At 35.3% G+C, this 70251-nt stretch overlaps 4 protein-coding genes and 1 long non-coding RNA gene across 7 annotated transcripts in view; 3 read left to right on the top strand and 2 right to left on the bottom strand.

Annotated features, from left to right (window-relative positions):
* si:dkey-23k10.5 (GTPase IMAP family member 8) overlaps window positions 1-1746 on the top strand; it is a 33193-nt gene extending 31447 nt beyond the window's left edge. The window contains 7 exon segments of the mRNA XM_051128786.1: window positions 85-230; window positions 233-443; window positions 446-793; window positions 872-1012; window positions 1015-1056; window positions 1059-1538; window positions 1616-1746. Of these exon segments, the coding sequence (XP_050984743.1) occupies window positions 85-230; window positions 233-443; window positions 446-793; window positions 872-1012; window positions 1015-1056; window positions 1059-1538; window positions 1616-1746 (1499 nt within the window).
* Window positions 1747-3485: 1739 nt separating this feature from the next.
* si:dkey-23k10.2 (uncharacterized) lies at window positions 3486-21991 on the top strand. The gene is given in 28 exon segments (XM_051128785.1): window positions 3486-3746; window positions 5717-5824; window positions 6080-6199; window positions 6392-6511; window positions 6703-6810; window positions 7607-7669; window positions 7758-7975; window positions 7978-9547; window positions 10115-10288; window positions 10413-10586; window positions 10810-10983; window positions 11161-11343; window positions 14735-14779; window positions 14930-15028; window positions 15232-15330; window positions 15502-15600; window positions 15818-15916; window positions 16538-17595; window positions 17598-18094; window positions 18096-18331; window positions 18674-18847; window positions 19175-19348; window positions 19471-19576; window positions 19578-19645; window positions 19743-19916; window positions 20002-20175; window positions 20463-20636; window positions 20719-21991. Coding segments are annotated over 27 exon segments (6483 nt in total). The 5' UTR covers window positions 3486-3746; window positions 5717-5720; the 3' UTR covers window positions 20918-21991.
* Window positions 21992-29121: 7130 nt separating this feature from the next.
* On the bottom strand, window positions 29122-40554 carry gmnc (geminin coiled-coil domain containing). Of its 2 annotated transcripts, XM_051129280.1 has the most exons (6): window positions 40454-40554; window positions 32762-32809; window positions 31617-31788; window positions 31251-31336; window positions 31032-31148; window positions 29122-30134 (listed from the first exon to the last, which is right to left on the bottom strand). In XM_051129280.1, the coding sequence occupies exons 3-6, from the start codon at window positions 31780-31782 to the stop codon at window positions 29334-29336; spliced, it is 1170 nt and encodes a 389-aa protein (XP_050985237.1). In that variant the 5' UTR covers window positions 31783-31788; window positions 32762-32809; window positions 40454-40554; the 3' UTR covers window positions 29122-29333. The 2 variants fall into 2 exon arrangements, with proteins under 2 accessions (XP_050985237.1, XP_050985236.1); XM_051129279.1 differs by lacking the exon at window positions 40454-40554 and having other exon boundaries at window positions 32762-32956.
* Window positions 40555-44900: 4346 nt separating this feature from the next.
* On the bottom strand, window positions 44901-51628 carry LOC127177181 (uncharacterized). The gene is made up of 3 exons (XR_007829197.1): window positions 51411-51628; window positions 48035-48103; window positions 44901-44992 (listed from the first exon to the last, which is right to left on the bottom strand). It is a non-coding gene; the product is annotated as an uncharacterized LOC127177181 (long non-coding RNA).
* An 11486-nt stretch (window positions 51629-63114) lies between these two features.
* ostn (osteocrin) overlaps window positions 63115-70251 on the top strand; it is an 8445-nt gene continuing 1308 nt past the window's right edge. The window contains exons 1-3 of one of the 2 annotated variants that reach the window (XM_051129285.1): window positions 63115-63280; window positions 65897-65995; window positions 67938-68158. In XM_051129285.1, the coding sequence (XP_050985242.1) occupies window positions 65897-65995; window positions 67938-68158 (320 nt within the window). In that variant the 5' untranslated portion in view covers window positions 63115-63280. Of the gene's footprint in view, window positions 63351-65896; window positions 65996-67937; window positions 68159-70251 lie in introns of both variants that reach the window. The other variant, XM_051129286.1, reaches the window with a different exon arrangement.

Genomic DNA, 70251 nt, shown 5'->3' with positions numbered 1-70251 from the left:
CAGAGATGCATTCATATTACTGAAGTTCATTAAAAATCTGAGTTCAAAGACCTGCCATAATAAAACATTTATGTCTGCCTGCAGGAAATAAAAATCCCCTCTCAGAGCTAAGGATGGTACTACTGGGTTACAATGCATCTGGGAAGAGTTCAGCAGGAAACACCATCCTGGGCAAATCTGCATTTGATTCCAAAAGATCACTTACATCTTCAGTACAAGAAGGAGATACTGTACAGGAAGGCATGTTACTGTGGTCAACACTCCAGGCCGAAAAAGAAATTACCACTCAAAATACACCCCCAGACTCTATAAAGATGAGATTGTGTTGTGTCCATCTCACTGTCCTCCAGGACCACACGTCTTCCTGCTGGTCATAAGAGTGGATGTTTCTTTTACTGAAGTGTACAGAAAGGCAGTAGAGGAACATGTTGCTCTTCTTGGTCTCAAGTCTGGGATCACATGATTGTTCTCTTTACATTTGGTGACTGGTTGGGAGACACAGGCATTGAGCTGTTCATTGAGAGTGAAGGAGAAGCTCTTCAGTGGATATTAAACAAATGTAGGAACAGGTATCATGTCTTTGACAACAAAAACACAGATGATAGCAATCAAGTGACAGAGCTGTTTGAAAAGATAGAAGAGATGGTTGCAGGAAACAGAGGGGGATGCTGTTTTGAAATACAGAAGCAAAATTTACAAGAGGTGAAGAACAAAAGGATAAATGTTGAGAAAAGAGCAGAACAGATAAAGGCTGAATTTCAAAAAAGAAATGAATTGAGACTTTCAGCATCAGGTGAGTAAACAATGAAATCATGGTTTTAACAGTGAAGTAACTGACAATATTTACGGTCTGTGCTCTGTCTTTTTTAAGGAGATGCTGAACATTTTGAAATGAGGTTGGTGTTGCTTGGACCTCACCTATCCGGCATAAGTTCAACAGGGAACACAGTTTTGGGAAGGCAAGCATTTGACAGAAGAATCGAAGAGAATCTAAGTGATAATAGTGAAGTGGCAGAAGGAAACTCACTGTGGTTTGTACACCAGGTTTTGAGAAAGATTTCTGATTGGAAAAAGACTTGAAGATGCTAAACTCAACCTTCTGAGAAGTGTAAAAGAACGGTCTTCTGGGACACATGCTTTTATTTTAGTCCAGAGTGTTGACTGTTCCTTTGCAGAGGAAGAGAAAGGTGCACTAGAGAAAATCATGGGGTCTCTTGGTGAAACAGTCTGGAATCACACATTGGTTCTGTTTGCTGCTGGAGATGAACTAGGAGAAACTCCTATAGAGTTATTCATTGCAAGTGAAGGTGACACTCTCCAGTGGCTTATTGAGAAATGTGGGAACAGGTATCATGTTCTCAACACTAAGTGCTGGGGTGATGGATCTCAGGTCACAGAACTCCTGGAGAAGATCAAGAAGATGGTGGCTGAAAATAGAGGATGTCCTTTTAGACTAGATGAAGAGGCTTTAGAAAGAGCTGAAAGAACAGTAGCTGTACCCATTAGAAGAGCACAGAGTATGGATGATCCAATAAATTGTAAGTTGTTCTTTATTTATTTGCATATTGTGCAATATTTAAAGGTTTGTCTGATGTATTAATTCCTTTCTTTTTAGTTGCTGAAGGATGCAGTCCTTCCTCAAGGACAAGTTCAGCATATGTGTCCCTGATGTCCCAAGAAGCACCTGTAGAGAGGCATTTCAAGTCAAGTTCAAAAAGTGTGAGTACTGGATTTAGATTAGATTAAGACATTGTCTGATAGCAATATTAACAGTATATAAAAACTGCTGTACAACTTAACATTTAGCTTTTATCTTTAAGCAACTTGAACTGGATACATATTTTATTTCCACTCATAATAATGGATAATGCTATATCTCAGCTATCTATATGCTATATCTCAGCATATATATATAATCACCATATTATATATGGTATACAATGTACATCTCAATGGACAATTATCAGCATCTGTATCTGTATATGTATGTACAAAACACATTCCAAAATCTACAATTCCTTTCCTTTTGCATAAATTGTCCTTTAAGAAACTAACATAAACATGCCAAGCATGGTATAAATTTGGAATGCAAACATAAGTTGATCAGCAATATAATGGAGTACATCATCAACATGCATAGAATGAGACTACTGGTATATCTATTCATTATTAGCCTTTTTAACAACATTAACTTTTTTTCCTCAAAGTAATATAATACAAAAAGTACGAACATTAAAAAAATGAAAAATTAATATGTAAATGAACAATTTAATAAAGAGCTTGTGGATTTACAATGCTGATGCCTTCAGTCCTTTGGCCTCTATTTAGATTTATTTAATAATTTGATGTCGATTTCACAAGTAAGCTGTGTATCGTATGTATTCACACAAAGTTCAAAAACTCTCAAAGCCAGCAAAATAATTTCCAAATCACCTAATGAGATGGGGGATGTTTATATTTTGCTAATATTTTGGCTTTGAAATCAGATTAAATATATAGTTTAATAGAGATTAGGTGAATTTTTTAATTGTGTGTACAGGGTTAGTGTACAAGCTCTCTGTCTTGTTTTTTTTTGAGATGAGAAATACTGGTCCATCACTGAAGGAACTTTTTAATCTGAAAGGTTATTAAATCTTAGGAGGAGCTAGAACTGGAAAAACCTGTTAGATTAGATATTTGAATACAGTTTAAAGTTTGTTGTACCTTCTGTGCTACACTTTAAAGAAAGCATTGCATGTTAGCACAAAAGAAACACCATAAGTATGTGTAATCATTCTATAGGATATTGTATTTTTTATCTGTAGTTTTTACTATAATTTATCTCTGTGTATGTCTAGCTACATTTCAACAATGCATGTCATTACAAGAATTCTTTACATTGCTACAATGTTTTTTTCTGAAGTTCACTGTGTACAAGGACTATATTACCACTGTTTAACATTGAACTGTCTAAAAATACTACTTTTGTCAGTATCCAACAAATTATTTTTGTAAGTATAGCCATCATGTAGCAAACTTTAACATCCACACACACAATTTGATGTAATTTATTGCTACAACCCTGTTCAGAAAAAAATATGCACAACCTTTCTAGAGCCCATGATGTGTCTAGTCACCAGTCAGTGGAGTCACCAGTATTCAGTGGTAAATGGTAAACTGGTAAAATGCACTGTAGTATTTCCTATTCCTCTAAATCAAAATAGATTTGGAGAGGGTTAAATGTCTTACCCAGTTTCCTACTAATGTTTTGTTGAGACTGGTACACTTTTTTGTTTGCCATACCAGTGCATGCTGAAAGTGAATGTTGTTATTATTTTTACAAAATACAATTTCAAGACTAATCTAAAGTCTAATCTTTTGTTTTCCTACTAAATGCCTACGCTGCATCGGAATGAACGCCAGGTGGGCGGGACAGCTCCAAATGGGTTGTATAGTAGGCTCATACCTAACCACACCCCTAAACTGAACTCCACTAACTTGAAAGCCTACTTGCGGAATATGCTCCTGCGACATTGAATCGATTGAATTGAATTGAGAATTGATCGAGCTTACGTCACGTAACTTCAGTGTGGTCTTTGTCTAGCGTAACTCACGCTGATTAGCCCTAGTTCTGGGCAACTTTTCCTCAGAATGGATATCTTTTTTGCTTTTGTTTTCACTCACAAATTGTAAACTGAACTGTATCGTCGCAAGTGTGCTGCTGGATCAACAAACAACCAAGGCGGAACGAGATCCACCTGACGCAGGTGAGCCAACTGGCACAGAATGAAGTCCAGGTTACTGTGGTTTAAATTAGATAAAATATTCTATTACACTGGCAAGTTGGATACTATAAAGTGTCTTTTCCAACTGAAGTTAGTAACTTTTTAATAGTTTATTTCTCCGCAATGCTTGGTCCAAATGGTTAGTGCATACTGTATCAGTTTACTGTACTGTTTCTAGTAAAATAAATAGAACTACTAACAAACAGACATTTGTGTATAGGAGTGGTAGGGCTGTGACGGTTGCAATGACAACCGCACCACCGCGGTGGTGTTACGATATTTTCGGTTTCCGAGATTTTCAGGTTCAGTGGGCGGAGCACACATGAATATTCATGAGTTTTCCGGACATGTGCATGGAACTGAGAATTTCATTTTACGTTCCTTGTATCAGCAGGTTTGCTGGAATATCAAAAGGTAATTGTATTTTCAGCGTTGTGCAGACGTATGCCTAAACTACATTTGTTCGTTATTTTGTAAGTGTTTATAATGTTTCTATTAGTTTGAACGATTGCAGGCATTCTTTGTGTAACGTTAGGATAAAGCACAGCAGTTGTAGACATTCATTTCAGTGTGTTGTGTTGTAGCTTGCAACGCTTTAAAACGGTCCGTTATTAGTTGTAATCTTGTGAGTGCAACAGCTGAAATAAACTTGTATCTGTGGAGTGTGAATGAATCATTTTTAATCTATCCTGGTGTGATTGTTCAAACAGTTTGGCTTATATGTACAAAATGAACAGGAATCTAAGGACACACACACACACAAAAGTGTTCCTTAAATACAAGCAAAATTTTAGATTAAACAAAATTTTATGGACAAAAATGTAAAAAGTAGCCTACATTTGGTACACTTTAAATGAGAAGACAAATACATCACAGCATTTTATGGAATAGAATAAGCATAATTTAATACATTAAATTACATTTTATTATAAGTCAAAATATATGTATGTCTGCACTATATCTGTACTTTTCAATTTCAAATTTTCCTCTTCAGTGTCATATGATCTTTCAGAATTCATTCCAATATGCTCATTTGCTGCTCAACATACAATTCTGATTATCACCGGTGAAATGGTTGTGCTTAATCAAGTGCGACAGGAATTCTTGATCAATAAAAGTTCAGATAAACAGCATTTATTTTAAATAGAAATCTTTTGTAACATTATACATGTCTTTAGTTATTGTTTATTGGTTTATTGCATCCCTGTCAAACAAATGTATACATTTCTTTAAAAAAATGAATAAAATCATAGCAATCCCAAAACTTTTGAATGGTAATGTCATGAATCAAATGCCAAACATTTATTTATTTATTTATTTTTTAACATATCTTACATATGATCTTAGAATAGCGTTATTATGTGTCAAAATTTTATACAGCATATTCAACAAGGACATTTATCCTATGTTGTCTTGTTTTGGTGCATACATCTTGTTTGTTTGTAACAAGACTTCAATAGTGATTCAAACCTAAACTCCAGGAACACTTTACTTTGTTAATCGGGCCGGTAATTTTGATGAGCCGTCGGACAAGGGTTGAGCGAGGTTGTTACGAATTTATGCAACAAATGTTTGTTTAATATTTACCGTTCTTATTTTGGCTACTTTTTTATTTAAATGTATAATGTCTTTGATATTTACTTTAGTGTTTTGTAGGCTGAAATAAACACGCACATTTGCTGTGTTTCAAAATTATATATCAACACCGCGTCACCGACGGTAGTTGGTCCATTACCACCGCGATGGAAAAAATCTGCCACCGTCACAGCCCTAGTAGTCACATCTAATAAATAAAAACTATGAAGTTACTTATTTTATTAATTTCTCATAAAGAATCAATTCAGAATCAAAACAGTAAAATGTATTTTAAACATTTCTCAGTCCACAAATAGAGAGTTTTGTCTTGGAAAGGAGAATTTTGTATGTAAAGAAGTGCTTTATTGTTGTTACAGATCAATGGAGCCAGAAAGACAAGGCTCAGCAGAGCCATGCTGTGAGCCCATGAAAAAGTGCCGGAAACTTAAACCATGTTGTAGTGATGCTGGCAAACCAGAAAACAGGTACTTAAAACATAGAAGTTGCATTAAAATCAATATTTTCAGTTCAAAGGCAAATCAGTTCAATTTTTTTTTTTAATGGAAGTAGCGTTAAAAAAAATCTGCATACAATTAAAGGCAAAGGAGGTCAATTTTGAGATGAAGGCACTTTTGAACACAGGCATTGCATATTTATTGATAAAAGTCTGCTATGAATAAAATAATGATTCATGATGAAAGCATTTCTGAAAAAAGTGCTGCTTGTTCTTGTTTTTAAAGTTTAATGCAGGCAGAGAGACCGAACTCTCCAATGGGCAGCTCTGTGTCCATAAGCAGCAATCAGTCAAGAGAGCTTCCGGTGGTCTTTGGGAAAGAGGATAAAGACAGGTATGAACACAGGTAGTTACAAAAATGGATGTAGCATTAAAAATCAATGTGTACAATAAAAAGAAAATAAGCTCAATTTTGAGATAGTGGCACTTCTGAGCACAGTTATTGTATATTTATTGATAAAAGTCTGCTGTGAATAAAATAATGTTTCATGATGAAAGCATTTCTGAAAAAAAGTGGTGCTTGTTTTTGTTTTTAAAGTTCAGTGCAGGCAGAGAGACCGTGCTCACCAATGGGCAGCTCTGTGTCCATAAGCAGCAATCAGTCAAGAGAGCTTCCAGTGGTCTTTGGGAAAGAGGATAAAGACAGGTATGAACACAGGTAGTTACAAAAATGGATGTAGCATTAAAAATCAATGTGTACAGTAAAAAGAAAATGAGCAAAATTTTGAGATAGTGGCACTTCTGAGCACAGTTATTGCATATTTATTGATAAAAGTCTGCTATGAATATAAGAATGTTTTATGATGAAAGCATTTCTGAAAAAAGTGCTGCTTGTTTTTGTTTTTAAAGTTTAATGCAGGTAGAGAGACCATGCTCACCAATGGACAGCTCTGTGTCCATAAGCAGCAATCAGTCAAGAGAGCTTCCGGTGGTCTTTGGGAAAGTGTATAAAGACAGGTATGAAAACAGTAATTAAAAAAATAGAGATAGCTTACAAAACTGTTCTAAAACTGCTGTTTTAAATGATGACATCTGTGGAAATAAAAAGTACATACACTGGAAAAAATAGTGTAGAAACACATTTTGCTTTTCAAAGAAACAATTTCAAAGAAAAAGCAAGCAATACATAGAATTAAACTCATTTTTGTGTATTTGAACCCTTTCCGACAATGACTGTATGATTTTAAGATCCATCTTTTTACAACTGATGGACTCATGTAACTATTACTAAAGGTTCAAATGCTCACTGATGCTCCAGAAGGAAAACAGATGGATTAAGGGGTGAAAACTGAACAGAATGAAGATGTACATGTACATTTGTACATTTTCTTATTTTGCCTAAATTATATATATATATATATATATATATATATATATATATTATTATTATTATATATATTATTATTATTATTTTTATTTTTATTTTTTTTTTTTTTATTTAGTACTGCCCTTCAGAAGCTACAGTTGATACAGCATCAGTGAGCGTTTGAACTTTCTGTAACATGTAAACTTTTGACCTTAACTGTATTTCTTGAAAAATGTCCTTCAAAATTGCATCCACGGAAAGTTTCTGCAGTGTACTTAACAATAAAGTCTGCTTTGAATACAAGAATATTACATGATAAAAGTGTTCTAAATAGTGTGGTCATATATAGGTCAGTAGAGCTTCCAGTGTTTTTCAAGGCTATTGAAATTGAAGTTTAATTACTCGTCGTAATGACTGTTCGTGAACTAAAGTCTGTAATGTGCTCAGGTCACATGCAAGAAAACAATGTCAGAGTTGTGATGAGCTAAGGCCAACACTCCATAAGTGCAGGTATTCACGTATAAATACATATAAATTGAAACTGATCATTGATTAGTGTTTGTGCTTGCTAATTTGTGTTTTCTAACTTGCATTAAAGCACTGACTGTCAGCATGCTGAAGTCCACAACAAACTTGTATCAGATCTGTGGGCAATGGTTCACTGTTTATGTGAGGGAATAGAAAAACAGGGAAACCCAATACTTCTCAGTGAGATCTACACTGAGCTCTACATCACAGAAGGTGGAGGTGGAGAGATTAATAGTGAACATGAGGTCCGATGGATTGAAAAAGCCTCCAGGAAACCTGCAGCAGAAGATACTTCAACCTTAATGACATTTTCACACCGTTACCTGGACAAGACCAGCCCATCAGAACTGTGCTGACCAAAGGAGTCGCTGGCATTGGAAAAACAGTCTCTGTGCAGAAGTTCATTCTGGACTGGACTGAAGAAAAAGCAAATCAGGATGTCCATCTCATATTTCCACTTCCTTTCAGAGAGCTCAATTTGATAATGGACCAAACATTAACTCTTAAAGATCTTCTACAACTTTTCATGGGCACAAAACAACTTGAATTCTCTCCAAATGAAGGTAAAATCATTTTCATCTTTGATGGTTTGGATGAGTGTCGCCTGCCTCTGGATTTTCAGAACAATGTCAAGTTGTGTGATGTGACTGAATCAGCTTCAGTGGATGTTTTGCTGACAAACCTTATTGTTGGGAATCTACTTTCCTCTGCTCTCATCTGGATCACTTCCAGACCAGCAGCAGCTGATCTCATTCCCTCTGAGTTTGTCCATCGACTGACAGAGGTACGAGGCTTTAATGACCCTCAGAAGGAGGAATACTTCAGAAAGAGATTCAAAGATCAGAATCTGGCCGACAGAATCATCTCACACCTGAAGTCATCAAGGAGCCTCTACATCATGTGTCACATCCCAGTGTTCTGCTGGATCTCAGCCACTGTTCTAGAGAAGATGTTGAGACAAGCAGAGAGTGAAGAGATTCCCAAGACTCTCACTCAAATGTACACACACTTCCTGATCATTCAGATGAGAACTATGCATGAAAAAGCCTTCAAAATGAAAGTGAATGATGAAAACATAATCCTCAAACTGGGGAAACTGGCTTTTCAGCACCTTATGAAAGGCAATGTGATCTTCTATGAAGAAGATCTGAGAGAGTGTGGCATTGACGTGACGGAAGCATCAGTGTACTCAGGGTTGTGCACTGAGATCTTCAGAGAGGAGTTTGGTTTGTGTCAGAGGAAAGTCTACTGCTTTGTCCATCTGAGCATTCAGGAACATCTAGCAGCTGTGTATGTGATGTTTTCATTCAGTGTGAAAAACCTTGATGTTCTCAGTGAATACCAGTCCTTAAAACATGACGTTCAGTATCCAGAATGCTTCGGAATCTACGAGAGGGCTGTGGAAGTGAGTTTGCAAAGTAAGAATGGCCATCTGGACCTCTTCCTTCGCTTCCTTCTGGGTCTCTCCTTAGAGTCCAATCAGACTCTTCTTCAGTGCCTGCTGACACAAACACAAGCAACGTCTCACAATACGGACAGAATTATCCAATATGTCAAAAGGAAGATTAGAGAAGATCTTTCTCCAGAGAAATCCATCAATCTCTTTCACTGTCTGAATGAACTAGGTGATCATACTCTGGAAAACGAAATCCAAGACTATCTGAGATCTGGAACCATCAGAGATGCCATTCTATCTCCATCACAGTGGTCAGCGCTGGTTTTTGTGTTGCTTACCTCAGAGAACTTGGAAGTGTTTGAGTTAAAAAAATACATCAGGGATGAGTTCAACCAAAAACACCTCACGCAAGATCAAGTTCTCCATAATCTTCTGCCTGTGGTTGAATTGTCCAGATCAGCTCAGTAAGTGAACAGTATATATGCGTTTAGTTTTGACTAAACATTTGCATATTTTCTTGTACATAAAGGGCCTTGTTTTGAGCTTGCATGTACAGATACACTACCAGTCAAAAGATTTTTAATGTTTTTTTTTTAAAAAAAGAAGTCTCTTCTGCTCACCAATCCTGCATTTATTTGATACAAAGTAAAGCAAAAACTGTAAAATTTTGAATAATAAAATAATTTTGAATAATAAAAATATTTTAGAATTTTACTGTTTTGCTGTACTTTGGATCAAATAAATGAAAAAAAAAAACTCTCTAAAAATACATTTAATAAACTTACTGTTCAATAACTTTTGACAGGTAGTGTATGCGCATTTGACTATGACTTTACAAGCATTAATTGTATTTCCTTTTGACATCAAAGCACCAGCACTTAAATTAAGTTCAAAGTATTTTTAGTGTTTAATGGTGATCATATAAAAACCAAATAAATAATTTTTCTTTAATATTTCCTGTTTTTTTTATTGTGTTTATGAGTGATCTTATTTTATTAGTTCATTTCAATTTCATATTTTTATTTTTTCAGGCTTGGCTGTTGTAGTCTGTCAGAGAATTGCTGTGCTGATCTGGCATCAGCTCTCAGCTCAGAATCCTCTTGTTTGAGAGAATTGAACTTAAACTTCAATAATCTGCAGAGTTCAGGTGTGAAGCTACTTTCTGTTGGACTGGGAAATCCTCACTGCAAACTAGAAACATTGTGGTAAGTCCTCCATGTTTTCAAAACTACAAATAGATCCTGTACAATTTCTAAGCATTTTTACATGTTGTATCATGCATTGTATTACTGAAACTAGAATGTGAGCAAACAAAACTTTCTGGCGCAGGTTATGGCGGTGTAGTCTCACACACGAAGGCTGTGCCTGTCTGGCTTCGGCCCTGAATTCAAACCCTTCACATTTGAGAGAGCTCGATCTGTCTGAAAATAACCTAGGAGATCAAGGCATAAAGCTCTTCTCTGATGGACTAAAAAATCCTCAATGTAAACTGGAGACACTGAAGTAAGTTCTTTAAAATCTACAAATAAAAAAAGTAAATTTAATTGTCAGATGTGTCGGTATTAGTTAAAATGCTAGTTATATATTTGGATGTCTAAATCTGTCATACAGATGTTTTTACTCTCCTAAGATATTAGGTTGCTGTAACGTTGTACTATTAAGAGCTTCTTAATGAACTGTGAAAATGTTGTAAAGAATTTACAGTGTCCCATTGTTCTTTCTCCAGGCTGAGATTGTGTAACTTGTCAGATAAAAGTTGTGCAGCTCTGACTTCAGCTCTGAAATCAAACCTCTCACACCTGACAGAGCTGGATCTGTCAGAGAATGAATTGGGCGATGTAGGAGTCAACTTTCTCTCTGATGGACTCAAGAATCCTCTTTGTAAACTGGAGATATTATGGTAAGATTATTATTATTTAGGATTGGTGATTAGAAAACATCTTTAGTTAATGGAAATTGAATTGAATGCATGCACATTTTCAGTACCTGACAAAAAAGAAAAAAAAAGTATAGAAAGTGAATATACAGTGTGTTTTAAAATGAGAGGGTGAATGCTGTGTCATTATTCTGTCTCCAGGCTTAGAGATTGTGATATAACAGATGAAGGTTGTGCTGCTCTGGCTTCAGCTTTGACATCAAACCCTTCACACCTAAGAGAGCTGGATCTGACTGAAAATAAAATCACAGTCATGGGAGCAAACCTGCTCTCTGCTATAAAATTCAATCCAAACTATAAACTGGAGAAATTAGAGTACGTTTGAGATTTTTATAATTTTGTAACTCTGTATTTAACCAAGGGACAAAGGTTGCACTAGAAATGAAGAAACATTTTGAAGAAATACACCTTTGTCTACAATAATAGATGTGTTTTAACTTAATGTCTTCTTTTGTAAAAGTTGCATTTGAAGAGAGTCCAACTAAGAACTGATGGATGGGCTGCTCAGTGGATTTGTTGCTGCAGTAAAGCTGTACCGGTGTACTGTGTACACAGTGTTTTAATACGTAATTCATTGTTACAATTTAACTTTTTCTAATGTACATGATCTGTTGGTTTTGATGGTTTAAAATCTGTCCAATACATTAGGTGATAATACTATTTTCTCAATGTGTTTGAGATTTTCTATCCAGCAGAGGGCGATATGCCATGAAATGGAGAACAATTCTCTGCACTTCTCTTCGTTAAATGATCTTTAACATTTAATGTTGTTTTATGCCTTTAAATATTGTTGTTTATAATAAAAACACATAGTTAAACTTTTTGGAAAGTTTTTGTGTTTAGTTTATTGTGATTATATAATACACTCTACACTTTGCAAACTGATAAAGCTGTATTGTGCAAGTTTTTCAAACTTGTAATTAATCTGTTAAAACGTTGCTAACAGTATGTATTTCATTATTTCTTTCTTTTAAAATATTCGTGCATAAGATGTGTTTTAAGGAAAACCCAGGTGTTTTGCTGTCAATTCAAATTGTGTGAATTAAACTAAAAATCTATCTCCCATCTTTATTATTTTAAACAAATGTTTTATCTTAATCTTCTCACCAGGAGAAAACAAGGTCTTTTTGAAATGTAGCAATTGTTTGTACTTGTGTACGCCCATTGAGCTGTTGTTTGGATACAAGTATACAAATCAGAAAGTGAAAACATTTACAGTACGTAGGCTACTCAAGACGAAGAAACTCAGTATAACAGGTAGGTCGTGGTTACTGGTATAGTCTTATGTATTGGTTAATGTTTTGGAATTCTTCGAGCAAAAATCGTAAAGAAATCATGTAGCGTACATATTACTTAATTTAATATCGCCGCAACAAATGTTTACTGAATGACTGTAATTCGCAGGTGATCACAGGTGCTTTACAGCACAATTAAACAGGACGACGTGCAATAAATACCGACTGATATGTTTCAGACAAATTTTAGCCAAATAGTTGTATTAAAGGTAGTTAAGTAGTTAAAAAAGCAGCTTTATGTTGCCTAACAATTAAAATCTGAAACTGGTTTATCCTGTCCTTTTTACATCCTCGTGATCTCTAGAGATGAGGGTGAGTGATTATGTGAGAACCGTATGCAAATGAAGAGAGACAAATGTTAGAGTGGCTTAATTGGTGTATCTGTTTTTAATTAGTTTGATATCAAACATTAATTAAAGTACGTGTGTTTTGAATCTTGTTTATATACTGAAATAAGACAATCATTGAGTGTTTTTTTTTTTTGTTTGTTTGTTTTTTGTTTTAGCTTGGTTTTTGTTTTACTTTAAGATGTGAATTTGGAAATTGAAAGAAGTCTCGGTATCAGTTTGTCCATCTAAAAAATGATGTATGACGTAGCTACACAACTAGTTGGACTACGTGTTTTACCTTTTACCCTTACAAAAACAGCTCTTGTTTTGAGAGGTAATCTTAAAACCAAAAAGGAAACTGAACGTTTACAGTATGTGACTACTGTCCAGTATTTTGCTTTGCTTACATTTGTAATTATTTTTCAAATAGGCTAGTAGTCTGTCAATTACTTTTATTTGGTTCATTTGCAGAGTCATTGTAGCTGAAATGAGTTCTGAAAATGTGACCGGTTACTGACCCTTACCAAAAAGAAGTACACTTCAAGTTAATTTTATTAAGTATACTTAAGTAAAGTTCAAGTATATTTTTAAGTATACTTTATGTAGTAAGTATACAAATATCAGCATACTAGTAGTATACTTTTCAGTGTACTACTTTTATACTCCTTGGGACTAAATTGGCCCACTTTCTAGAATATAAAAGTATACTTTTAAGTATTCTTTAAGTATAACAGTAGTAAACTTTGAGTACACAACTAGTTTACATCTATGTTTTCAGTTTGTACTGCAAGTATACTAAAAGTAAACTAATAGGTATACTGAAAGTTTACTAATTAAATACTTTTTATGCATTTTTAGTACACATTGAAGTAAATTCTCAGTAAACTACAAGATTAGTAGTTTTATACTTTAAGTATACTCGTAAGTTTTCTTTAAGTGAACTTCATATCATACTTTAAGTATACTACTATGTCCCTATTTAAATATTAATTTGTATATATTTTGTTACATAAATATCTGAACATACTCAACATTATGAATAATTTAGTCTAATATGTAGACAACATTGTCTTTGTTTATAAAACTTTTTACAAGGTTAAAATATTTAGGAAATAGATATAAGTAGTTGAAAGTATCTAGGCCTCAAAACTAGATACACAAACCTCAAGAACGGTGGCAATCAGCAAATATTAAAAAGATTAGGTCTGTATGTCACAGTACAACAAATAACTAACAATAATGACAAAACAACAACAAAAAAGTTTAAATGAAGTCAGCAAACAGCAAAACAATAATCCTATAACAGTAACTGGATAATTTATTCATGCTGCAATGCATGCTGGGAACTTACAAAGCCTTGAAATTTCAACAATATGAAATTCTTTGTTCAGACAACTGTGTTTGACTGGTTGGGACAACATTATTGTAATTTTATTGGTCTGACAAGGGTTTTTAGTTTAAAAAAATAGCATTTTTTAGTATTTGAGACAAAATGTTTTATAAAATGGAAAATATGTATTTGCATTTTTTACAGTGTGAAAGCATCTGTTTTTGTTTCTTCGCTTGTGTTTTGGAAATTTTGTACAGAAGATGTGTAATAGCATCCCTCATATATAACAATGAAAACAGATTCTCAGAGCACAAGTATAGCTCAAATACTTTTTCTAAGTATAAATCAAGTATACTTAAATGTAATTTTAAGTATATTTCTGATAAGTATATAAAGCACATTTCTGAGAAGTACATAAAAAGTAGATTGAAAGTATACTTTCCTATTTTTAGTTTCAAAGAAGTATACTAATAGCACACTTGAATAAACTTCTTTTTCGTAAGGGGAGGCCCACTAGTAAGTAAGTAAGAAATAAATACATGAATGAATATCGGCGCCGATAGCCTCGTGAGTCGTGAACCTTTCCGGATCCCACCCCCCTGTCTCTCTCTCTCTTTCACTCACTTCCTGTCGTATCTCCACTGTCCTGCCGTCGAAAAATCGAAAAATGCCAAAATGGTAGCTAAAAGTAATCACCATTTCCATTTCCCTTAAGCAGAATCCAGAAGGGCAGATCAGATTTAACAAGACCTGGTCAATAGGATTTATCATCATCTAATGGATCAACTCAAGGTTGAAAAGCCCAGGTAAATGATCATGATTACAAAACACATTTATTATTATTTTTTTATGTCTAGTATTTCTTTCACAGTTACACCTGGTTATTTGTGCAGCACTTGGTTCTTAATGATGATCATCAACTGAATTAATGTTGTAATGTCTCTGTTTCACTGCAGCTCAGAGCAGCAGGGGAGATCACCATCTCCATGTCCCAGCCATGAGTCCATGAGGAGTGATCACTCAATGGGTCATAGAGAGAATTTAAAAGAATCCAAGTAAATGATTTACATTCATATTAATTAGGTTATCCTCTCTATCACTTTTCAGTTCTAAGTTAATGCAATGTTATTTAAAACAGCATTTAAAAAAAAACATTAATTTTAACAACAGTGAATGTATATCTCATGCTTGTGACTAATTCACAGTTGTGACTATTAAATCCACTTTATTAGTGTTGTAATGTTCTGATTCACTGCAGATCAGAGCAGCAGGGGAGATCACCATCTCCATGTCCCACTCATGAGTCCATGAGGAGTGATCACTCAATGGGTCATAGAGAGAATTTAAAAGAATCCAAGTAAATTATTTACATTAATATTAATTAGGTTTTCCTCTCTATCACTTTTCAGTTTTAAGCTTTATGCAATGTTATTTAAAAATGTATATCTCATGCTTGTGACTAATTCACAGTTGTGACTATTAAATCCACTTTATTAATTAATGTTGTAATGTTTCTGATTCACTGCAGATCAGAGCAGCAAGGGAGATCACCATCTCCATGTCCCACTCATGAGTCCATGAGGAGTGATCATTCAATGGGTCATAGAGAGAATTTAAAAGAATCCAGGTAAATGATTTACATTAATATTAATTAGGTTATCCTCTCTATCACTTTTCAGTTTTAAGTTTTATGCAGTGTTATTTAAAACAGCACATTAAAAATAAAAAAAAGACATAATATTAATTTTAACAACAGTGAATTTATATCTCATGCTTGTGACTAATTCACAGTTGTGACTATTAAATCCATTTTATTAATGCTGTAATGTTTTGATTCACTGCAGATCAGAGCAGCATGGAAGATCAGCATCTCCATGTCCGAGCCATGAGTCCATGAGGAGTGATCACTCAATGGGTCACAGAGAGAATTTAAAAGAATCCAAGTAAATTATTTACATTAATTTTAATTAGGTTTTCCTCTCTATCACTTTTCAGTTTTAAGTTTTATGCAATGCTATTAAAAACAGCACTTTAAAAAAATACATAATGCTAACAATTAACAATTGTGAATTTAAGTCTCACGCTTGTGACTATTTCAAAGTTGTTACTATTAAATCCACTTAATTAAGTTGGGTTGAGAATGCCAACTTACTGATTCACTGTTTAAGCTTATTCTTCTTCTTACTCTGAGCCACAATTTAATTTAACCTAACTGCAAGAAGTCAGAATTGCGAGATATAAACCCAGAATGTCATGCAATTCTGAGAAAAAAAAGAGTCGGAATTGTGAGTTTGTATCATGCAATTTAGAGAAAAAAGTCAGAATTGTGAGATAAAGTCACAATAACTTTTTATTTTATTTTTTATTTAGTGGCAGAAACTGTCTAGTTTTTAACTGGGTTTTTATAATCTGTTTATTTGTCTTTAATTTACATTTTCATTTAATTTGCTTTAATTTACAAGTATTAAAATCTCCTTATTAAATAATATATATTAAAATGATAAGTGGTGTGCTATGTGAGTAATGGTTTAAAATGTATAACAAGATTTATTTTGATTTTCCAGTGCTGCTTCACCCCTTGATAAAATTCGAGATGCATTCCAAACAAATTTAAAAAGCAGGTTTCAGTGTTTGCATGAAGGGATATCAAAACACCGTAACCTTATACCTCTCAATGAGATCTACACTGAGCTCTACATAACAGAAGGTGGACATGGAGAAGTCAATAATGAACATGAGCTCAGATGGATTGAAACTGCATTTAGGAGACCAATGACAGAAGATACATCAATTAGCCTGAATGAAATCTTCAAACCATTACCTGGAAAAGAGCGACGCATCAGAACTGTGCTGACTAAAGGAGTTGCTGGCATTGGTAAAACCGTCTCTGTGCAGAAGTTCATTCTGGACTGGGCTGAAGGGAAAGCAAATCAGGACGTCCACCTCATATTTCCACTTCCTTTCAGAGAGCTCAATTTGATAAAGGATGAAAAAAAAAGTCTTAAAGATCTTCTACAGCTTTTCATGGACACAGAACTGGAAATCTCTTCCAGTGAAGTTAAAATCATTTTCATCTTTGATGGTTTGGATGAGTGTCGTCTGTCTCTGGATTTTCAGAACAATATGACCTTGTGTGATGTAACTGAATCTGCTTCAGTGGATGTGCTGCTGACAAACCTCATTGCGGGGAATCTGCTTCCCTCTGCTCTCATCTGGATCACCTCCAGACCAGCAGCAGCTGATCTCATTCCCTCTGAGTGTGTCCATCGACTGACAGAGGTACGAGGCTTCAATGACCCTCAGAAGGAGGAATACTTCAGGAAGAGAATCAGAGATGAGAGTCTGTCTGACAGAATCATCTCACACCTGAAGTCATCAAGAAGCCTCTATATCATGTGTCACATCCCAGTGTTCTGCTGGATCTCAGCCACTGTTCTAGAGAAGATGTTGAGTCAAACAGAGAGTGGAGAGTTTCCCAAGACTCTTACTCAAATGTACACACAATTCCTGCTCATTCAGATGAGGACTATGCATGAAAAGGCCTATAATAAGAACATTAAAGATATAGACATGGTTCTTAAACTGGGTAAACTGGCTTTTCAGCAGCTGGAGAAATGTAATCTGATTTTTACGAGGAAGATCTTAGAAAATGTGGCATCAACGTGCAAGAAGCATCTGTGTACTCAGGACTGTGCACTCAGATCTTTAGAGAAGAATCAGGGGTGTTTCAGGGGAAAGTCTATTGTTTTGTTCATCTGAGTGTCCAGGAACATCTTGCAGCTTTATATGTGTACCTATCCTTTGTGAATCAAAACATAAATGTGATAGACAAACCTAGACTTTTACCCAGCATTCTGACTTGTTTTACACAAGTTTCAATATCAATATCTGACCTCTATAAAAAAGCTGTAAAGAAAGCTCTTCAAAGTTCCAGTGGACATCTGGACCTCTTTCTTCGCTTTCTATTAGGCTTCTCACTGGAATCAAATCAGACTCTCTTACGAGGCCTACTGACGCAAACAGAAGACCACTCTGACAGCAAAGAGAGAATTGTTAAGTTAATTAAAAAGATGATCAAAGAAAATCCTTCTTCAGAGAAATCAATCAATCTGTTCCACTGCCATGAATGAACTGAATGATCATTCACTAGTGGAGGAAATCCAGCATTATCTAAAATCAGAGTCAAGAATAAATAACAAACTGACAGCCTCACAGTGGTCAGCAATGGTCTTTGTATTGCTGACCTCAGGGCAAAATCTAGATGTGTTTGATTTAAATGAATACATTGGGACACACGTCTTGCCAGATGAAAGTCTTCAGAGGCTACAACCAGTGCTTGAAGCATCCAGAACTGCCAAGTATGTTATTCCAGTAGTAATAGTTAAAGTTAATATATAAAAATAACAAAAAATAACAACAACAAAAAAAAAATAATATAATATAATGGAATATGTTTGTTTTTACTCTTTATTGTATTTTTGTCTTTTTTTAAACACAACAAGATTATTCTTGAATTAAGTCATTAGAAGTATTTTAACAATTAGAAGTACTTTTAATTAAAGCAGTGTGTAATCTACAAAATTTGTGTACTTCCAGAAGTAATCCACCCAACACTGTCTATACATACACATGCTGAAATGACTTGTTTGTAAATGTTTATAAAACAGAACAAAATATTTTTTTCTTTTATTTCTTTGAAGGCTTTGTAAGCATAACCTGACAAGAAAAGGCATTACCACTTTAGTTTCTGTTCTTTCCTCAAAGACGTCATGCCTGAGAGAGTTATACATGACTAAATGTAATATAAATGATTTAGGACTCAAGCTACTCTGTGCTGGACTGGAAAATCCTCAATGTCAGTTGGAAACACTGAAGTAAGTCTTCAATTTTCATAGGTTAATTTACCTACTTTATTGCAAAAAAAAAAGTAAATATAGTAGAAAAGTAATATATTATATTACTTTTAATATACTAAATACAGTATAAAAAATATAAAATAGTAAATATAGTTCATGCTTAAAATTAGAAACAACACAAAATACAGTTATGATACAGTCTTCATATGCAAGCATTCATGTCAGTTTACCTTGTTTCAAACCCCCCTTATCATCTGAAAAAACAATTATTGCAAAAATGATGTTGAGAAGAAGTCTTAAAAGTCTTTAATGAAGAAACCCCTGATTTATTTTTTTCCCTCCCAGACTGGAGTTTTGTGGTGTTTCTGATAAAGTTTGTGATTTTCTGGCTTTGTCTCTGAGATCAAACCCCTCACATCTGAAAGAGCTAGATCTGTCTGGAAATAAAATCACAAACTTTGGATTGAAGATTCTTTCTGCTGAAATGCAGAATCCCCTCTGTAAACTGGAGAAACTGTGGTAAGATTACTTACAGTATATAATTATCCTAAAACATATTTTTTTTTACATTAATTTCTCTCTTGTTACCATTAAGGAACTATGTGTCCATTAATCTAGATCTGATTCCATTTCCTCTGCAGGATGAGACTTTGTCGTATCACAGGTGATGGTTGTGCATCTCTGGCTTCAGTTCTGAAATCAAACCCCTCACACCTGAAAGAGCTCAATCTGTCTGGGAATAAATTGGGAAGACTTGGGAATGAAGATCCTCGCTGATGGACTGGAGAATCCCCATTGTAAACTGGAGATACTGAGGTAAAGTTATCTTGCAGAGAGTAATAAATGTATTGAGAATCATAACTGACAAACATGGATACAATTCAGTGCTGTCTATGCTGTTTATTTTGTGCAGCCTGAGGGATTGTGGTATCAGTCATGAAGGTTGTGCTGCTCTGGCTTCAGCTCTGAGATCAAACCCCTCACACCTCAGAGAACTGGATCTGTCTGGAAATAAATTTGGAGACACAGGATTACAGAGGTTATCTGATGATCTGGAGAATTCTGACTGTAATCTTGAGATGCTCAGGCAAGATCATCACTCAGCACATTTGTCAAATAAGTTCTTTTTTTCCAAACTAGGGAGAGAAATGAATGTGTCATTCTCTCAGCAGGTTGGACCATTGTGAAGTCACTAATGAGGGCTGTGCTGCTTTGGGTTCAGCTTTGAAATCAAACCCCTCACACATGAGAGAACTGGATCTAGGTTGGAATAAAATAGGTGACTCAGGTGTGCAGGCACTTTTTGATGCTTTGAAGAGTCCAAACTGTAAATTGGAAATTTTGCGGTAAGTTAATGTCAAAATCATTTTGAAAATGCAGATTTCATTATTTATTTGTTATATTGCTATTGGTCCATTGATTTTCATTTCATCATATCATCAAAGAACCATCATTCATGTTAAACTTTTTACACAAACAGTATTTATTATAGAGTGTATAAAATAAACTGTGAACTACATGCTTTAATGACAAATGTTATTTAGCAAATGATCGAAAATGATCAAAAACTGATACAACTACTATGTATAACAATCAACAATAGCATTAAAATTTGTTTTTTTTTTCTCTGCAGACTGAGGGACTGCAAAATTTCAGAGGAAGGTTGTACTGCTTTAGCTTCAACATTGAGATCAAACCCCTCACACTTAAGAGAGCTGGATCTTTCTGAAAATAAACTGAGAAGCTCATGGGTGAAAATGCTTTCTACTGCTCTTGAAAAGCCTGACTGCAAACTAGAGATACTGCGGTAAGATCATTATTTTTGCTCTATATCTTCTCTGATAAGACTGCCTGAAACAGTCTTCCTTAATCACAATTTGTCATTGCAGTTTGGAATACTGTGGTCTCACAGATGAAGGTTGTGCTTTTCTGGCATCAGCTTTGAGATCGAACCCCTCACACCTGAGAGAACTGGATCTGTACATGAACAATCTACAAGATTCAGGAAGGCAGCAGTTCTCTGCTATGAAGGATGACCCAAACTATAAACTGCAAACACTACAGTATGGACAACATCATTATTGTTAGATACCCCTAGTATTTAAAGAAATACGCTTGTCTTATTCTTCTGTCCTGAAATGATCCTTGTATGTCTGTTGAAGTCTTTGTACTTTAGAATGAGTTGAATTTTGTATGACTGATAAGTTGACTCCACTCAGATCATCACTCATGACTTTCTCCAGTGACTCTTGTTCATACTACACTAACCACTGTCAGTTTTCCACATCCTTCTTCATGCCACAAGGACATAAGCGACAGAAAAATAATGAGATGGATGTGAAACATGGACTATATAGCCATGTGTTGTATTAAGTCCTCACAGCTAGTGAGCTACATGCTATTGCACTTTGACTTTACTGTTTATTACAATTAATTATATTGTTTACTTTTTTTTTTTTTAACATTTCTACATTCTTGCTTTTGTAAGCTGCACTCAAAAGTTCAATGGTCTCTTGTGTCTGTTAATTTGTCATAAAGGTATGTGTGTTTAATGTGATCACATTAAAATTCATGTATAGAAAGTTGTAGGTCAAGACAAAATTGCATTGTAACGTAATTTAGCAAACCTGTGATTTTTTTTTTTTTTTAAATACAAACCTACCACCAATGTGTTCCAAAAAAAGTTACTTTACTGAAATTTAGCCACCTCTGGTTTCTAATTTCTACACCCATTGTTTTTATAGTGTACACAAATCCATATATTTCCACTAGAGGGAGATGTTTACCAGTCTGTAAGAGTTTTAAAACCACTTCTGTCTTACATAAGAGCAACTACACTCTCAGTAAATTATGTAAAATTATTTTAAACTGGTGTAATCTTAGACATGACTCATTGATGTTTATTGTTTGCAAAGGATTAGCATCATAAGATATGTATATAACAGGATGAGCAGGTATGTATGGATACATTTATGTGCTCTTTATGACAGGTGCATGTTGCCAACCTTAAGAATGTGCGAGTTTAATGTAAAGGTCAAATGTACATTAGCGTACCTTGTACATCTTTCCGTTATCGCAGATACTTGTGTAAATGTGATAAGAAAAATGCAGAATAACAATTTTGTATAAAAAAAAAGTTCTGAATGAAATCAGCTATATGGAATTATGCATTTAGAATACAGTTGATTGAAAAAGTCTTTCTAAAATCTATTGTAAATTAGTATTGTTTTTCAGTATAATTATCATTTTATTGAAATTTGAATGAAAAGTTTGTTTTAAAGCAACTGTACAAAATATCTCACATGGCTCAGTGGCATGATTATTACCTTAAAATGCTGCAGAAGATCATAGGTCATAGGTCATAGTATTATGTCATCACATTTTATTTTCTATTATTTTTTCAAATTAATAAAATGTTCTAGTTTTGTGATTTAAATCCCAGATTATCAGTATGGTACAAAAAGGAAGGGCATTTGATGATAGGCTACTTAATTTTTGGTGAACATCAAACAAAAAAGTACAATAAAAATATATATTTGTTGTTGCAAAATAGATAAGCAATATCTAAATATAAGAGTTGGTTAGGTTAGTCTGGGAAGGGTCACATAAACACACACACAGATCAATGCATGTTTTATCACTGCTTAGTAAAATGATTATTCAAAATGTCCTTTTCCCTGAGGCCCTTGGTTTGCATCTGTTTCCTCTCCTCCACTTCCTCTCTGCCAATCAGGATCTATAAATGTTTATTGAAGTATCAAATACACGTGTCTCTCTCTTTGTGTGTGTATATATACACGTGTGTGCATTTAATCACCTGCGTGTGCCTACGCAAATATCAACATCTTTGTTCCGTCATGATCTCTGTAACTTATCCCATGGGACTCTCTGTACAGTTTTGTGAGCGTGTCCTTTAGGTACAGTGAAACATGACGGCTGAATGAACAGCGGTGACTCACCTAAACTAAATGTGATAACATCCAAGGTTTATAAAACCAGTGTGACGTAAATCTGCCTTTCTTCAGCTACAGTCTCTCTATGTCCTTCGATTTAACTTTTATTAACAGATAACTTCAGAGTTTTCTATAGGATGCATTAAAACACTGCCTTCATTTATTTTTGCTACTTTTTAAATGCCTTTTATTTATAGAATTACTAGACCCATCTTAAAATATGAAAACCCATCATAAAAATGTTGAATTATTACACTTGTAAAACTATGATAATCTGAACTAGTAAATTAAATACAATATATATATACTATATAATAATTTATAATATAAAAATATATAATAATATAAAAATGATTAACACCTTATTTTTGGCATAAGAGTGGGGATGGCCATTTGTAAATTTTATGGGTCTGGCATAGGCCTCCAGCTATTTTTAGCTGTACAAAACAGCTAATTTTGCTGCTTGATAATGCAAATTGGTGTGTCTTACCATATTATTTTAATGTATTATCTTAAGTATAAACACAATGGTTTGTAGCGCAAACAGTTTTACCGTTTACTGCACGTTGTTGCTTTTCGTGTTATTTCCCGATAGCAGCTAATGAACCGGAAGTCTCGTCCATAGTCTTACTTCCGTGTTGAAGAAAAAGGTGAATATTTTTATAAAGTTATGACTGCAAACTGTCATTTCCACTGTGACCAACATGTTTGCAATAATAAAGTTTTTCAAAAAGTTCTTATTTACCAGTGAAGATCATGCTTCAGCCAGCACGTATGAGACTTGAAGGTAAATTTTAAGGTAACATCACTGTTATTTCTAAACAAACAGTGATTCAGTCATAAAAGTGTGAAAACATTTAAGTCTGTGTAAGTTGGACACGTAAAATGCTAACGTGCAATTAGCATTACAAAACGAAGGGTTCAGTCAGGTTTTTTTATCCAAAATGATTCCCTTTCACCACAAAATGAGAATGATATTTGAGATGTGGTGAAAATGATGATGTTTATAATTCATGGGGGAGTAAAAATAAAATAACCTGTCTTAAAAGTATTTTTAAAGGACTGGAGCAGGGTCGCAAGTGGATTTGAGCTTCTGCAAGTGAGTGTATCTATTCATATTTTACTCTATATCTTTATATAGGCTATATTTATTTATTTAAGTGTGTGGTCTGTACCATTTTTGCTTAAGGTTGATAGTTGATACTATAAGCTGCTACTATTGTGCAATAAATTCTCTGTGGCGGTTAAGGATGAACGGTTTGATTGACAGCTGAATTGTTAAGGACTTACGATCAAGGCTGTAAATGTCTTCCTGCAGCTAATCATTGAATATGATGAAGTCCTCTGTTGCACAATGACACTTTCTTGCTCTTTTGAATGTAATGTTTTATTTATTCATGCAATAGCAGTGGTTGTAAGAATATAATTGTTTGTATTTGCGAATATGTGGTAGGATGTCAGCTCTCCAGCTGCGTGAGGGGTCGAGTAATGTGGTCACGTCGCATTCCAGTCAGACACACTTGCCACGCGACAGCAGCAACACGATCCTCGGAGCGGAACACTACATACACCCACCAACACACATAATAGTTTAACTGCTCTCTGTCACGCTTTCTCCGCGCGTTTCATTATATTACAGCTACACCTCTGTGTGTTTTATGTTGTCACCTAAACGCCTCCATCTTCCACCAACGCAATCTCTTGCTCTCTCAAATTCCCTCGTCTGTCTGAACAACTTCTAATCAAAGTCACCTTTTTATTCTGTAGCTCGTAAAATGAGTATCGCCTTATTTCAGTGTTTGCTGGTAGTTGTGTGTATGTGTGTTACTGTTTCCAGTAGGAATGGTTATGTTCAGAATAGAGTGTTTTCACGACGCGTCATCAATCGGCCATTTTGGCGTCAGTGAATGTAAACAAAGCCAGTGAACCGACCGGAACTAGCAAATTTCGTTAAGAATTGCTGTTGAAAATGGCCAATTATTGTCATGTTTTGGGCTGTACTAATCAGTCAGACCGGGACAAATATTTGGAGTACTACAGACTACCAAAAGTTATAACAAATCAAGGAGAAGTGTGCAAAAAAACTGAGGAACGAAAGGCGTTTGTGGTTGGCCAAACTGAACCAAGATTTCCAGGGCAAGAATCTTGACAACATTCGTGTTTGATCTTATCATTTCCAGTCCAGTAGGTGAAATATTAAGCTAATATCTGCTCTAATATCTTAATTAAGATTAAGAAATAAGATATTAGCTCGTATGTATCTTTGCCACCTATTAACTTTAGTTCGTCAAAATATTGCACCCTTTTCTGCTTACTAAGTGCTTCTGTATATGATTTAGCAATTTCCTCACATTTCTTCTGTGGTTTAGACAGCATAAATTAGTGGAACAATGTATTCAGTAACCGCGCAATCAGTGCTGTTGTTTACATCCGAGTATCTCCAATATGGCCGTGCATCCGGGTAACTAACCAAACCGTGACATAAGTGCATACTAAAATTCATAAGTATATGATATGTGTTTTTAATATTTATATTTTTTAATCCACAGTGCATCAGTACAGAACAAATTAAGCAAAACAAGGCAGAAACTTCCATTTTAGAAAATAGCAATCTTCCAAAAACAATAAAATAAATAAATGAAATGTACATGTTGCTTGCAAAATGTAATTAAATATGCTAAATTATACATAAAATGATAACTGAATGCCATTCACTGAATTAATATGAAGTCACATGACAACATTCATTATGCAATAATACCTACTGTTTCTCTGTTACTGTTTTTTAGTAGGTATCATGTAGTATATGTTGTATGTAGTGTTAATTGACTAGCTAGTATTCCATTTTGAACATAGTCTGTCATATTCAATATGTCTCTTATACTGAAGATTATTTTACCTAGGGCTGTGTTCAGAATAGCATAATACCATTACTAATTTTGCAGTATGTACTGTGTGCAGAATGTGAATGCATTGAAACCAGTGTGTAGTATTTATCACAGCACACTGCACTAAATACTGGGTCCAACAATGCACCAGTGTTGCACTTACTAGTTAATCAAAAATAGTCACTATATAGTGTTTACTGCACAATATTTAATAAGAAGTAAACTAGTCTTCCATTCTAAACACAGTCAAGCTTCTAAACGCTCAGGAACATGTAAATCTGAGCACTTCTAATTGTATCTACTGAGGAAATTTTGAAATGTATCGAGATCAGGTGTTTCCAGGATATATCACAGCAATATTCAAATATAGTTTACAGTGTACAGTTACTCAAGCTTCACAACCATAGAAACACATTAACTATTACACCAGGAAGAGCAGCATTCCGGCATACTCTCTAAACCTTATACATGATGTATTACTTCAGGCCTATTAGTGATCAAGATAACAGGGCTTCCTTAATTAGAGAGGCACACACGGCCTGCTTAAACATTAACTTTATCTCTGTTGTGTATTCTCCAAATGTCTAACACCTACACCAACTTTGACATTGGACAGGTATGATTTATTATTTGCTTACGCTCAAACACATAAGCACAGCTGCTGCTATCTGAATTGGTATTTCTCATAATAGCTACTCAGAAACTGAATTGTGATCCAAGGAGTTGTAGAACAGTTTAGTTCTGTTAGCCAAAGGGAAACCCATATTAGTTTGACAGCATAATATTAAGTAGAATTATTGAGTACTTTTTGTATTATAGCTGATAAAGTGTAAATGGCATTCTTGGTTATTATAGAGGTGGTGCAAGGAACAACCAAGAGCCTCCAGATAATGAGTAACCATCAATAGCCATCATGTGTGTGGTTTACCAAACTATAATTTAGGGGCATTTGGACTGCCCCCATGAGTTGGTAATTCTAATGAATAAAGTACTTATTAATCATGTTTATTTTGTGCAGCAAAAGCTTTCTTTTAGGAGTAGGGCTTGGGCTACTATGTTTGTTTTCGTCTTCTTTGGCCTGCTGTTAATGTTACACCTCTCTGTCTACCTGGTTAACCAGAGGCCTTCTTCAGGAATTTGTTAAAAATCACTTTAGAATTACCCATAATGATATACTTTTTATTTATTTTTCCTTTCTTCTTTTTGTTTTTTGGGCAGGTTGTAATCCTGGAAGGAAAAGTAAGTGATCCCACATAACCACATAATGTATGACATTCAGAAATTGGCCATTTTTTGGTTTCCAATCTCTGGACACTGGAATGATTACTTCCAGTTATTAACACAGTTTTAACCACCCCATCTTGGCAAACAAATTGTGAAGGTAGCTGGGCTGTTGGCAATCAGTACCAGCTAGCTTGTAGTGTCCTTTCAGTCACACTTTATTTTAAAGTGATAGTTCACCCCAAAATGAATTCTGTCATAAATAATTCACCCTAATGTCGTTCCAAATCTGTAAGACCTTTGTGGCAAAGACTGACACAGAAGACAAAAAAATGTTAAATGAAGTTGATATTTTTGTTTTCTTCGCACACAAAAAGTATTCTCGTAGTTTCATAAAGTTAAGGTTGAACCACTGATGTCACATGGACTTTTTTAACAATGTCCTTACTACCTTTCTGGGCCTTGAATGTGTCAGTTGCATTGACTGGACATTTTTTTCACATTTTGAGCCAATCTTCACAAATAAGCACAACTTACAATCATCAGATGTAAAAAGGCTGCACCAGTAGTAGATGCGTTTAGCACTATGACATTTAATGTTAGCCACTTATCAGCATTACTGAATAAATTTTATGTAGTAGAATAAAACATGAAATATCTTAAGTTTTATTTCAGACATTTAACTGAAAGCCAGTTAAAAAAAAAACACTGGCTTCAAGATGATAGAACCAGAAGTGCTAAAATGCAAACATGTTTATGTGATTTGGCCTACAACAATACGTTATCACCTCAGCACTCTATTCTCCAATGAATTGATTGTCCAAATCTTTGAGGTTGGATTGGGAGCATGCTATTGTTTAATCTGATACAAAATATATAAGCAAATACACTTTAAAATTGGCATTGATGGTTCCATGAACATCTTTGGAAGCTTTCAAATGCAGAAAAGGTTCTTTATAGGTTTTTTAAAATTTTAAAATGCTCCTCAAAATGGTTCTTTTAAGAACTCTTCACTGGAAGATTCTTTGAGGAAACAAAAATGGTACTTCTCTGGCATCACTGCAAAAACACCCCTTTAGAGCCTTTATTTTTTAGGGGTGTACAGTCTTAAAAATAAAGGTGCTTTACGATGCCATAGAAGAAACTTTTTTGTCTAAATTGTTCACTAAAGAACTTTTAACATCAGATTTTAAAAAGGTAGAAAGAGATGGTTCTTTAAAGAACCTTTGACTGAACCAAACAATTGTGGAACCAAAAATGGTTCTTCTATGACATCACTGTGAAGAACCTTTTAAAGCACCCTTTATTTTTAAGAATGTATATGTATGTTTATGCATAAAACTGAATTGCAGGAGACGGTTTCTGAGGTCATTGTTATTGTTTTACCCACAACCTGTCGGTTGTTTAACACATCCTGACAAATTACCTTTTCGTCACCCCCAGCCATGTTTCATTTCCTTTTTCTTGTTCTTTCACCTGTACCCGTTATTTTCCAGGCTCCTGTACCTCTCAAGGTGCTCTTTCCTGTCAACCTCTCAATCTGGAGGCCATCTGCAGGGGGCTTAACCGTGTCATTAGAGATAGACCACTCACTCTGGCTTCTCCATGGCTAACTCAAGGCCCAAACTTTCCCTGCCGTCCCCAGCTCCCTGAGGGCAGAGCACAGAGTAAGAGGCTGGGCAGAGGGGAGGGATAGAGGGGTGTAAGTATCCCGTGTTAGACCCCCATGGGGGTCTCAGACCTGCGGGGCGGATCGGGGAGGAAGTCTCCCTCGAGACCGGCCGGCCCTCTCTTTTGTCTCGCAGTGGCGGGAGAATGGAGAAGACGTACCGGAGAGAAACAGAGGGAGGGAAAGTGATAGGGGAAGGAGGGAAGGAAAGCGGGACAGCTGTGGGAATGACAGGTTAGGCCTAACAGTGTAGCACGAGAAGATTTGGGACTCACAATGTTGATACTTGCAATGCGTCGGTTCACAATTACAGAGGCAACTGTTCTGTTACGGTGAGCTATTATTTTCGATAGAAGACATATGCGAACTGTATTTGATCCAGGTGTCGTAGAGTATGTAACATATGCTGTGTTTGTGTATTACTTAGCGTTGTAACATCAAGGGTGGTGACAATGTTAATTCAAGGGATGAATCTGAATGTTTTCTTTTACAGTTTGAAAGTACCAAAACTTTTATTTTGAAAAAAAGTGTGATTTTAATGAATTCAGTCATGATCCTGCATCTAGTATCAAAGCTTTTCAATAACAATGAATAAAAAAAACAATATACAAATTCATTACTTAATATCACAAAGCTATCAAAATATATTATATATAACCCGTAAAAGTGAACAGTTGTTGTGTTTCTTGTGAATATGGAGCGAGCTGGGTTATCAGTCCTCAAAAATGGCTAAAAAAGGCAGTTTTTTCCCACAAAGTCCTTAAAATATGTCTCTAGGAACATTGTTTAGGAACCCAGGTGAAGTTCCATCCCCCTTGTGCGTCTCTGCGTGTGAAAGCTTGTCCTTGAGGGAAACTGTGTGTCTTCACGCTGTTTTGTGGACTTAGTGACATGCTAAATGCCAAGTCTGTCCTGGTACGGGACATACGAGGTGTAGAAAAAACTTGACTGTCGCCCCCTGGTGGACTGGAGGAACCACAGCCTGGTGTGTTGTAGTATGGACCAGGGCTTATGTCCTGGGGACGATACGGAGTGGAGGCAGCTCGTGGTGGTGTGAAGTGTTGAGCGGTGGTCATCGCTGGTGGAGAGCTGACCAGTGACCCTGTAGATGTGATGGTGTATAGAGCTGAAGGGTCAAGCGTTGAATAATCTGAACCCAAGCTCTGAGAGGTGCTGTAACCACTGGAGGTGTCCAGGCTGCAGTTGCCGGGTGATTCCACGATGCTGTTGTAATTGCAGTGTGTCTCGGCATTAGGGCTGAAGCTGACTGCATTGTCTACGTTTGTTGTACTGTAAGGATCTTCTGTAGTAAGCGGACAGTTGAAAGAAGGGGTGTTGAAACTGCGTTCTGGGTCAACGGTATTTTCGTCTTGCAGGCCTAGAGTCTCTAGTATCCATGAGTCTAGAGGTGGGGTGGCCGCCAGCTCTTCAGCAGAGCAAAACTCCAAAGAGAGATTGCGGCAGGTCCGCTTCCCCTCGCCGCTGTGAAGCATCTGACTCAGGTTCCGGAAATCACCATGAGTTCTCTTTCGATGTCTTGAACCATCTGGAACCTTGCAGTTGGAAAGGAGTTTCTGCGATTTGAAGAAGGGAGAAAGTGGAAAAGAGAATGCAAGAGTTGATCAAAAATGTATTTTGAAGAAAGATCTGACATGATGACAGTAGAGACACCAAGAATGATAACTGTATCAGTTATTGTTAAAATAGTCCTTAATAAAAGTTTAACAACTGATGTCACATGGACTATTTTAACGATGTACTTACTACCTTTCTGGGCCTAAAAAGTGTTAGTTGCGTTGCTGTCTATGCAAGGTCAGAAAACTCTCGGATTTCATCAAAAATATCTTAATTTGTGTTCCAAAGATGAATGAAGGTCTTACAAGTTTTGGAACGACATGTGGGTAAGTAATTAATGACAGAGCTTTCATTTTTGGGTGAACTATCCCTGTAAAAGATGCCCATTTAATAAGTATGATATGTCTGTCCATCCATGTCTATCCATGCATTTTTACTTGATAGATAGATAGATAGATAGATGGATAGATGTGGCTAGACGGATGGATGGATGGATAGAAAGAGAGAGATAAAGAGATAGATGGATAGACAGTTAGACATGGATAGATAGAACGATCGATAGACATGGATAGAACAATCAATAGAACGAATGATAGAACGATAGGTAGATAGATAGACAGATAGATAGATAGATAGATAGATAGATAGATAGACATGGATAAAACGATAGCTAGAACAATGGATAGACAAAAACAGACAGATAGATAGATAGATAGATAGAGATGGATAGACAGATAGATAGAGATGGGTAGAACGATAGATAGAACGATAGAACGATAGATAGATAGATAGATAGATAGATAGATGGACACATGGATAGATGGATAGACATGGATAGATAGAACAATCGATAGAACGAACAACAAAATGACAGAATAGATGGATAGATTTTTTACCTTTGTTTTTTCCTCTAAAGACTTCACATATGATGAGTTTAAAAACTCTTTGAGCTTGTTGTTCTCTTCCTGCAGTCTGGCCAGCTCTTCTTCTCTTTGCATTAGGGTGTCTTGGAGCTTTATGGGGGGAAAGAATGTTACCATTATCATTAACAATACATCAACAACTTCGGTTAAGTAATTAGTATTTTAAAATTTATTTTTGATCTATTTACATACCTGTTTGTTTCGTTGAAGTTGAGGTGACAGTTGGTCAGACCAGGTGGGCTGATGTCCCATTCCATGCTCAGACACAGGCAGTGAATCTAAAACAAAAAAAGTAATTTTGAAACACTGGTCATTATCCTGATTAGTAATGGTCCAGGGATAATTGCAATGTAAAATAAAGAGGAAAAAAACACAGGCTACTTTAAAAACAAAAGATAGAGCCCAAAAGAACTAACACTTTGGAAGTGGCCAGATACTCCACAGTCCATTGCTACTCTAACAAAACGTGAAGAAAAAAAAATCCCAGATGGAAAAATTCCAGTTTGTCAAGGCGGGAAGCCTCTCGCGCCGCTGATCCCGGCATATTGCAGGACTTACCCCGCCGCGGCGGCTCGTGCTGGCGGGCAGCGTTGTCCAGGGGACCGGCGTCCCAGAGGGAGACGAGCGTTGCTGTGGAAACGTCAACACTACCGTCAGCTGACGTCGACGCGGAGTAGTCGTAGCGCTGCCCTCCTGCAAAGCTCAGATCTTGGCAGGACAGCATGGTGCTCTACAAAATCCATCATAACAGTGTGAGACAATCATTTTTAGCATTTAAAAAAAAAAAAAACATTAATTGGCCGGCCTAGAATACGTTAAAAAAAATGACACAAACAGAGCAAAGTAATTTAAACTAGTATTACTACACGTACATAATTTTATTAAGCTATCTTGCAAGCTTGCAAACTTTTCCTCCAGGGACCGAAAACTTAATAATAATCATTAACAAATCTATTAAATATAAATTACACTCAACTTATTGCGTAATTTGATCACTTAAATGGCTGCTGACATTTTAAGGGACTTTCTATCAGTTTCTCAATCTGTTCAAGTTTGATCTTGCGCAACCAAATTGTCTTTTGGTGCACAAAGCACTTAAACGTCAACTATCTAAAACTTTTTAACCAACTTTTGTATTACCTGCGATATAAAAATGTTTTATAAATGGTAAACATAAAAGTATTTTTGTTTCGTCTTTGCATTTTTTATTTTAATATATTTTTTGTACTTAATATCTGATTAATCCAGTTTAATTCTCTTAAAAAATCCTTAAACAGAATAGAAATGGCAAATTATTTTGTTCACGGTAAACGAATGGAAACAGTATGTTATGTTGACGAAAACGTGCAAATGCAAAACATAATTGCAAAATCTCCCGCGTTCTGCGTTATCATTAAACAATTTATTGAAATTGACATACATTTCATATTTATGCCCTATGTTACCCACGTGTTGCACTGACTGCAACAACTTACTCTACTGTGAATGGTTCATCATTGGCGCTGGCATTGATTTTGGACGCTAATTATGCATGTCAAATAACTGTCAATGTATCAGGCACATCTAAACATAAAAATATTTGCACATGGCACTCGGAGAGCCATTAAAACTCCAACTCACAGGTGCGCGTAAAGCCGGCTCACCTTGAGCATTCTCAAGTTTCTAAATGATTTCAAATAACATATATAATCAGAAGCACTTACCAGTTCTTAGGACGGGATGCCACGGGTAGGTGCGAGCTCTCCAAAGACCTAGAGAAGAAAGTGCACTAAACTTCATTCAAACTGCTTTGACACTCGCTCTGCGGAGCGCAGCGGCAACCTGATTCGGCGTGAAGCTGTCAAATTGATGACGTTACGCGTTCGACTGTTGGATCGCAGATGCGCAATGAGCGAGTGCTCGAGCAGAAGGCAGCGCGCGTGGTTTGTTCACCTTAGGAGGCGTGATTGTACTAATGCACTAAGCGCAAGGTTTTATTGCTTTGGGATGGAGAGGTAGATGACTCCTCGGCGCATCTGGGTGCTCCGCGCTGTCCGATGAGTTAATGTATAATTGTTCAACTGATAGTTTAGAAGCATGATGAATTAATTTAACCAAACGAGCTAAAGGACATGCTCATGACCCCCTCTCACAGAGTTAAATGAAAGGTGCATACCACAGAGTGACACATTAACATACTTTTGAGCATTTCTGTCAGTCTGTGTGTCTTTCCAAAGAACTGAAAGATTATAATTGTAATGCTCACCTGGGCTTTTGTACTTTGCACTTGATTAGGAAGACATCACCAAATGAAGCTTTAGCTAGAATTGTTTTTTCAAGATGCAAATATCTCCCCATATATATTTTATATGGGTTATTTGCTTATTTTAGTATTAGGATAGCATTAATATAAATCAGTATCAATCTTCATATTAAGTTATGTTGAACTTTATACTTCTCAAATCAGATATTTGCATCCTAGGATTGATTTTTCAGGGGCATTTTTACTTGTTTTTACCTGTTATGAGGACATATTTTTCTGTAACACAGTATTTCACATGCATACAGTTAAAGTCAAAAGTTTACATACATCTTGCAGAATCTCCAAAATGTTAATTATTTTACCAAAATAAGAGGGATCATACAAAATGCATGTTTTTTTTATATAGTACTGACCTGAGTAAGATATTTCACATAAAAGATGTTTACAAGAGAAAAAAAATTTGTTGAATTTATAAAAATGACTCAAAAAGTTTATAAAAATGTTCAAAAGTTTACATACACTTGATTCTTAATACTGTGTTGTTGTCCTGAACAGTTAAACTGCTGCTGTTCTTCAGAAAAGTCCTTCAGGTCCCACAGATTCTTTGTTTTTTTTTTTTTTTTCTCAACATTTTTATGTATTTGAACCCTTTCCAACAATGACTGTATGATTTTGAGATCCATCTTTTCACACTGAGGACAACTGAGGGACTCATATGCAACTATTACAGAAGGTTCAAATGCAATGCATTAAGAGCAAGGGGTGAAAACTTTTGAACAGAATGAAGATGTGTACAGTTTTCCAGAAGACAAAGTAAAGTAAATTTACCCTGATCTTCAAATTCAAAAAGTTTTCACCCCCCTTAATGCATCATGTTTCCTTATGGCGCATCAGTGAGCGTTTGAACCTTCTGCATATGAGTCCCTCAGTTGTCCTTAGTGTGAAAAGATGGATCTCAAAATCATACAGTCATTGTTGGAAAGGGTTCAAATACACAAAAATGCTGAAAAACCAAAGAATTGGTTTAGGACAAACAAGGGACTAATAAACAACTATGACTAAACCAAAAAACACAGCTGCAGATCATTCAGGTAACAAAACAGTATTTCGAATCAAGAGTATGTAAGCATTTGAACAGAGTCATTTTTATAATTCAACTATTTTTTTCTCTTGTGGACTATATGTAAACGTCTTTTATGGGAAATATCTTATTCAGGTCAGTACTAAATAAACAATAACATGCATTGTGTATAATCCCTCTGATTGACTTTAGATAGTAGGGGTCAAAATATCTATTATGCTAGACTCACTAAACTTACAGAGAAAATCAACCAACATCAACTATTTGACCAGGTTGCTGCATTAAACTCTGTGCTTTGAAATCTAAGGTCTTCATTTTAATAAATCAATGTATTTTGGTTGCATAGTGTCTTTAAACGCAGTGTTTTTGTGGGGTTAATTGTGTTTTCCCCCTATATTTTGCACCCATGCAAGATTAACTAGTGATAAAGTCTTTTAAAACATGATGTGATATGGCTGGACTGGATATGAGAGCAGCCCTATAATTCAGAGACAAAACTGTCTACAGAAATGTGCAAAGTCTAACCAAATGTGTGTTTAATTGGAAAACTGATTCATAAAGGTGTTTTCTTTTGGGAGCAGTTTTAAACTAGGTTTAGTCTATAGTAATTGTTATCAGCTTTATATAAAAAACAAAAGAAGTCTATGGTATGTCCCCATTTAGATGTATAGGGGCCTGTGGGCACTAATTGCAGGGTGTTAGAATGACTTTGTGCAGGTTTTGTGAGCAGCTTTGCCTGTTTGTAGAAAGGAGCTGGAGGCGGAGGCAGGAGAAGAGGGATATGGTGATAGTGTTTAATTCACTACACTATAACTGCCAATTAAACAGGCTGAAAGGTCTGTCATTTCATCTGAAACCTCTGTCCAGTCTCACTCACACTCTCTGTCTTTCTCTCCTAGGCCTTGCTCACCTGATACCAGAGATATAGAAACCCAGTGACTCAAATTCTGCAGAACCATGCATGAGGTATGTGTGATTATAAATAAACCAAACAAAATCAATAGAAGGATGCACTGACTTAATCAAAAGTGACAGTAAAGACATTTAGAATTGTAAGTATTTAAATAAATGCTGTTTTTTGAACTTTTTATTCACCAAAAACTCCTGAAAACAATATATCATGGTTTCCACAAAAATATTAACGATTTTCAACATTGATAATAATCAGAAATGTTTCTTAAGCAGCAAATATTTTGAAATATTAGAATGATTTCTGAAGGATCATGTGACACTGAAGACTGGAGTAATGAGCAGCTTTGCATCAAAGGAATAAATTACATTTCAAACTATATTAAAACAGAAAACAGTTCTTTTAAATTGTAATAATGTTTTACAATATTACTGTATTTTTGATCAAATAAATGCAGTCTTGGTGAGCATAAGAAACTTTCAAAAAAATTAAAAATCTTACAGACCCCAACTTTTGAATGGCAGTGTACAGTAAGTGCAGGAGAACAATTGATCATTTTGATTATTTAATAAATGCTGCTTTAGGACATGGACTGTGAGGTTGTCAAACGTCCTATAAATGGATGAGGTCCCATCCAAGTACACACTATTTGGACTTGGAAAGAGCACTCGTCAATGCATATATATAAAACAATAATACAAACCACAGAATATATGTGTGGTAGAATATGCGGGAGTCTATTGAAGAAAGCCCGCTCTTGAAGAGTGTGAAATGGGTGTGTGTGTTGGTGCACCCCTCTATGTGCTAACTAAACTCAGAGGTGGCAGCTTGGGTAATTAAGAGCGGAGCTGTTGTCAGGTGCCTCATTATGACATGAATGGCAGTTTGTCACTCTCCTCCTACCTCTATTAAACAGCCTCTGTCCTTTGCTGTCAGCTGCTCTGACTGTTTATCAATCTGTCTGCTGGCAGAGCTGATTTTTTTTTTTTTTCAGATCTGACATTCTATTGACAGGTCTGATTTTACAGCTCTGTTTCTGTAGATTGTTCACCAACCTGAGAGTGAATATGATGGTTTGAGAACAGACTGTATACATTTTCATGAAAGGTTTTTTTGAGAATTACACTACGTCAAAAGTTTCTGAACAGTAAGATTTTTAAAGTTTTTAAAGACGTCTGTTCCGCTCATCAAGCCTGCATTTATATGATCCAAAGCACAGCAAAAACAGTAAAAATCTGAAATATTTTTAAAATTTAAAACAACAGTTTTCTATTTGATTATGTTTTAAAATGTAATTTATTCTTGTGATTTCAAAGCTGTAATTAGGAGAAATTATATAAATTAATACTTTATTTAGCAAGGATGCTTTAAATTCATCAAAAGTGATGATAAAGTCAATTACAATGTTACAAAAGATTTCTATTTCAGATAAATGCTGTTCTTTTCAACCTTTTATTCATCAAACAAAAACTTGAAAAATTCTACTTAGCTGTTTTCAACATAATAAATGTTTTTGAGCAGCAAATCAGAATATTAGAACGATTTCTAAAGAACCATGTGACTGGAGTAATGATGGTAAAATTCAGCTTTTGAAATTACAGGAATAAATTAAATTTTAAAAATGTTAAAATAGAAAAGAGTCATTTTACATAGTAAAAATATTTCAGAATCAATTTCAAAAATATTTTGGATCAAATAAATGCAGGCTTGGTGAGCAGAAGAGATTTCTTTAAAAAACATTAAAAATCTTACTGTTCAAAAACTTTTGACTATGAACACTAATATTTTAGCATGAATTATGTCTAATAAGTGAACCTATCAACTATGCTACAGTATCATAATGAGAAAACACTTTCCACTTGTTATGCTGTGAAAAAACATAAATGCATAAATGCATATCAAGCATTCCACTATAATAACATAATCACTATATCAGAAAGAAAACAGCATTTTTTTTGTAAGAATAATCCAAATTCTAGTTGATTTTCTCTATAGAAACTTTTTTTTTTGGAGTATTTGGATGCATTTAGATTGTTCTTAGGCAGATTTATGCACTTGAAGTGGATGCATTGTTATGCAATTGTTATGCAAAGTTATGAATCTTTAAAACATAAATATGTACATGCATAAAAGCTTATAAAGCATCCAACTACAAGAAAAATATCATATATTAAATATTTTCTTAACATTTGTCTCACAAAATATATAGCATATCTTGTAAGGGAAAAAACAGAGTTGTAATATATTTCCCTCAAACAAACACTTTTAACGATGCAAATATGATTTAGTGAAACATGCATATCAACCTAAAAATGCAAAATGTTTAAAATGGTTTTTGACAGCATGTCAGCTTCATATCAAGTAATTACTTTTTTGAAGCAATGATGGAAGTTTGTATTGATTATAAGATAGACTGTACAAACATTTACATTAGCGTGTCTGCTAAATGCATGTTAATGTATAAGAGGAACATGTATAGGAGCAAAAAGTGTGTGTGGGTGTGTATGACCCCTGCTGACACACTACAGACAGTGGGAGTGAAGAGGAGGGTCAGGCGGCTTAAGAAATCAAAAGACTTCAGCACGGCACGCAAAACCAATTCTACCTCAATAAGACACATCAAAGACCCTAAGTTTCTACAGAACACATATGCATTGAAATTCACTTCAGTAAACTCTCAGATATAATAATTCAGCCCCTCTCCGTCCACGCCATCTGACCCCCCACCCCTGTACACCCCCCTCTTTCACCAGTTGGAGAATTAATTGCCTTCTCTCAGGGTCAGTGATGGCAGTACAGGTGGAGATACCTGGGCGTCTAACCCCTCTGCCCCCGGCCCAGCTGTCTCTGAGTCCCGGCCCTTTTTTCCTGTGCAGCTCCCCACCGAGGGCTCTAATAACCAGCCACTGCTGCTCAGGATTTGTTGGCCAACAAACTGGACTCATGGGGGCTTGCAACCTGTTAGATATGTTAAGTGGTCGCTAAACTAGTTAAGGGCTAAATGCTTGAGTGTGTGTGTGTGTGTGTTTGTTTGTAAGTGTTGGAACCCTTATACATGAAGGGTCTTGAAACTCAAAAAATTAATAGCTAGTAAAAAGTAACGATGTTTTTTTGTATATGTACCATAGTCTTTGACATAATACTACCTATATATGCATACAGTACGCAAGACATTAAAATATCATACATAAGGAAATGTTTATTGAGATCTTTCTCCTTCATGGCTCAGAAAACTGTCTCGGGTGTTTTTCCTAAAATTGGCCCAGAAGAATTAAATAAGAAATATTGAGATTTATGGCTCTTGGTTACAGACTTTGGTATGTTTGCTAATCTGTGCAGTTTGCCACTTTGTTTTTGACAGAAGTCACTTATACTGTATGTTCATCAAGACCGCATTTATTTAATCAAAAAATACAGTAAAAACAGTTATATTGTTAAATATTATTACAATTTACAATAACTATTTTCTATTTGAATATATTGTAAAATATAATTTATTCTTGTGATGCAAAGCTGAATTTTCAGCAGCCATTTTTACATCAGCGTTCAATGTCACATGATCCTTCAGAAATCATTATAATATGCTGATTTGCCAACTCTATCTCACGACCAATTCATGTGAGAAGGCTAATTTGTATAAGGAGGCTAATTTGTTCCAAGTAAGTTCTTATGGCCGCACTCATACGTTTTACAATGTATCTAGACCCTGGTGACGGGTAGGTTTAGGGGCAGATTCATAAAAATTGGGGAACTCTTCAAAACATCGTAGCAAAAATCGTACAAATTTGTTTGAGTGAGGACGTAAAATTCATACAAATTAGCCACCTTGTAAAATATGTACAAATTGCCATGAGATCAGGTTGGATTTGCTACTCAAGAAACATTTCTTATTATTATAAATGCTGAAATCAGTTTAATATACTTGTGAAAAAGGTGATACTTTTTTTTTTTTAGGATTCATAGATAAAGAAAAAGTTTAATTTAATTTATTTAATTATTAAATAATTTAATATAAAATTATTTAAATAAAAAATACTTTGATTTAAATTAAATGACTTCAATTTAATTAATCATTTTATTTTATTAATTAATATTAGTGCTGTCAAATTGATTAATCGCGATTAATCGCATCCAAAGTTTGTGTTTACATAATATGTTTGTGTGCTGTGTATACATAATTTATATGTTTATACACATATACACATTATGTAAACACAGACTGTTATTTTGGATGCGATTAATCACGATTAATCATACTTCATATGATTAATCATATCAATATATTAATCATATCAGTATTTCTTAAATATGTACGTTAGTATGTGTATTTATATATAAATATAAATTTACACAGTACACACACAAACTTTTATTTTGGATGTGATTAATCGTGATTAATCAATTGGATTTATTAAATAAATAATCAAAAACTTCTGTAACATAAAAATATTTTTATTGTCACTTTTGATCAATTTATTGCATCTTTGCTGAACAAAAGTATTAATTTCTTTAAAAAAATCTTATTATGCCCAAACATATGAACAATAGACCCATAGTAAATATTTTAGCTGTTTAGTTTAGAATTATATATTTTATTTGTATAAAATCGTATTCAGCTATTTTTTGGCTATTCGTGGATTAATTATGGAATGTTTTAGTCTATTTTCTAACTTGTTCTTTCTTGTGTATGCATGATATTATTGAGATAAGATAAAATATATGTATATATGAGATGAATGGGGTTTTTTGTCCAAGAAAAACTAAGAAACAGGAAAAGTTTTTAAGTCTCCATTTGCTCACCATTCAGTCTCACCATTGCCTAGAGGAAACAACTAAAATGTTTAAGAAGCTTCATTTGTCATTTTGTCCTTCTAATGTGAGCAGTGCCTGGTTTCCTCTAAGCCAAGGGTCCTCAGACCTCTGGAACACTTATGGCCAATTAACTGAGAATCACACATCAATGTAAAGTCAAAACAAAGTCAACAGAGCCCTTGACTTCTTCACAGGGGTCCTCCATCCCCTCCCCGCTTCACCCTATCTCATTATTACCAGCCCCCTCCCTCAGAGAAAATTGCCCCCCTTCCGTCGAGATTACGCTCCATACGCGTGTCAAAGCAGACTCGGTGCGCTGTTAGCGTGCTGCGATGCTAAGCCTCTTTTACCTGAACAATGGTCTCCAGCCGAGCACACGCTGCCAATTAAGCCCAGGGCTCTCTCTCCGCCCGCCGCGGCTGCCCATGTTCCGGCCCGATCTCGAACGCCCCTTCCCTCACTACAGGCACATGTAGGGCAGCCCTAAGCAGGGGTCCTTTTGTGTGGCGTGAGCAAAGCCATATTGGTTTCGGTGGGATATACACAGCCCCCCTCACGGGCCAAACCTGACGCCATGTAGATAAAAGTACCGCCCGTGTCTGTGCCGAAGCGTCCCTTTGCCCCGCTAACATCCGTTTAATGGTACACCCTCTTTTCCCACTGCCAGGTCTGACTTAATCTGTGGTGTGTCCACTCCTTCCTCTCCTTTTAGAAGTTAGTGCCAGGTTAGTTGTTTAGAAGATGATTTATAAAAGCTTCCATGTGATGTAAAAGTCTGTAGTCAAAAAGTTGCAAAAATACTTGTGTGCTGGAGAAATGGGATTTGCATAATCACACTGTTTTTCAATGAACTAGTTAAAGTAATGTTACTTTTTGAATTTAAACATGGATTTAAACTTAAACTGACTGAACTGACTTCAAGGAATAGTTCACCCAAACATTTGCTGAGAATAAACAAAGTATCATTAAGATGTTTTAGCTATAAAATAATCCTGTCTAGAGTGCTGTATCCATAATATTGCTTTCTCCAGTGAAAAAATGTCATCTGAATCAGGTGAGAAATATGCACAGATCAAGCAACGTTCAGTGAAGACAGTACAGTATCATGCCATGCATCGTTACTTTCTGTGTTTAGTCATGACTAAATTTTCTTCACATACAAAATGTGACCCTGGACAGCAAAACCGTCATAAGTAGCATGGGTATATTTGTAGCAATAGCCAACAATACATTGTATAGGTCAAAATGATTGATTTTTATTTTATGCCTAAATCATTAGGATATTAAGTAAGGATCATGTTCCATTAAGATATTAAGACATTATCATTTCCTACCGTAAATATATCAAAACTTATTTTTAAATAGTAATATGCATTGCTAAGAACTTCATTTGGACAACTTTAAAGGCGATTTTCTTAATATTTAGATTTTTTGGCACCCTTAGATTTCAGATGTTCAAATAGTTGTATCTCGGCCAAAATTTGTCCTTACATTTGTCCTTACAAACCATACATCAATAGCTACTCACTACTCAGGTTCTGTATTTTCATTTTGTCTCTTAAAATTAGAGCTTGTAAATAAAAAATGTCATTTCTGAGGGTATGACAGACTGACACCTCTTGCGCAACCTTGCGTCACGTGCACACAGTAACTGCCTTTTGGCATCTGAAATAAAATGAGATTTCAGTCTTTCTGAGTATCCAATGCATTTCAGCAGACAAACTTGTTTTGCTGGGTGATATATTGACTTGTACAATGCATTTATTAAAGGTTAAACACATTATACAGACAATGAGGCTGAAAACCTGCCAATTAAACAACACATTTAGCCTTAAAGACTCAAATTACTAATCTCAAACAAGATATACACTGCCATTCAAAAGTTTAAGGTCAGTCTCTCTTTTTTAAAGGGAACCCTGGCGATTAAGACTTTTATGGCTTACTATAATATAAATGATGTCTTTTGATGAAATATGTAGTAGAAAACCCATGAAAGATTTACTTTATTTAAAAAATCTACATCGTTTAATACATATTTTGACTGTAGGGGGGCACCATTATTTCAGTGACTTAAAATGGTTGCACTCTGTGGTCTACTGTTGCTATTTTAATTGCAACACAACTTGGAAAATAAAATACTGATGCGATGACCACAGCTACTGAAAGAGCTAACAGGTGGTGATGGATATAAGCGTAGGCTTACACCAAATGCTGTCCCATCGATTTTTTTCCCCACAAAGAGTCTAAACACCCCCCGGATATCGAGTGAAGTACGTGCTGAGAAACTCCTTTAGTGGCTGCAGCATCATGACAAGCGTCGCATGTTTACATCCTGCCAGGATGGCATCTAGCGTTTCTTGTCTCTGCCATTTGTAAGCTCTTTTATTAGCTGTGGTCTACTAAAAGCCTGAACGGCATCAGGGCTAATGTGGAGAGAACAAAGACGCAGGTCTTTAGAAAGTTTTATTTGTCTATCTTCCTATTATTTTCTCCTCTTCTTATCGCTTCTCTTGTTGCTTTTTGACTGAAAATTACAACCAAAAGCCACAGAATGTGGCATCGTTTTTTTCATGGGTTTTCTACCAAATATTTCATTAAGACACATCATTTACATTATATTAAGACATACAAGTCTTAACACCCAGTGTTCCCTTTAAAGAAATGAAAATTTGTATATTAAGCATGAATGCATTAAATTGATTAAAAAGTGACATTAAAGGCATTAAAGATGCGTTAAATTGATTAAAAGTTATATTAAAAGTGACATATTATTATTTCTGAATGATCATGTGACACTGAAGACTGGAATAAGGACTGCTGAAAATTCAGCTTTGTATCACAGAAATAAATAAAATTGTAAAATATATTCAATTAGAAAACTTAAATTTTTAAAATCATAATATTTCACAATATTACTATTTTTACTGTATTTTGATCAAATAAATAAAACATTTATGAGCATAAAAGACCTCTCTCTTTCTAAAAATGTTAAAAAATCGTAAAGAACCCAAACTTTGGAAAGGTAATATACAGGACACGCTGCACCGTTTTAGACCCAGCGCAAAATCAAAATGCTAAAAACTGCATTTCTAACTCACTTTTACTATCTCACTTCACTTTCTCGCATAACTCCATCCCTCTTGGCTTCCGGCAGGTATAGATGTGTGTAAGCCGGGTGTTTAAGTGTGGAATGTGAGCATTACCGAAACGCAACCCGCCTCTGTGCACTGCCTCTGATTATGTGCTTGTGTTTCATTTCTTCTCTTTATTCTAATGAAACTATTAGATGATCAATGAAAAGACAGATTACGGAGGAATGCCTAATACCTTCCCCCAGTCTGGCACCTACAACATAAACTTCACAGAGAACACACCTGATCTCAGGTGACACCCAGCGCCCGACAACACCTCCGCTCGCCCACTCAATTCCCCTCAAACACAATGAGCCTGCCGCCTAACCATGACCTAATCCTCTCCTCGGCCTCTGACTGGCTGCCGGGCAGATCATGTGATGTAGTTAAGACAGAGAAGTTGCAGGTTGAAATTTTTGCTAGACAAAGTGTTCTACAGGAGCAGCGGAGCGTGAAGAATAGAAAAGTTCCTGGACGACTTGATAGGCAGCAGAGCACGACCGGAGTAATGTCTTTGTTTTTAATCCACTACGGAGGGTGTGTGCCAGTGTGTGTGCGTGTTCGGGTTATGGTGTTCCTCTTCTAGGGTCATTCACCTGGGCGTTTAATCAAAAAAATCTGGATGTAGGTTAACCAAAGATATAATACTTAAAAAATGAAGGAGCGTAATGTTCTGACTGTTGAAAAACACCAGAGGAACACTAACTGACATGAAAAACGAGCAATATCATTCATTCTGTTCACTTTGGCTGCAATCACACTGCAGTTTAACAGATGTTGAAGGCCTAATTTGTCAAATGATTTGTTGTGTTATGAAGGTACCAGGTTGACGTGTGCTTTTGGGAAGGAGTATCCAATGCATATGTTTAAATTTTGTTAGTGGCTTTAGAGTTTCACATTTAGTATCAAGCTAAAGATGAAAATAAACAGAATTGTACATATTGTGCTTTGTTGTTTAAAGTTACAAAGTCTGCTATGCACATTTTTTTCCTTCTTTATGGTGCGTGTCAACTGTTCAAGGCATTATTTAAATAATCTTTTCCATGTCAGTCTATTATCGCAAAAGCATATAAAAAAAGTGGATGGTTCTTACCAAAAATAAGCTGCAGCAGGATTGATGTTTTAGTAGGCCAAACCCCAGAAATGAGCTCACTTTTAGCATGTCTGGTTCAATCATCCTGAAGTCATTTTTTTTAATGGGTTATTGGTTTAATGCCTGAAATAAGGTCTAAAATGTCATCATGCAAACCAGGTAAACCCATCTAGACTCTAGTCCACTTTTACAGCTACTATTCAAGCTCATAGGTGCTGAATGTAATTTCTTGACCGTACCAAAGCATAAAAACACCGTAATATATTCACAGGTATGTAAGAAACATGCTAAGCTCACTTACACTACTTACTTCTCCGAACAATACTACAGTCAGTTATTCTACTTTGAAAATGTGCATTAAAATGTTTTGGTCTGTGTGACTCCGCCCACTACCAGTTTAACCCATAGTATTTAGACACTCCGGGTTGCCAGTTAGTGGAAAACACAGCGTTGCGCAAAACAAACTGGCTCAGAGATCGCAGACGCTACCCGACCTAAAAAGCCTTGACATCCATCTAAAAAGCTCTATGATCAAAGGAATATTAAATCTTAGATAAATCAGCTCACAAACCTACAGTGTAAAGCTCATTTCCTTCCATTGTCAGCTGTGCCTGTTGCTGTTGCGTGTCCTCAATCTGACAACCCACGTGAGCATCGCGTCACATCTGAGGAGGAAGTGAAACAATATTTTGAATTTGGACTGCAGTACCCATTTCAACCACTATAATATAATATAATATAATATAATATAATAATAAATATTATATTTACATTTAGTAATTTAGCAGACGTTTTTATCCAAAGCAACTTACAAATGTGGACAATGAAAGCAATCAAAATCAACAAAGGAGCAATGATATGTAAGTGCTATGACAAGTCTCAGTTAGCCTAACGCAGTACACATAGTAAGGTTTTTTTTAAATTATATAATAAATAACAGATAGAATAGAAAAAGAATAGAGCAAGCTAGTGTTAGAGGCTTTTTTATAGATAAATACAAAACGTATAGATTATTACAAAGACAGATTAACTAAACTAAAACAGTAAATGAATAGAGTGCAAGTCTAAAAGGGTCTTTTTTTAAAAAGAAAGCAGTTAGTAAATTAATAGAGTGCAAGTTTATAAGGGTCAAGGTTTTTTTTAAGAATAGAATTAGAATATAGAGTGCTAGAGTTTGTGGGTCAAATAAAGATGGAAGAGATGTGTTTTTAGCCGATTCTTGAAAATGGCTGATGGCTCAGCTGCTCAGATTGATTTGGTAGGTCATTCTTTTTGGCTCATTAAAAATTAATCTTGCAGCCGCGTTCTGGATTAATTGTAAAGGTTTGATAGAATATAATACCGCACCTTCAAACTTTCAGGAATTTTTATTTACTTTTGAGACAAAGCCCCAGATAGCACACGTATGTCTGTAAGACGTCTGTTAAAGATCACTTGATCTGAAAAGCATCTGCTGTGTACAAACATACATATATTGTAAATCATAAACATCTTAAAGACATCTAATAGACGTCTATTTGACATCTGGTAGGAAATGTTCTATAGAAGTAGTGCAAATGAGCAAAAACTCATAAAAAATACATGCAGACGTCAAATATATGTCTCTGTGATGTATGTGTGCTATCAGGAGAGTTGTCAGAAGTTAGTGGTGATGACACTGAAGTCATGTAACAACAGTGTAGTGCGTTTATAGCCTAACTTTAGCTTCTTTTGATTTTTTTAGTTCTGATATAGTGAGGCTTCAAAATTCATAAAAGTCATGTTAATTTGTTAACACATTATAATGTACAAAACGTGTATGAATCATAAACTTTTGCTGGTCACAGAGCTTATTTTCTGCAATAATCCAAAAGCCAAAGGAAAAATCCTACTGCGTTTTTGTCAAGGGAACCAGGGTGATGCAAACTTTTGGAATAGCCTTCAAAAATACCTCATCACTGAAGCACTGTATGATGTACTATGTCCTGAGAATAGGTTGTATTAAGTGCATACAGCTGAATTCAACTCAATTCCCATTTAAAGACCATTTAATTCACCTGATTTAAGATTTTATGTCTGCACTCCTGGTTCTCTGTAGGGTTTCAAAACAGTCATGCAACTGTTCTAATCCCAAAAAGAATCTTATAAACTCTCAAACCTGGCCACAAATCTCTTATTATTTCATGGTCTTAAAATATTTTTGAAAACCTGAACTGAGTATTAATCTGTGAAAGTCAAATTGTCAGACACAACTGACTAGGCAGTTGAGTCTGGATTTTCCAATAGTTTACCCTGAATACATCACAATATTATAGAACCTTTTTTCAGCATACATTCTGTTTAAGGTTTGTCCGATTTTTTTAAAGATTAATATTACTCCCCAAAGATGTATTAAACTGATCAAAAGTGACTGTAATGATATTTACAATTTTAGAAAAATGTTTCAAATGTTTCAAAATGTTGTCATTTCAAATAAATGCTGTTTTTTTTAACTTTCTATCAAAGAATCCTGAAAAAAATATATATCAGTGTTTCCACAAAAATATGAAGTAGCTGTTTTAACTGTTTTCAATAATAATAATAAGAAATGTAAAAAATAGTAATAATGACATGTTTCTTGAGCAGCAAATCAGCATATTAGAATGCATTCTGACGGGTTATGTGACACTAAAGACTGGAGTGAAAATTAATGATAAATTACATTTAAATGAAGTTTATCAAAAATCTTAAGTTTAGGTGACTTGTGAAGAGACCAGAACAACAGAGGTGGATGTTTGATACAAGAAAGACAAAAGTGAAAGGAACGGTTGCACACTGTAATGTTCAGCATAAATGGAGTGATGCTGAACAAGACAATGAGTTTGTCGTTGCAACCGGCAACAGTCAAGGGAGGCGTTAGATCACCATGCCAACAAAGACACATAAACTGGCAGAAGCTTGTGATTATTTGAATAAATATACCAATAATTCAAACTGATTAAAGTTTATAACACATAATATAGAGTCAGAGCCAATATTTTTGGTGCCAGTCTACAAATTAAAAGTGTGCTTTGGACTTTGATATTTTGTTGTATAGTGTATTTTTAATTGTGGCTTAAGTGTTCAAATACTTTTGAAGTCACTGTATAATCTTAGATTGAAGTTAATATTAGATGCATTATCTAATCAAAGTTGCATGTACACTATTAAAAATAGGTTCAAACAAGAGCGTTTCATAGTGATGCCATAGAACAACCATTTTTGCTACTTTTCGGTAAACAGTTCTTAAAAGAACCACTATTTTCTTAGTGTGAAAAACATTTTTATAAACGAAAGAACTTTTTGTTGAATGAAAAGGTTCAATGGATGTTAAAGGTTTTTTATGGAACCAATGATGTCATTAAAGAACCTTTATTTTTTAAGAGTGTATTTTGTGACAAACAATGGATGCAAACTGCCATATTGCAGTCTTTTACTGGGAGCATGAATTAGATTTTGTGTTTTTTTGTCTTTGGTTTGACAAAAATGAAATTGAGATTCATTGAGATTCTTGATTTTATTTATTTTTTTTTACATTTGCTGTGTCACAAGCAATCAACTGTTGCAACTTTAAAGAATGACCTTTTCACCCTAATAGGGAGGACTTGCACTACTTCTGAGGTTCGTTTCATCAAGGTTAACCTTTTAACAACCCTTGCCATTTGAGCAACTTGTTGAAGAGTCTGTTTTTCCTGAATGGTCATACACACCGTCTTCGGACGTCAGCACTTGGGACGATCTCCTGTCATTTATCTGATCTCCGGGAGTGTCTCCGAGACCTAATGACAGAGAAATCCTTCAATCAGATAATCTGACATGACATAAAAAGATTTCAGACTGCACGTATTGAAAGTCTTAGAGAAAACATGATAACATAATTGATAGCTTGGAAAACCCACACACTTGTACTGATCACTGAACATTAAAGCAAAACAAATGATGCAGAATGTGTCTTGACAGGGGGAGGATGAAGGTTTAACTGTCTCGTCTTTCTAATCTTCCAACAGCATCCCTCTTGGCTCAGCTCGATTCATGTTTTCTCTTTTCTCCATCGTTTTCTAAGTTCTGAACCCTCTGAACGTTTGTCTTGAGTGTAAATGCTATGCTGGAGAACTGGTACTGAGGTTTCACACATGGCATCCACAGTTAATGAAAGGTAAACGACAAGTGCTTTTGAACAACGACAACTCTATAATTCCGGAAGGACTCCACCCTGATGTTTGAAATATAAAACTAACTCTCAAGTGTTCGGTTACACCAGTTATGGATCATATGTTTCATTGATTTGTTGGCATAACAGAATAACGTTTTGAGATGGGAAGTGTTTAGAACAAAGCAAGGGATTATTGTTGTTTCAAAAGTTGCCTAAATGATCTGAAAGATTCTACATTTGTGACCCTGGACCACAAAACCAGTCGTAAGTAGCACAGGTATGGGTCAGAATTACTGATTTTTCTTTTATGCCAAAAATCATTGGGATATTTAGTAAAGATCGTGTTCCATGAGGATCTTTTGTACGTTTCCTACTATCAATATATCAAAACTTAATTTTTGATTAGTAATATGCATTGCTAAGAACTTCACTTGAACAACTTTAAAGGCGATTTTCTCAATATTTAGATTTTTTTGCACCCTCAGATTCCAGATTTTCAAATAGTTGTATCTCAGCCAAAAATTGTCCTATCCCAACAAACCAAACTTATCTTATTTATTTATGATGTATAAATCTAAATTTCAAGAAAACCCTTATGACTGGTTTTGTTGTCCAGGGTCACATTTAATAGATTTCCTACGTAACTGTCTTTGTTAAACGTGAGTTGTAATATCAGACTAACTGTTAAGAATTCATTTGACTTATGAGCATTGAATGTCTTGACTGTTTAAATCTGCCTCTTTTATTGAGAGAGGAAGACAAAATAAATGTAGTGGGAGAGGTATTACAAGTCTTAACCATGGAATATTTTTCCTTTTTTTAAAAAAAATTGTATTTTATTTAATTTCATTTTAATTTCATTTAAACAATTAAAGTATTCCAATAGATCAATAAAGTTTTTCTGTATTTTTTAATTATTATTACACTCTTCAAAATAAGGGTTATTCTATGCATCACTGCAAAAACTTCCTTTTGAAAACTTTTTTGTATTTTCCTATCCACCTTATTTTTCCTGTAAGAGCGGGCATGGCAATTTGTAAATTTTATGGGTCTGGCTTCCGTTCTCATCCGTGTCCAGCTATTTTTAACTGTACAAAACAGCTGGTTTTGCTGCTTGATGCTGCAAATTAGCCATATTATTTTAATGTATTAATTTTGAACACACTGGTTTGTAGTGCAAACAGTTTTACCGTTTACTGCACATTCTTCCCATTATTTTCCTACAGCAAAACGTAACCAAAAGTCTTCAGAGTTGAAGAAAAAGATGAATAACAAAATTATAATCATTTAAATAATTTTTAATTTAAAATAATAAAGTTTCTTTTTTGAATTTATATATTTATATACTTGGAATGACAAGATCAGTCTGAGTAAATAAGTACAATTTAATGGGACATTATTTATTTATTTTTATTTATTTTTTTTGGAAACCTGAGGTTTTCAAATTTAAATATAATTAAATGTAATTTATTCCTGAGATGCCAAAGCTTCAGTCTTCAGAAAAAAAATCAGCGGAAACAGTGATAATTTTTTTTTTATTCTTTGATAAATAAAAAGCTAAACAAAACATTTATTTGAATCAGATTTTTTTACTGTCACTTTTGATCAATTTAATGCATCCTTGCTGAATAAAAGTATGTTTATTTTCTTTAAAAAATGTACTGATCCCAAACTTGGTGGCATAAATACATAGATTTATAATCAAAGATTGAGGAAATGCTTTGCACTGTCAGTTGCATGGTTTTTATGCTATTAATCTATGTGCATTTATGATTGTCACGTGTGTTACTAGTTGACTATTCTGCTTTACTGATCTCAGGTGACCTCACTTTATAGTTGTGTGTGTGTGTTGGGAGGTGGTAGAGGAGGGGAGAAAGTTGAGAGAGTTCAGACTTTTGGGGGTCTTTTGAGGGGGTCTGTACCCCTTTTGTCTGAACATACAAACAGAATTTGTGTAGTTGGAATTTTTTTGTTTGTTTGTGTTTGTATGTGTGGCTGGTTGTGCGTAACTCTTTAAAAATCCTAAAGCTTCATACACAGATAAAACTACAAACATTAGTGTTTTTTGCACTCTTAATATGTCACTTTTACGCAAACTGATACTTAGGGAACTTTTCAGTTCAATAAATCCTGTTTATGACTTAAAAAACAAACAAGATAGGTAAATAGAGAGCGGGACACAGGGAGTTTGTGTGCGTATGGCTCTTTGCCGGCTGTCAGCGTCGCTCGGATGATGACCCTATTGTCCAATCAGAGCTCCTGATTGTTGTGCACTTCTTGCTTCGAGGGGGCCCTGGCATGGACCCCAGCTGCACCCCCATTAGCCCAAGAAATAACCCCCCTCTCCAGTCCATAATGAGACCCAAAACCAGTCCAAATCTCAACCATCCCAACTGGAGCACCTTCAGAGTGTTGAGCTACCTCAAGCCTGTCATGATAAATCCTATCTTCAAAACAAAACTCCCAAAACTTGAAATTCCCTTTAAACACTTGAAATTATATAATATTTAAGGCAGAATTGTTTCAAAATAATGTATAGCAGTTTTCATACAATTATGGTGGCTCACTCTGCGTCATTGTTTCAACTTGATTAAAAAGCCTGAAATAAACACTGTATTTGCACGACGTGCAGGTCCTAAATTAAATGTTATTGTGTAGGCAAACTTGGACAATAGTTTGTAAATCCATGTTGTGTACTAAAATTTGAACCCTGCAGTGTGTGTGTGCGTGTGTGTGTGTTTGTTTTTAGGGCTTGGCCCCTAAATTTGTGTGTGTGTGTTTGTGTGTATCTTGGATGCCAAGTGTGCCAGATTTAAAAGGATTAGATCTGGACACGGGCCAAGCCTGAAGGGGTGACATGAGAAAGAGGAGAACAAAACAGATTCAAAGAAGGAAAAAGGAACCAGTCCAGAAATTACAAGCTTTTTACAAACCTTATGGGAAGCGTTCCAGACACATGCAGGCGTACACACTCACATTACATGAATGAAATGCCATTAGTATTGGGAAGCAATGATATGGCGTCATCTGCTGGTAAAAACAAGTTCTGCATCCAACACCCTGACAAAACGAGGACAGAATACGTTAAGAAATGTCTGTTGCAATTTAGTAGACATTATAATGAGGCGTTTATTATTTCAGTAGATTGTGTTAACTTATATTAGCATAGAAAGAGAATACTTTCCTCATCCGGGACAATCTGAAACCCCTAATTTAATATTCTTGAAGGTTGTGGTGTCATTTTTTTTTAATACAAATGGACTATACTGTACTTCAGAAGAACAAATTAGTACCCTAACTAAAAAAAGCTAGTCGACGCACACAGAAGCTAGAGTAACCAAGCTATAACGGATAACGACCTCACAAATAGGGTTGCCAGGTGTTCACAATAAAACACGCCCAACTGCTAATCAAACCTAGCCCAAAACTAGCCCAATCACGTTTCGAGGGGGTTCTTCGGTCAAAAGCGAGTTCTGGGTGTAAAATAAACATTGTTTGGCGTGGTTCCCCTGGTAAAATAGCGTTCCAGGCGCTAAATATCACGTTATTGCGGTCACGTCAACCGGCGGACATGGAAAAACAACCGGAGCTGCGTGTACTCAAATTCCGCGGGAAAACCGCATACTTGGTAATACTGCAAAAATACTGTTTATTACTTTATTGTACACCTATATGTAGAAAGTACATTTTAAACAAGTGTTTGTTTAAAAAGTGTGAAATATTTGGCGTTTGCCATTGCCACAATAATTCACAACTTTCGAAAAATTTCAATCCTCCATGAATATCTAAACGTATTATAGTTGTCACCACTAGAGGGCGCCAAAAGTTATTTTCTAAACTGAAAGGTGAATCAACTGCAGTACTTTACAAACCAAATTGCCTCATAGTGGTTTGTAATTACCAAAAAAAAAAAAAATAAATAAATAAATAAATAAAACACTTTAGGACATGCCGGACATTACTTTTTGATTTAATTTTTTTTTTTTTTTTTTTTTTTTACATTTTTAACATTTAAATTTCCTCCAAATTTTTACAATTTGCTAGTTAAAACAGGTCTAAAAGTGAGAGTTGTCAGAGAAAACTATTTATTTATAGACATTAGCTTTAATGTATTGAATGAAAAAGCCATGTTTTTTACATCTGTGTGTGCATGTGTGCGTGTGAGCGAGACTCGGGGAGAGGCTTTAACACACTTCATAAATTATACCATGTGTCAGTAAAGCTGTTTACAGCTGATTGTGGCTGTGATTCAGAGAGCTGCCCTGCGGCCTCTCGCTGTTTGCAATGCAAATAAGTCCTGCCAGTAAAGAGCCAACAGGAAGTCGGCTCACAGACCATCTAAAGCTGATGTACATGTTGATTTAAGACACGCTAATATACACACACGCATATAAACTCCTGCCTGGCCTTTACACAAGGACAAAATCATAGCTACATTAGCAAAACTAATTTTTAAACATTTGCTTAAGAAAATGCCTATATGCTAGACTGTATTTGGTGGTAGTTGTAATATATGTAAGTTTATATGCAATTAGATGTTTAGGTGGATGCTAGGTTGTTACTAGTATGTTCAGTTAAGATTCTCCAACTTTATATACAGTTGAGGTCAAACGTTTACATACACTTTGCAGAATCTGCAAAATGTTAATTATTTTACCAAAATAAGAGGGATCATACAAAATGCATGTTATTTTTTATTAAGTACTGACCTGAATAAGATATTTCACAATAGATGTTTACACATAGTCCACAAGAGAAAATAATAGTTGAATTTATAAAAATGACCATGTTCAAAAGTTTACATACACTTGATTTTTTAATTTCAGAAGGAAAAACGATGTATTAAGAGTCAGGGGTGTAAACTTTTGAACAGAATGAAGATGTGTACATTTTTCTTATTTTGCCTAAATATCATATTTTTTAATTTAGTACTGCCCTTCAGACGCTACAGAAGATACTTACATTTTTCCCAGAAGACAAAGTAAGTTACATTTACCCTGATCTTCAAATTCAAAAAGTTTTCACCCCCTGGCTCTTAATGCATCATGTTTCCTTCTGCAAGATGTATGTAAATTTTGACCTCAACTGTATTTTCTAAATGGCTCAGGTCTGCCTATCAGTGTCACTACGAGTTTTATAATTAATGAAAACCTCATCAAATTGACCATTTTAATATACAGTATCTGAATATTTACAATTATTTTTACCTATAAACACAAAATTTTGGAATCTTGAAAGAACTGTTTGTGAAAGAAGTCTCTTATGCTCATTAAGGCTGCATTTTTTATCTTATTTGATCACAAATGCATTAAAACAGCAATATTGTCAAATATTATTACAATATTTAATAACTATTTTAATTTATTTTAAAATATCTTGCTTTATCAGTGTTGAGAACTGCTTTTGCTGCTTAATACGTTTTGTATTGATTATTTAATGAATGGAAAGTACAAAAGAACAGCATTTATTTGAAATGGAAATCTTTTGTGACATTATACGTCTTTACTGTCACTTTTGATTAATTCAGTGCATATTTGCTGAATAAAAGCATTATTTTTTTCTTTTTAAATCTTGCTTACCTCAGACTTTTGAATCACAGTTTCCACAAACTATTAAGCAGCACAGCTGTTTTCAACATTGATGAAAATTAGAAATGTGTTTGAGCACCAAATCAGCATATTATAATGATTTCTGACAGATCATGTGATAGATGCGATATCTGTAATTATCCTAAGTAACGCTTATTTTTAAGTTTTAAGCCATAATCATAATCATTTTTTCTTTTAAAACTCTGTTATCGAATAATCATAATCTGCCTGCATTATGACTTCTGCTTTAATCAGCACTGTAGTAATTAGTTTCACCTCTTGGGGGAAACTTTATTTATTTCTCTTCTCTCTCAAGCCCACCGTTGATCATGTGCACATCTTTATCCTGAAATTCTACTCAAAATTCCCCTCACACGTTGTGAGTTATCTGATTTGCTCTGCAGCCACACGCTGCGGTCCTTCAGTGTTTTTAAAGAGCCCTAGTGGGTTTCTGGGAAAAAGGAAGCATTACTGTTTTTCTTGTCAGCCGATGTTTACTCAACAATGAGCGCAATCACACGCCTCAACGGCTCAATGAACCTCAGGACCCAGACTGCACCTTTAGCTCCCTCTCTTTCTCATTCACTTTGTCTCGTCCATCGATTTCTGGGTCATTTTGTGAATCAGTGCTTTTTTAATTTCACTTATTTATTTACAAAGAAATTAATACTTTTATTGCATCAGTGATGCATTAAATTGATCAAAAGTGACAGTAACGACATTTATGTTACAAAAGATTTCTATTGCAAATAAATACTGTTTTCTATTAAGCAAAGAATCATGTTTTTCACAAAATATTAACCAGCACAACTGTTTTCAGCAACAAAAATAATACCCAAATCTGCATATTAGAATGATTTCTGAAGGATCATGTGACACTGAAGACTGGAGTATTGGTTGCTAAAAATTCAACTTTGTATCACAGAAATAAATTGCATTTCAAATTATATTAATGTATTTTACATTGTATTAACATTTCACAATTTTACAGTTTTTACTGTATTTTTAACAAATACATGCAGCTTTAGTGAGCATAAGAGACCAGCCCCAAACTTTTTAGTGTATTTATATTTAATTTCCATAGTTTTCCTCATATTTGGAAGTGTAGGACTTCAAGCCAAGAACAAAATACGGTATTTTGTTTAGAAAATTATGTTTAAGAACACATAATCTTTGTTGCACACTCCTCAGATTTTTCCATCATCTTTCTCTCCCGTCTTCACCCTTTGACTCCCCCAGCTCCGTCCTTACCTCTCTCTGTGTGTCTTTTTCTCAGTCTGTGCCGTAACCTGAGGCACTGCTCTGGCTTTGCTTCCCCTCAGAATAAATGTGGGGAAACTTTAGATTTGGCCCTCTGGTGAGAGCGTAACCCCAATTTCCTCCCAGGGAAGCAGGGAGATGGAGTGAGGAGGTGGGTGGACAGGAAGTTTACCTTAAACTGGGGTAACCGCTGCCCGTTTCCAGGGTGACGAGCGTCATCATCATTTCTCTCGCTCTCTCGTTCTGTTTCTTTCTGTCTGTTAGGTGGACTCAGTCCCCAGTGGTTTGGAGCAAGTGATTATGAGTTCAGTTTGGGAAAAAGTGTGTCATGCTAATCGTTTGCTTCTTTTTCCTGTTCTTGTAATGTCATATGGCTTCTCTCTCACTCTGTCTGTTCCCCTGAAATGCTGTCTTATTATTGACACTATCACTACACTTATCCTTCATTCTGTTCTTTATCTTTTCTTCTTTCTGTGCTTTATAACTGCTAACAAACACACTGTAAAAAATAAAAAACACAGTTTGTTGAGTCATCTTAAAATAATTTGTAACCTGGCTGCCTTAAAATTTTAAGATAAGTTTAGTCAACTTAAAATGTTAAGTTGTACTAAGTAACAACTTAGATATTTGTGTTTGCTAAACTTAACAGATGGGTAAGTAACCCAGCTGCCTTACAATTTTAAGTTGATTCAATTCAAATATCTAAGTTGTCACTTAGTATAATTTAACATTTCAAGTTGACTGAACTTAAAATTTTAAGGCAGCCAGGTTACAAATTATTTTAAGTTGACTCAACAAATAGCTTTTTACAGTGCATGCATCAGTATTTGTACTCCTTCTAACACTAAGTATGTTTAATGAATAATACGAAATTATCAATGCTAATGTAATTTATTATTAGTTTTAAGGACCTCAATCTCTACACTAAATGGGTTTGTTTTGGGAACTGGATTTTAGTATTTTTTAGTGACAAATAATCTAAATAAAAATATTCTTAAAAATAGTCCCTGCAATTTATTATATATCTGCACAAGTCTAATAATATGCAAAAATAAATAAATAATCTATTTACATATATGTCAGCAAGATTTTTAAAGGACTTTGAAAGATTTTTAATGTTTTTTTAAAGTCTCTTATGCTTATCAAGGCTGCATATATTTGATCAAGATCACAGAAAAAAAGCAATATTGTGAAATATTATTAAAATTTAAAATAACTGTTCTATTTTAATATACTTTAAAATATACTTTATTCCTGTGATCAAAGCTGAATTTTCAGCATCATTACTCCAGTCTTCAGTGTCACATGATCCTTCAGAAATCATTCTAATATGCAGATTTATTATCAATTTTGAAACGTTTTTTACTGCTTAATATTTTTGGAACCTGTGATATTTTTACAGGATACTTTGATAAATAAAAGGTAAAAAAGAACAGCATTTATTCAAAATAGAAATCCTTTGTAGCAATATACACAACCATTCAAAAGTTTAAGGTCAGTACATTAAAAAAAAGAACACTTTTATTCAAAAAGGATGTGCTAAATTGATATAAAAGGAAAGGAAAGACTTATATTGTTAGAAAATAATAATTATTTTTAATAAATGCTGTTCTTTTTAACCTTTTATTCATCCAAGAATCTTAAAAAAAACACAAATCAACATATGAAGGATTGTGTAATGGCGATGACAATTCAGCTTTGTATGAACTGAACAAATTATATTTGAAATAGTATTACAATAGAAAAATGTTATATTAAATTGTAATAATGTTTTACAATATTACTGTTTTTTCTGCATTTCTGATTAAATAATTGCAGCCTTGATGAGCATAAGAGACTTTTTTAAAAATCTTACTGATCCCAAATTTATATGCATTTTTTAAGCAAAAATACAGTAAAAGAGTAATATTGTAAAATATAATTAGCATTTAAAACAACTGTTTTATATATATATATATATATATATATATATTATTATTATTATTATTATTTGTTTATTTTTTTTTTTTTTTTGCTGAATTTTCAGCATCATTACTCCAGTCTTCAGTGTCACATGATCCTTCAGAAATCAATTTAATATTCTAATTTGCTCAGGAAACACTTATTATTATTTTCAGTTATTTAAACTGTTGTACTTTTGTAACATTATAAATGTATTTACTGTCACTTTTGATCAATTTAATAGTGATGGGAAGTTCGAATAATTTTACAGACTCAGACCTTTGAGTCTCAAAATGAACAAATCTTTTTTCGAGTCATTTCGTTCATTCTGGCAAAATATAATTAAAATGTTATGTTATGTTATGTTATGTTATGTTATGTTATGTTATGTTCGTTCATCATGTGACAACCCCATAAGATGAATGAACTACTCCAAAAACCCAAAGTCTCAAAACAGGTGAACTAATTCCAGTACAGAACCTAATAGGATGTTGTGCATGCGCAAATGAACGACTCACTCTCCGAGACGACTCGTTCGTCCCGAGTCACATGAACAAATCGTTCAAGAACGACCCATCACTACAAATTAATGTGTCATTGCTAAATGTAAGTAACTTCTTTTAAAAATAAATAAATTGTATGCAAAATAATATGCACAATAAATAATATGTACAAAGAGTATTTGCTTTCTAAATGTCCCTTGATTTTTTTCCTTTCATCACAAAATAATGCACTGCACTAAATGCACTGCCACTGATGCAAACTGTTTAACCTTGTTGCATGTGAAGCCATATTTAATCTGAGTTGCAATGTCTTTTACCTTGTGTAGTTTTGTTCATGGTTTTCGAGGAGGAAGTCATGTCTAATTTGAGTTTTACTAAATGACAGATGAGTTACACAATACCTTCAATGTCACCAACAAAAGAAACAGTAAGTGTTTTCTCCCTGCTTATATTTTGATGTCATGTTTATATAGTTGCATTTTATTGTTTGGCATTGAGCGTTGTTTTTATTCTTCTATCCATGAATCTTACAGACCAGACCTGCGTGCCACCAGTCGAGCAGCGTTGTTCTACTGCATGACGTTTTCTTGTATCTTAAGCTTCGGACAGGTGCACCGAACCCTGCGGCCGGCCAAATGACAAGTCCCATCATACAAAGGTATTAAGCAGAGAGTGGGAATTTCTCTGATTCTCAGGGTCTTCTCACACAAAAATGGAAAAACACACACATGGTTTTTCTCTCAGTGGCTAAAACAACAGCCTGAGAAAACTATCTCGCTGTATCTGCGGACTGAAAAAAAGAGCCTTCTTTCTCTCATTTTCGGCACCCTTGCACCCTGTTTCGTCTTCTGTCCGGACTTCTCATCCGATCGGGTTTCCCTCCCGGAGTCGCTCTGCACAGCTGCGCGCTTCTTTTAATCCACCTCTTTCGCACACACACACACACACACAATGCTTTTATCAGTATTTTAGAGGATGGCCAGGAAAACAGAGCATATTTTAAGAGAGAATCCCATAGATGCAATCCAGGACTTTTAAAACACCAATTGAAATCAAGGAAAAAATCTGTGTGATTGTAAACACATGAGTGGAATAACCATAGAAACTAGCTAGATGCATTAGCACTAACATCCTGTCAGTTGCCACAATTACAGTGAACTTTAAAAGAAATTTGCCTCCGAAGTGACTCAAATATACCACCGAGACCTTTCTTAAAGGTTGCTACGGAGTGCGTCCAAACGACAAGCTCTTAATAGTTTTTAAAGCTGAGGTTATGTACGAATGAGTGTGTCCGGCTAGGCTATCAAGCATAGCACATAAAACATAATGGCCCGCCTGCAGGAAACTAAATATAGATGGTGTTTTGATTACGTGAAAATTGACATTTCAAAGGAGATTAGGATCAGACCACTAAAACAACACAGCGAAGAGCCGGGAGGCAGAAGCCGAGAGAGAAAGCCACCTTTACATGCTTAGCGTTGCACGTAACTACACGGCCACACGCTCAGTTTTTCCAGCTCGGGCTACCGTGAGCGTGTTTGTGTGCGGGAACGTCACTCCGACGACTAGCTTGGCCACTCTTAGCCTTCCTTTCACGCGAACGCTAAGTGGTTGACCCCGTGACCCCCGTCTCCTTGGAGCGCACGGAAGTCCTTTCTTCGCTACGGCAGGTGGGACGGGTGACATCACCATCGGAGAGCGTCCCATTAATGACGAGCTGGGGGATTGGCTGTTTTTTCCGACATTATTCTGACATTACTCCCACATTATTGTTGTATTAGTAGTGTCATTATTAGGCCAGGTGTGTTTTCACAGTGAGCAAACCCTTCGTCGCTCTGAATAGACACTATGTGGGCCAAGACCGAGATGGGACAGGGCGCCGCGTTGCCGACACGAGAGTCTTCTCACACGCACACGTGCCGTGAACCTACAAAAAGTCACGCTAAGTTCACTAATGCAACATTCTCGATGTTGCAACACATAATGTGCACCGGTATTCATTTTTGCGCACCATTTTTTTTTTCATGAAAAATATCTTTATTAAAATAGCAACTAATTGCACTGGATAAAAATTTAATTTTAATTGACGAGAAAGTACAAATTCAAAATGAATATTCAAACATTTTATATATTATTGTATACATGTATTAACTTTTAACAAATTCCTGATTCCTGAACTAATTATTTTTTCTTGTCATATTTTCATCAACAGTATGTTTTCATTAATTTTTTTTTATTATTATGAGCCATCACATCCTTTAAATTTAGTCAGTACCTTGTCATACATTTGTTTAGTAAATTTTAGTTAATGAGAAAAATTAAACCAAATATTTAAAAACGTCTAACGTTTAACAAAATCATATTATTTTTGCATTTTTCTTTTTTAAAATAAATTTTTGGGCATTGTTCAGATCATGCAGCATAGACTGATGCATGTGTGTACATTGGTGCACCCAAGAATTGTCTTATTTTGGGTACTCTCAAAACTCCCCAAATCACTTGCACTCTCATGCGATGCCTGGATCACTGTGAAAGCTATCATGTTCAAGAGAGCATGGGGATCCTGAAAGCTCGGGCCAGACATGACGGTCTTCCTCTTTTAAAAGAGCATCGTCATGGAGACGCTTCCGACACCACACAACGTTAAATGGCAGAGCCGCAAGAGATATTCGGTTGCACGCACACACGCAACAGCAAATGCGTGCAATTAAAGAGTTGTTCTTCATTTCACATCCACCTGGATCTAAGAGTCTCGGCGAGAAGCTTGCCAACCGATGGACTTGAAGATAAGCAATCAAAAACAGAGATACGATCTCACGCACACACACATCTTCATGTCTGATTATAGTTAAATGGGGCTGTGTTGAGTCTGGTCGCTATACACACAGATCTGGCCTCACCCTAAGGATTTTGGGTAACGGAACACTGCAGATCCACATCTCAATAAGTGTAGAAACAGGTTTCCTCTCTCTCGTTCTCTCGTTTCATCCCGTTTCTGTCTTTCAATCTCTTACTCTCACTTTTCTCATGCCGTAATGGATTTTGCTCTTCATCTTGTTCATTTTCTCTATCATGCCCACAGGACTAACATTTTTAACTGATCCTAACAGAATTATTTACCTATAAAATTAAAACATTGTCATCTTTTACTCACCATCATGCCATTCCAAATCAGTATGACTTTTTATTTACTTATATAAAACACAATAGAAAAGATTTTGAACAGATTTAAATGCAACTGGAGACAGGAGCTAAAAAGCTTCATTATAAAATAGTGTGTGCTATATTTAGCATTTAAGTTAGTACTTCCTGATAATCTTCATTCACAATGATTCATTCACAAATTAGACCAGGGGCATATTGGATGAAATGCATGGGATGAGACAAAAACAACAACGCCTATATTACGAAATATATAATTAAAAAGTTCATAAAATGGCATGAAAACATGATCTGTGCAAGTTTTTTAGTGAGTAATCATCTTGGTGAAATTGTAAGTAAATCTCTGTGTCTATGACCAATATTTAACAAATTTTAATGACTGATGATCCAAAAATAGTTCAAAAATAATTATTAATAACAATAGCTGAACGTAAGTTCACAAATAAAATATACTGTTTAAACTTTTACATGCTTTACTTTAATAAATAGAATATTGATTACATTGTTAATGTAAAAATATAAAATAGGATTGTTTTTTTGTTTTGAAGATGGTATGAAATGAAAAAGTTATCTAAATGCTTGTTATTGATTTCATTGTGAATGATTAATCCACCCTGATAGCACACGTACATCACGAAGACGTCTATTTGAGGTCTGCATTTACATTTCCAAGACGTATTTTTTAAAGTGTTTGCTCATATGCAACATGTCTATAAGACATTTCCTTCAAATCGACGTCTATAAGATGTCTTTAAGATGTTTATGATTTACAATGTATGTAAAACTGACATCTTACAGATGTCTGTCAGATGTTTGTACATGGCAGATGCTTTTCAGATCAAGTGATCTTTAACAGACATATTGCAGAAGTACATGTGCTATCTGGGGCCTCAATGCAATCAACGAGCACTATAATTTATTCATTTATTTTTTGTTTATTTTTCTATAACCCATTTTGGATGTATGACATAATATGGAACAAGAAATCTATCTTTAAGTGGTCCTGCTTCTCAGATTTTTCTCCTGAGAAAAGACCCTATAATCTCACACTTTTTTTTTTTCAGATTTTTAGAAGAGATCCGAGTTTGAAGTCTTAAACTATGCTCAGATTTTCCAAAATTTCTGCTTAAACATCAAATACTTCAGTATGAACTCGAGTATTTTTCACTCAGATTTTCCAAGATTTCAAATTATGCTATCAAACATCAGATTTCAGTATGAACTCAGATTTTCAGAAATGTCAAAGTCTGTAATCAAAAGTAAGAGATTTCGGTATGAACTCAATAAATTTTCATCAAATTATATATATATATAAAAAAATCTGAGCTATGTAAACCACATTTTAGCTCTCTACTCTTACTGTACTGTATGTTGAATGACAATTGTTGTCTATTTGTCTCGTCTAATTAACATTTTTTCTATTTTTATTTCTCCTAAGGAATTGTTGGAGTAACATGCTTAACTGTGAATCCCACGATGAAAGAGCAATGCAGTTTTTCTCTAGTACAGACAAAGACGCTGATTGTATCTGTACACGCACACATGCACGTCTCCTGGCTTCCCCTCTTTGGTGTCCTCTGATTTTCCAAAACATCTTAGTGAGGGAGAGTGAGAAAGAGAGAGAGAGAGAGAGGGATCATCATAGGGTCTCTGTGGAAATTTTGGTGTGGTAGACAGGCCTGTCCGGTCTGCTCTTTATTTAACAGTGGGAGTAAAGAGAGATGAGCTCTGTGTGTGCAGATAAATATAGTGTGAGAACAGGCAGTCTGCTGGGGAACTCTTCACAACCTAACGCCTGCACCTAACTTTCTCAGACCGAGAGAAAGTTGAGTGAATTACAAGATGCAGGTCATCAGCGACCATGAATACACACAATACAGTGTAGTTTATACACAAGAGATAGGATTGTACGCCAGAGAGAGATAAACCACCTACACACGCTGTCCTCCAACAAACGCACTCTCAAACCTGTGCCAACGCAGCAGGTTCTGAGTTAGAAGATGACCTTCCAGCCACCTTTGGCCGAGAAAGAAGGACAGAAAGAAACAGAAGTGACACGTACATTCAAACGTGTCCAGCTGCTCCCATGGGTTGCTATTAGTTTGTAATCGTAATGAGGATGAGAGAGTTGGGGAGAGCGGCTTCAGGGCGAGCCACAGTGGAAAACCTGCAGAAATGATGTCAGAGAAATCGCGACCACCGATTGGAGTGGAGATTCCCGGCGAGAGCCTATAAAACTGGGAAAGACAACAGCAGGAACCAGCAAAGGCAGAGAACGTGAGAAATTCCAGGAACTGCACAGTGTCCATCTGTCCGTCCCCGTGTGACTGAAACTGAATCAGATTAAGGGTAAGGAGCCTTGGAGAAAGACCAACCTGCATGTTCCTACAGGGCTGTGTGAGTGTGTCTGGGAGGAAAGGTGAGCAGACAGGTGTTGAAGATGTGTTTGAAGACATTTATTAGGAGTAGAATAATGCTGGTTAGTTGGTGCGGAATCTGGTGTTTGATAAGCGACTGTGAATTTGTTTGAGCTCCAGGGTTACAGACGAACCAGTGTCGGAAACATCCTGTTGATGTTGCATTGCTGCAATAGTGACACAGAGGTGTGAAATCATGTTTGGTATCGGAGAACCGTTGAGAGTGTCTTTTGAGAGAGCGAGCAAGTGTGTGTGTGTGTTTGCATGCAGGGTGTCCAGTGAAGTGTGTGTGGGCAATGGGAGATGGCTGGAGTTGTTTATTTTTGGGGACGGAAAATGCTAAAGTTAGCCCATGTTGCTGGACAATGCATTTCCCCAGTCGTGGGGCAGGAGAGGGGCCGCATCTGGTCCGGTGCTCAGTGCACCAGACCTCAAATGCCAAGGACGGGACACTCTGGGTCAAACGATAGGTGAAAATGCATTATTGGGCATTTTTGGAAGATACGCCACAATCCTGCAAAAGAGTTTTAAACGATTTCTAGGAGAAATACTGTGGCAGGTGTTCATATTTGCGTTATAGATCTTTAAAATTTTACAATTAATAAAAAGACAAAACTAATAATGGGTAATGAAAATCATGGATTACGTGATTCAAGGTCAGAATTTCACAAATACTACATTTAGCTTTGTTTTGGTTTTTGTCTATTTTAGCTTTGTATATCTATCTTCTAAAAAAAAAGAATTGGTGTAGAAACAATTTTCACTTAAAATTGCTAGTAAACTTCACAATAAATTACAAACAAATGGCAAGTAACATTAAATTAAACATTACATTTTGAAGTAGAAAGACATATTTTGTTGTAAAACACTCTAACAATCCTTTTATTTCCAACTTCAAAGAATTTTTTTTTACAAAATATCTATACATCTACATTTACATTTAAGCATTTTTAAGCTATCTACCCTCGTAAAAAATGTATATTTAAAATACATTTATTTCATACTTCAAATCTATTAACATATTTACTGACATATCGCTCCAGACTCACTGATAATATAATTAGAAATTAATTTTATTTGGAGTACTATTTGTGAACAATGCACATTTCTCTCATATTAAGCCTAAAATGTGTTTTAATGTCACTATTGATAAGGACTGTATGATCTTTGAATAATATTGGCCTTTAAATACAAGATATTTGAAGTGTACCTAAAGTATACTTGCAATAGCTCCACTTTAGCACAATCAAATATACTTCAATGCATCTTTATGTGGACTTAAGTAGCACTTCCACACAATTAAATTGCATTAAGTGCAACATTAGTTGTTCCAATTTAGCAGACTTTAAATATACCAGTTTAGTATACTAAAAGTACAATTCCAGGGTATTTTTTTTTATAAGTACATAAATATGTAAATGTATTTATAGTATACTTAGCATTAAATCAAATACATTTTAGTATGTTTATTTTTCACTAGGGTATCTATCTATCTATCTATCTATCTATCTATCTATAATTAGATGTGGTACAGGTTTTTACCAGTCACTGTATTTTGCATTTATTTTCACAAATATCAAAAAGATGAATGTCTTTTCTATACTTGCAATTTAACACATCCACCAGCAGACGGCAGTCAAAATTTAGGATTCAGTGCAGCATCATAATCTGAATAAGGTGGTTTTAGAAACCTAAAAAACTGCAAGAGTTAAGACAGTGGTGTTCTCATATAATAATTACTGAAAATAAATTGATCATTACTATAAAACATTTACTCAAGTGATGCTAAACTACAGTAACGCACAGTCCCACTGTGAGGATGTTTTTGTGCGAGAGTGTTTGAGAGTGTGTTTTGGGGACACACAGGTAGGGGTGCAGGTCAGAGTGTGTGTTTGGGCTGAGTTCATGTGTTTGTGTAGAGGGTGTGTGTTAGAAGCATTCTCACACTCTCGCGGCTGCCGGACCGCCCAGTCAGAGTGTATTTGCACAGATGGAGTCTGGATGAATGTAAACACCGCCCTGTATCACAGTAATTCAACACGGTGCTGAAGCTGAACTGTGTGTGCGCACGCTCAATTAACAATGCACTGACACAGAGACATAAAAACTGTAATCATTGTAATTATGTTGCTGTGTGTGTGTGTCTGTATGTATAATCAACAAGGATGCATTAAAAATGTTCAAAAGTAAAAAGTGCGCCCCCCCCCCCAAAACTTAAGCAGCACTACCATTTTCAACACTGAACATAAGAAATGTTTCTTAAGCACCGTATCAGCATATTGTAATGATTTGTGAAGGATCATGTGACAAAGACTGGAATAATGATACTGAAAATTCAGCTTTATTTAAAATTATTAAAATGCTTAAATACATATTAAAATACAAAACCGCTATTTTAAATTGTAATAATATTTCATAATATTAGTGTTTACTGTATTTTTGATCAGATAAATGCATTGCTGAGCATAGGAGACTCCAAGAGTTTTTAATGGTTTTATATAATATTGTCAATAATGACATTGTTAATTGTGTTGTAATTAAATTGTAGATGCTGGGCTGTGGATGTGTGCTGCTCTCTGGTTTGCTAACACTGACCCTGTTCCACTGCAGTGCGGAAAGCCTTCATGTTCCCCAAGAACGATCAGAGGTGAGTCCAGGTCTCGCTGATATATAAATATACATACTGTATTTGAGAGAGACCGACAGAGAGAAAGAAAAAGAGAGAGAATAAGGTTATATTATGTGCTCTGTGAGGGAAGTTCTGCCTTCAGAAACACAAAAACAGACTTTATGTACATAATGAGACTAACCAGTACAAGTGAGAGATGATAAACTGTCCTCTGAGCGCTCTATAAATACAGTGGGGATTCCCCTAGAGAGCCTCCACAGGAGGCAACCATTACCCTCTCCTTATGAACATGAGCTACCTGTCTGAGAACTGACCCACTGGGTCACTCAGGGTCATTCTTTCTGCTTCTCCATATGTAATAGAACAAACTTTATTATTGCAGGGTTAGTTCACCCAAAAATGTGACCCTGGACCACAAAACCAGCCATAAGGGTTATTTTTTTTAAATTGAGATTTATACACTATCTGAAAGTTGTTAGGATAGGACAATATTTGGCCAAGATACAACTATTTGAAAATCTAGAATCTGAGGGTGCAAAAAAATCTAAATATTTAGAAAATCACCTTTAAAGTTATCCAAATGAAGTTCTACTTACGGTATTTATCTTTATCTAACATCCTAATGATTTTTGGCATAAAAGAAAAATCTATAATTTTGACTGATACAATGTATTAGTGGCTATTGCTACAAATATACCCATGCTAATTATGACTGGTTTTGTGGTCCAGAGTCACAAATGAAAATTCTGTCATGTTGTTCCAAACCCATTAGACCTTCATGCATTTTCAGAACACAAATTAAAATATTTTTGATGAAATCCGAGAGCTTTCTGACCATGCATAGACATCAACGCAACTACCACGTTTAAGGCCCAGAAAGGGAGTCAGGACATTGTTAAAATAGTCCATCAGTGGTTCAACCATAATTTTATGAAGCTACGAGAATAATTTTGTGCACTAAGAAAACAAAAATAACTCTTATGAATGCACGTCGAAGACTGACACGAAAGAGAAGAAACTGAATACAAAAAGTATTCTTGTAGCTTCATAAAATTAAGGTTGAACCTTAGTAGGGCTGGGCCTTTAACGTGGTAGCTGCAGGGTCAGAAAGCTCTCAGAGTGAATCAAAAATATGTTAATTTGTGATCTGAAAATTAAGAAAGGTCTTATGGGTTTGGAACAACATGAGGGTGAGTAATTAATGACAAAATTTTCATTTTTGGGTGAACTATCCCTTTAAATGGTCTTGAGATGGTCTTTCTAAGGTGGTCAGGCTGCTGTTTTTTTTTTTTTTGCCATTCCAAGGTGGTCAACCTGCTATAACTTGCTTAACAAAACTATATCCACCAGCTGATCCCAGTGAACTTGGGACAATACATAAATACTGCTTGGACTAGGCAGCTAAAACCCATGTAAAACCAGGCTACCACTTTAAAGTAGTGATTAAAGGGTTAGTTCACCCAAAAATGAAATTTTTGCAATTAATTACTCACCCTCATTTCATTCCAAAGACTTTTGTTTATCTTCGGAATGAAAATTAAGTTATATTTAATGAAATTCAAGAGCTTTCTGACTCAACTACCTCATTCAAGTGTCACGGTACTCTCATGAACATGTGACGAAGACTGATATGGAAGAAAAGAAATTGTTAAATAAAGTTGTGATTCTTGTTTTCTTTGTGCACAAAACCACTGATGCCATATGGACTGTTTTAACAATGTTCTTACTACCTTTCCGGGCCTTGAACGTGGTAGTACCGTTACTGTTTATGCAGGGTCAGAAATCTCTCAGATTTCATAAAAAAAAAAAAAAAAAAATTGTTCCAAAGATGAACAAAGGTCTTACAGGTTTGGAACGACATGAAAGTGAGCAATTAATGACAGATTTTTCATTTTTAGGTGAACTAACCCTTTAAAAACAATCTGCATTACACTTACATTTCTATTTCTTTCTGATCTAGTATGTGGAACCATCTGTCGTGGAGGGCCGTGGTGTCCAGCGAGGCCAAACTGAGCAGAAAACCTCAGGAGCCGTGAACGCTAAACTCCTCCTGCACGACCAACTATTCCGACTAGAGAACGATGTCATTGAGCCCAAGAGGAAACGCAGCTTCCCCGGATCCAACACGCCTCTTGACCGCCTGTCAATCAGTACCATGGATCCCAAAAGCAACAAGCAGAGGTAAGAAACATGTAAAAATTTCCCCCTCCTTAGCCTGCGAAATAATGTAAATAACTAATAGATTTTTTTTATTATTATTAAAATATTCCATTAATAATAATTACATATTAATTTACAATTTGTAACACATTTTTAAATTAACACCTTGGGTCTTTATTGGTGTTCTTTCACAATAATTGCTTTATTTGTCACATGTTTTGTCTCAATTGAATCATTGCACCAAACTTTATTGACGGCTCTGGCCTAAAGTCTGAAAACTTTGCTATGATCCCGAACAGATGATGATCCACAGGTAGCTTTGACTGGCTGTGGCTCACATATGTACAGTTTTTATTGGCTGGAGTCTGTCGTGCACAGCTTGATAACTTTGTGTGAGCCTGTTTGTGCTTTTACAGTTCACTAAGTGCAATTAAAGTTTTGTCTGTAGCCCACAGTTAAAGGTACTTCTATTTCTTGGGTGGAGTCACTGTGGTGTGGATTGAGGTTTTGTGTGACATAATAAGCGTCTGATGCTGATTTACGGGAAAAGACAGTCCAACTGTGCCGATGACTGTAGCATCGGACTTCCAGTCAATGATCAAAACTGTTTTATCTCTGTGAATGATTTGATCTCCCTGCTGGACAGAACATGCAGTGTAACTCAGCATGGCCTGAGGCTCTGACAAGGCTCTATCTAAATGATCCTCAGCACTCGATAAGATCAGGACAGAAGCCAAGAACAGCAGCGAAAGCACCACGCCATGCATTATCAAATCTCAACACCCGAATCCATCTGTCATGAGCCTGATAAACACATGAAAGCTCACGAAAACCACTGTGTAGCTATGCGACTGTTCAATGGATCCTCAGTAAACACCTTGAAAGCCAATGTGTATTTTGTTACTAGACTTTTACATTTTCTCAAAAAAAAATTTCAAATCTTCTAAATTTTCAAGACAAAAAATCGAGATATGACCTTAGAACAAATGTGGGTTTAAGAAAACCCTAGACATTTACTAGTATTACTGGACATCTTACTACCTAATAAATACTTAAGTATAGACTTTAACAAAAAAAAATGTATAAAACTGAATAATTACCAGTAAAATTACAAGTCCATTTCCACTGATATTTCCTTCACCCCTAAAACAATACACAATGCAATGTGTAATGCAATGGGACATATTTTATGGGCTTTATGGGCTTTCCTTAGAGTGCTGTTTTCCTTTTTTTAACTTTAATATCAAGTGTAACACTGTGTTATACCGGCGTCATTTACCTTATCACATTGTATGTGATTGATCATGATGAAATAATGAAAAAATTTTAAAGATCGTGCCAAGAATTCCAGTTGGAAATGAAAGGTCAAGTTGAGTGCATTGCAAGTTGTGCATGCTTTGTGAGACATAGTATTTCATACAGTATTCTCTGTAATATATAATATATAATATACTTTTAACAAATGTTATGCAGTAGCTCATTCCCAGGGCCGCGTTTCCCAAAAGCATCGTAAGCTTAAGCTGATCGTAGTTCCATTGGTTTTAATGGTTCTACGATGTACTTAAGCTTATGATGCTTTTTGGAAACGCAGCCCAGGACTATATATGTTTGTAAAATATGCTAAGTGCATTCTATCCACCTTATTTTGCAACATGCAAGTAAGTTTTCTGTGAATGTGCCAGACTTCCGATTAGCTGCTAATGATAAACAAAACAAAAATGAAGTGCATTGAGTGGTAAAAATATTTTCGCTACAAATTAGTTTGTTAATAATTATGACAATACATATATAATGAGCAATACCAGTTTCTCAGAAATATAAAGTAGCGTAGCATAACGAGTTTTGTAGGCTACATATAGAGTGTTTTCACGACACGTCATCAATCGGCCATATTGGCGGCACTGAATGTAAACAGTGCCACTGAACACAAATGAAACTTGCATATTTTCCTGATTATTGCTGATGAAAATGGTCCATTTTTGTCATGGTTTGGGCTGTACTAATCGGTCGGACCGGAAAAAACATTTGGGGTACTATAGACTGCCAAAAGTTATAACAAATCAAGGAGAAGAATGCAAAAAACTGTCCAAGGAGCAAAAGGCATTTGTGGTTAG

This window comes from Labeo rohita, chromosome 15 (assembly GCF_022985175.1).
Source record: "Labeo rohita strain BAU-BD-2019 chromosome 15, IGBB_LRoh.1.0, whole genome shotgun sequence".
In the NCBI taxonomy this organism is placed as follows: Eukaryota; Metazoa; Chordata; class Actinopteri; order Cypriniformes; family Cyprinidae; genus Labeo; species Labeo rohita.
Note: the sequence above shows the minus strand (reverse complement) of the source record. Positions and strands in the feature narration are given on the sequence as shown.

Coding starts and splice junctions, on each gene's coding strand:
- gmnc (XM_051129280.1), bottom strand. CDS start 31,782: ATGCTGTCCTGCCAAGATCTGAGCTTTGCAGGAGGGCAGCGCTACGAC. Junction 31,337..31,616: donor GCACGAGCCGCCGCGGCGGG/GTAAGTCCTGCA, acceptor TTTTTGTTTTAG/ATTCACTGCCTGTGTCTGAG. Junction 31,149..31,250: donor AACTTCAACGAAACAAACAG/GTATGTAAATAG, acceptor CCCCCCATAAAG/CTCCAAGACACCCTAATGCA.